Source organism: Xiphias gladius, chromosome 11 (genome assembly GCF_016859285.1).
Source record: "Xiphias gladius isolate SHS-SW01 ecotype Sanya breed wild chromosome 11, ASM1685928v1, whole genome shotgun sequence".
Taxonomy (NCBI): Eukaryota; Metazoa; Chordata; class Actinopteri; order Istiophoriformes; family Xiphiidae; genus Xiphias; species Xiphias gladius.
In genome coordinates, this window is record NC_053410.1 from 13,189,256 (window position 1) to 13,261,344 (window position 72,089).

The following is a 72,089-nucleotide window of genomic DNA, read 5'->3' on the forward strand; positions in this document are numbered from 1 at the left end:
GCAGAGGAGGTTGTGTTAGCGCTACAGTAGCTGTTAATAAGCTGTCCTCCGGTTGAACCAAGAAGTCCTTAAATACAAAACACGATAGCCTTTAAAGCTAAAAAAAACAAAAAACTTCCTTGAGTTGACCATGTTATTTTACTTTCAAAAGATACACTTGATAACTATTTCCACCCTCCAAATTTGAGTAAATGAAATGAGTGTTTTTGCTTTCGAGACACGTTGACATCCAGCTGACTCACAGACAGAAACTCTTCAGTAAGCTGCAGGAAAACAAGTCAAGTTTCAAGCATGGTGAGTAAACAGAAATCAGGAAAGCACTTTACCTGTGACAGTTGGCCTTAGCACCTCTTTCTTCTCTGTTAGCTTTTCTGTTCCATTTGTCAGGTTCACTTGGCTTGTATGGCATTGTTGTCCATTAGGTGTAATTTACCTGTGCTTAGCTCTACAGTAAAAGACTGAATGGAGAGGAATGAGAAAGAGAGGAAGGAAAAGAATTGAGTTTATTAGACCCCAGAGTAATTACTCATCATTTGGCCACAAGAAATACAAGTTAATAGTGAGGATTATTTATAGTGTTTAATGATTGCCAAGATACAAAAATGATTACAATGGCTGACACTGAAACCACAAAACATCTATCCTAAAACCACCTTTACTTTGCATGAGGTGTGATAATTCCTTACAACCAAGTGACACGACGAATGGGGCATCCAAGGTACACAAGGCCGCCCATGAACGACAGTGGAAACAGCATTGAATTTCACTCCCTGAAGTCAGAAAAGAGTGGCAGCCAGTTACAGGCAGCCTCCCAGCTGCCCCTCATCCCGTGTTTTCCACCGGAGGATCCCATGCTTAAAGAAAAGATGCTGTTAATAATTCAGAGCCTTGATGAACACCACCCAACACCGCCACAAAAAACAAGATCAAACTTTTGGCAAAGACGGCGTCTCAGTGGGCCGATAGTATTTCCCTGCGTAGTTTGCTGTACGTTGACCATATGGACATCATAATCACCCGTGGGATGAATCAGCAGATTCTTGATCTGGAGCCCAAAATCACACGACACCTTAATTAGCTGGTGTTGATATCGCCCTTCACAGTGCTAATTTGTCACTACCAACAAAACAGCTTCTGGCAAGCACGGCTCTGTTGAATTTTGTCAACACTGTTGAGGAAACGGAGATGGTGCATTTGAGGTGACAAATATATGACAGGTAGGTATGCGGGTGCAGGCAAAGCATTTCTTTTGTCAACAAAGATTTCACAATGAATGATGTCACATATCAGTCAGAGTTTGTCTGCCTTATTTCCTGAATAATAAATACAGCCATCATTAAATTATTTGGGACTGTGTTTATTTTCAATGACATGCAGTTCCCAATAAGGTGTAAATAATTGCTGCCCTCCTTGGGAGGCGTAGCCACCATGAAGCAGTGAGTTGAAAAGGTCAGACATGTTCTGCATGCCAGCTCTAAAGTGGATTATTAGCATCCCAACGACATATTCGGGAGATCGTCTGAGACATAATTACCTGGATAAGGTACAGATGAATGCTGTATTTGGGGGGAGAAGGCAAAGTTGGTTGGATATTGGCTTTGTCTCCATTAACCTGGAGCACGGTGTTAAAGGATCTGTTTGTGGAGAGAAAATGACAGGGAGTCGGGCTGATGGGGCTGGACTGAGACAGTTAAAGGCCCCTCACTGCATAGGATAATTAATAAATAAAATACCAGGGGAGCCCCTGCCATGCCTTCGTCTATGACAGGGGCTGTCTCCAGTGCGCTAAAGCATTAAATGACCAATTTCTGTCAGACTAACTTCCACCACGCTCTCTCTCTCCCTCTTCCTTTCTTTCTCCCTCTCTCTTTTGCTTGCCCTCTCGTTTCCACCACACCCTCACCCCTCTCTCCCTTGTTCCCTCCCTCGCTTCTTCGTTTTCTGAAGTGGGGCTACTTTGCTCTCTCTGCACAGAGTTTTTCAGCGACTGATGGCTCTAGTTCATTTCTGCTGAATTAATTGGTCCCTGAATGAATTCTGTTGACAGGGCAATTCATCATGTGTTTGGCCTGACAGTGACTGGGTGTTGGGTAGGGGGAGGAGGTGGAGGCGTCGGGGAGTGTGTGTGTGTGTGTGTGTGTGTGTGTGTTGGGGGGCTGGAGCGGTGTGGGAAGCCAGTCAGAGGTGGTGGGGGTTGGTTATTGTGGCCTCCCACTTTTCTTTCTCCCCACTTTGCCTTGTCTCTTCTTCTTCCTATGTCCTGGATAGAACTGGATGCTCATGTTGAACTGTTTTACCAAAACAGTTGGGACTCAACCCCCCCCCCCTCTCAGACTGGGCTTCTGTCAGGCTGCAGACCCTCTCTCAGCTTGAAGGGGGCATGCAGGTCAATGCTACCCCATTTTACCCATTTTGGCCTTTTGTTATGCCCCTGCACACTTCCTCCTAGACACTGAATCCCCTCCCTACCACTTGATGTGTCCACACAAACACAGGAACACCACTCCTTGCCCCACAGCTCCTCAGCCCTTTTGGAGAGTGACATAATCAGGTAGCGAGGCATATTTAGTGCTTAATTACACAATGTGTCGCACAATGGCCATTCAAAACGGTAATTTAGCTCCTGAAGGGAAATTGCTCTGCACTGGTGACTGATCTAACAGGGATGGGAATGGTATAATAGCATATAGTTGGCAGATGAGGCCTGGGTTGAGAAACGCAGCAATTGCATTTCTCCAGACAGCTCTGCGACTGCTCATTATTCTAATTGTGAACTGTGCTACAGTACAGGATGCACGCAGAGCCCAAGCATCCTTTGAGCTTGAACATGGAGGAAATCTCTTTAGGCTGTGTTGAGTCAATCAATGCTCACTCATTACAAACATCACAAAGTCATGTTCTTGACGCCTGGATGGTCTCACCCACCGACAGTGAAAATAACCTCATAATCATCGTTCTGTCAGGATCAGGATCATCAGAGACTGGGCTTGAACTCTCTGACTTTCCTGCCAAACTGAAATAGTCTTAGGATGAGGTGATGATGTATTTTCACAAACCTTTATTTTAATTTTCAAAGCCTTTCATCCGTGGCCCAGGATGATAAACACACAGTTGCTTCTTCAGGGACATATCTATTTAAGTCAAACATATTTACTTTCAAGGTATAAACAACATAAGAAATAACTCTTTTCAACCAAGCAACATATAAGGTCTCTTCACATTATACCACTGGACCACTGTACTGCAGCTTCTTCCCAACCCAAATCCTTTTGGGATTAACTGAGTTAACTAAGGCTGTGTTGTGAACAATACTGCACCCGTGCAGCCACTAATTAAAGCCGCTTCTAATGAGGGCTCGTTGATTGACACAGAGGGGTTGGCCTCTCCCCTCGCCAGCATCAACTATGACAGCCACATGATGAGGCTGATGACAGGCTCCCATGCAGGCAGATGACAGGATGTCACTGCTAGACCACCACCATTCCTCGTCTCTGAACAATACAGTGCTCACATGGCACCTTGAGATTCGTTGAGTCTTGAATCATGGATATTTACACAAAGGGTAATGACTTTATATCGAATTCTAGGTGTTTTCACTGTAGCCTGTTGGTGTTTATTTTTGTTCAAAGGAAACACCCTGTTGACCGCTGGTGGAAGAAGTACCTAAAACCTTTACTGAAGTAAAAATACCAGTTCAACAATTTTAAAATCCTCCATTACAAGTAAAAGTCCTGCATTCAAAAGTGCACTTAAGTAAAAGTACTAAGTATTATGAACAAAATGTACTTAAGTATTAAATCTAACTGATAAATATTATAAAATATAAATAAAAGAAAATAAAACATTACATTATTAGATTGTTAATACTATTCAAGTAGCATGCTACTTTAGTAGCTGGTCCATTTGCAGCTAGTTTTAACTACTACATATACTGCTTGGAAGTTTAGTCCTGTGGTTTCCCAAGCTAAAGGGTCACAAAATAAATAAAATAAATCTGGGAAAGAGGAGAAAAAAAAAATTCTGTTACACATATTTGAATGAATTCTTTTTCAATTATATATATAAAAAAAAAACTCGAACAGTTATATAAATGAAAAAATGAAAAGGGTTGTACTTTATAAGTGTGTCAGATGTTTTTTTAACAGTAATTCTCAATCTGTAAAGAAATGTAGTTGAGTTGAAGTATAAAGTAGCAAACAAAGAAAATATACTACTAGTACTGGTGTCATAGTAAGTAAGTATAAATTCCTTAAAACAAATTGCACTTGAGTTCAATACATTAGTAAATGTACTTAGTTATTTTCCACTGCTGCTGCCAACCATCAGTCTTATTTGAAATGCTTCAGTAGTCAGGGTTATCAAAAAGTGAAAAAAAAGAAAATATATATGATTAATGCAATATGTTTATGTCTGAATAAAACTTTGAATTGCTTCAGACTGCGTCCAGCTACCAGCTCTTTAAAAATGGGCTTATTTTGCTGTATATATTATCAGTGACAGACATGAATCATGCCGAAGAGGCCTAACTGTAGTTGACAATGAGGGTGAAGTGTTTGAGCACATCTTGCACGAGGCCCATTGGCCCCCGTGGCAGGGCCTCTCTGTGCGGGTTTGAGAAGCCCCGAGGATGACAGGTGCTTTTCGTAATGCCTAACTGATGAGAGCCAATCAGTGCGCCCCAATCTGCTGGTGTGTGTGTGTCTCTTCTCCTGTTGTTGTCATCTGCCCTGCTAAAGTAAAGATGAGCTTGACTGACAGATGCATCCGGGTTCACAGTTTACTGGTTTCTACGAGAGAGCCAGATATGCCAATTTAGACAGGGTAGTGACAAAAAAAGTTCCCATCTAAATGGAATAATTTTACCACTGGGAATTCTCAGCTGGGAGAAGAGGGAGTGTTAGTGTGTATGTGTGAGTCTTTTATTTATTTTTTTTTATTTTTTTTATCTTTTAACAAGGCCTGAATGACAAACACATAGGACAGTCAGGGACTGACAGAAACAGCAGCTTTTGATGCTTCACAGGGGATCCATGAAATAAACAATAGGCAGAGGAGGCTGAGAAATTTGATTTACTGGGTTTGTGTGTTTCAGATTGGAGTGTGTAGAAAGGAAGCGAGGAAGCAGCAGTGTGGTACAGCAGGACGAAACTGATGCATCATTAAATGTACTGGAGTCAGAAACTGGGGCAGTGCTTTGCTGCCTTCTCAACTGACCTTCTTATTTGTTTCACCCTCTTCTTTCTCCCTTCTCTTCTCTCTTTCTCTTTTTCTCCCCCTGTCCGACACACACATGCATTAACATAATGCAGCTCTTCTTTTTATTGTAGACTTGGGCTACTTTTAATAGAAATCATAATGTATATGAATTCTGCAGACGTCCACACACTGATACACACAACCAATATGTTGTGCAGCTATCGTCTATTTCATATTTGAGAGCTCTAACCCATATGAGTTCCTTGTGTGGTCCTGACTGTTCATAAAACCAAACGTCAATACACCAGCAGCAGCAATGCTCCCTGGGAACCTTGAACTCTGAATCATTTTCTTATGGGGTTAATAATGAGGGGACACAGAGTCAACGACTGACATATAAAAGAATTTATTTCTCATGTGCACAAAAAGAATTGGAACAGAACTGAAACAGAACAATGATTGAGGCCACAAGGCTTTCCGTATAGATTTTCATCAGAAATCCTTTTTATGTCCATGACACATCTCCTGTATCATCTTTACAACAGCAGAAGACCCATTCTCTCAGAGGTGCTCCGCTTTCCTAAAGCAATGACTTTGCCTGAATGACGTGGCTTGCACTCTGTGCCAGTGTTTCATCTTCAGATATGTCGAGCTACATGTAGACAGAAATAGGCAAATCCTGTGTGCAATTTCCTATAGGATAGCTTCTACCGAAGAGCAGGACCGCAGTCTGTTTCTCTGTTATCTGGTACTCTCAGCAATGACAGTTAACCCTGGTACCAGATGATATATTTGCTTAAATTAAACCTTCATCTTGGATGCCGTACGCTTAGAGCTGCATTGGTAGTGGGGTTGAGAGCGTGGCAGGAGTGAGAAAAAGAGTAGAGCGGAGAAAGGGACGAGAGCTGGGTGACCGGGAATAAGTGTGGATGTGTTTCTACACATGGAGGCACAGATGACTGTAATTTGGATTAACATGGTCACAACATCTACTAACGGCAAATGGGACAGTATTTTTGATTGTTGCCAAGGACTTCAGTTTGATCACATTTTGATTTAAGGGAATTCGTGGAACAAACGTGAGAGAAACCATGTCACACTCAAGGTCTTTTGTACTTCTTAACTTTTATGCTGTTTTTCACGGGGATTACTTGTTCAGAGCCCAACAACAAAAGATGATACAGAAAGCCATTTAACTCATTGCATAGTGACATAAAACATCCTCATGACAATATCATGAAAATAAAATAAAATGACAAAGACAGCCTATGTGATGTTAGCATCTGAAACCTGCTACTGACGTAGCCACAGGTTATATAGTAGTTGTGCATTTCCTCAGAGCACAACATTACATTAAGACACAAATGTAATGCATGTTTTTTTTCAGTCCGTATATCTACAAAGGGAGCCTTTACATTAGTATGATACTGCAATGGTGTGTGTGATATTATTTACAGAGAAGAATTGTCTTCACATTATTCACAAATCATTCTACAAAGCAGCATTTGTTGCAACTGTTGGAATATTGAGTCACTGAATTTCACCTTTTTCATTACAGTCATATGCATCATGTTGTTTTGCCTGTTGAAAAGTCACAACATACATGTTCAGTGTTGACTACTTATTTAAAAGATAATACTGCTTTACTTATGCATACATATACTGTAAATAAAATATTAAATATCAAACTAAGTCTTTGGCAAATGTAGTTAAAAGTACATTCACAAAATATTTTCCAAAAAGCAAAGTGAATCAGAATTTCCTTTCAGTCCCTATGGAGAATTGAATGTAAATCAGGGAGGGTGGTGAATATGTGTTTGTAAAGGCAATTAATTTCATTGAACAGGCATGAATTTAACTTGAAAAAACAGGTTTGTAAGGCAATTGTTGAAGCTAATTTACAGTTGGTTTGCTCAACTGAGTATAGCTTTCTAAACTGTGTAGGCATCTAGTGGTATGACTAAGTAGCTGAATGAAGTATAACCCATGAGAATTGAAAGGATTTGTTCATGTAGCCAAAGAGCTATGGCTTACAATGTCTTCAGAAACTTGAAAGCATCACTTTGACTCTGTAAAAGATGTTCACGCAAAAACACGTCTGTCAGTCCGTCTGCTTTGTGTTTTTACACCTAAAACCTATGCTTTAACTTGGTAGGCTAATTAAACTTAACTTCACGTGAATGTACCAAATAAATCAAATAAACTGAGGTTATAGTGCAAAAAAAGAGCAAAGGACGATCGTGCATGGACATGGGCATGACTGGAAAATGAGGGAAATGTGACAACTATTCTGAAAAATCTTTGATACCTTTTTTACATTAAAAAATAGTGACAGAAAAAATAATTTAAAGTATTCAAAATTCTGGCAAGACCATTTTTAGCTCATGGTCACCACGTTTTTAATACTTTGAAAAATGATTTACATTTTTACATCTGATTGTTTGCCACAGGGAGTGTGATGCTGCCATTGGTCTATACAGGGTCAGTAAACGTTGAAGAACATGCTGTGTTTATCTGATAATGTAGGTGGAGAAATGGGAGCAGAAGATGTAGTCAAAGCACCAGAGTAAAGCCCGCCCTACAGTGTGGAGCCAGGATCTCATTAAGTGTCAGAGGGGCCCCACAACACTGGTTCAAGTCGCTGCATCATCAAGCTATGGGACCATTGTCATCTTCCCTGGACTTCTCTCTCCAGAGCAGAAAAATACTGCAGTTCATTACGAAAAGGAATGTGAGGATCCATTAATAAAATAACAACAACAACAACAGCAACAAAGAAACAAAAATAAAAACCCACAACATTTTTTTTCCACATGGTATTCTTCACACTGTTTTTCTTCAATTTATATTTTATAATATATATATTTATATAATCTCTTAAAGTCATTCTGGAAATGTTCAGGCCTGTGAGAGAGGGAGGGCATGATGGGTGAGTTCTGAACGCCCATGGGTCCTTTTGGCCCAAAGTGTGTAACGCTGAAGATGGGCTAGATGCACCGGCGTCAACCTTGCTGATCCTTCCTCCACATCACATAACATCACGGGCTTTCCTTTAGGATTCCACCTCGCTTCCCTTTGACCTCAGTGTTTCTCAGACGGGGACAATATGGAGGCCAAAGCCCTGGCCCTGCAGTTTGAGCTGGTCTCCATGGTAACTAGTGGCGGTCGTAGGCAGTGGCAGCAGTGGGAGGTGCGGAGCCACGGGATGCGGCACTATAATAATAAGGGGAACCTGAAAGTTAACAGAAGAACGAGCCGTTGGAAACCATGAGGTCAAACGTCATGTAAGACACGTGTTTATAGCCCCAAGGACAGAGAATACATGGTGCCAGGAGATTTTTATTAATGCTTCTGAATATGACTTTAATTTTAGAAGAAGTCTAGAACAGATCAAAGTTCATTAATGTACAGTACGTACAGTATGTTTGGCAGTTTTTATTACATAAGACAAAGTCACTTACTTAGTAATGCTGGATTGCTGAACCGCCATGCTTCATTGTAAGTGGTGTATTGTGGATGAGAGTAAGGGTTTCCAGAAAAGTCCCCTCCTAGAGAACAAATCAATAAAAACAAACATTAGCAGAGAGCTAACAAACTGAAAAAAAAAAAAAAGTTACACTGTAGTTACATTACAGTCATGTCACACAAAAATGTTTTTGAGCCATTTGTCCTGGCTGCTTGTATAGCTTTTCTCCACTGTCCCTTCAGGTGAATTGATTGTTTTATTAATCCTCTGTTAGTCTCTGGGATTTCCTCTATTCTTTCCTTAGGTGAGGACTTCGGTGCTTTTTTCCCCTGCTTTTAAGTGATGATGCTTCGCTTCAAAACTCCCTAATAGGTTCTCTGAGACTCTCATTTTCTCTTAGTCCTCCAGTGCAGGTCGTGGTGGAAAGGACAGGAGACTGAGGGGATGTCAGAGAGCGATGCTGAGGGTCCACAGGTTTCTTTCTTTTACGAGACCATAAAGGTTGGGTTTTATATGAAGCTGCTGAGGAAGGGTCTTTGCTTTAACAGTGTTTAGGGCCAGTCACTAAATCCTTGTCAGTTGCCTGCAGATAAAAAACCTACAACCCCTGGATTAAGAGGGCATTTTTTGTACTTCTGTGCTTGTATCTGTTTTTGAGTAAGTATATCAAGTATATCCAGTAAAGCAAAACAAAGTTTCTCAATTTAACTTTTATCTCCATCTTTATCTTAAAATGTTATCCGCATGAACGTGGAGCTCACTTGTAAATGCTGCACGCTTGCTTCGACTATCCGTCAGTGTGAAAGGTTCATGTCTATGAACAATAAAGGGAATAGTGTTTTCAGTTGTTTGGAGGCGAGATCTACATGTGCTGGCAGCTACAGCATCCTCACTGCTGGTCGTGTAACTCGAGCTCATCCCTGAGAGAGATAGTGATTTAAATATTTACAGGCCCTCCACGCCTCTGTGTTTTGACCCTTAACTGTTTGCTGTGAACCTGAACTGCAGGTTAAGTAGAGGGGAAAGAGATACGCTCTGCAGCCCTGAATGTCCGGGGAGGCGAGGAGAGGAGCAAAAGCAGTGTTTATCGACGGGGCTGGTGAGAGTGCGCTGTGTGGACACGGCAAGGGTAATGAGCGCTGGGAGCTGGAGTGTAACTGAGAGGAACTGTCCTATCTCACGGCCACTGATTGTGGTGATCGCCTATCGAGTTCATCTAATGTCCTCATCCGCAGATGCTAACCACACGCTAACCGCAGTCTAACAAAGCTATAACAAGCTTCCTTCAATCCTTTGAGTCCAGAGCAATGATTTAAGCTCTCTTCAGTTTCTCAGGAATGACTGGGAGTTTGTATGTGTTTCTAGTATACATCTGTACTGTTACAAAAAATCACAGAAAAGCATTCCCACTTGTTTATCTTAAAGTGACCTCAAGGTGTTTAAACAAGATCAACTGAAAGGGACTATCTAGTGAAATTAAAATCTGTGAAAGTAAAATTAAAAGCATCGTAAAAAGGGAATAGCGTCACCTACCAGGAACCATTCCAGCGAGTGTGGAGGTGGGGTAGCTGCCTTGTCCTGTGGGGGGGACATGAGGCGGGTAGCCAGGTAAGGTGGTACTTGCCATGTCTCGACCTGCAGCCAAACAGGAGGAACAGTTACAATGATGCTTGAACACAGAAATATGTTTCTATTTTTCTTTCTCCAAGAAATTATATACAGTAATTATTGTATACATGCAACCACTGTCTGGATTATGTTCACGGGCAATGTTTTTTTTCTGTGAAGGAAGTGCTATATTTTTGTGCCACATAGTAGAGGATTTTGAAACTACAGACCAGGGTTCGCATCCAGAGACCTGCGTCGTTACGTTTAGGCAAGTAAAGAACTTTGGTTAAGGAAGAAATATTGTGATTTTGTTTAAATGTCAATAAAGTGAACACATTTTATCTTGTGCTCAAAGTCATCCTGGACTTTTTCTAGCCATAACGTTTCCTTAACCATAATCAAGTTCTGCAAGTACCTAAATATGACCATAAAAAAGTTTAAATTTCCTCATTATTGTTGACTAATACAAAACTTAATGTGGACGGTATTATGTTTCCCTCAAGATGTTGTATTTAAACGCAATTTCTAGGATATAGGGTTGATCATTTTGTCTGCCATTACAGTAACAATGTCATTGTAGTTTTGTATTTTTCAAGACGCTTTTTTTGAGGAGGGGTAAGTTTCCCTCTGGACCCTGTTAACTTCAGGAAAGTTATTTAAATTATTTTTATTAAATTGTTTCATCAGAGGCTGCAACTATAGTAACATTAATGTACCACTGTCATAGGCAGCTTAAAAACTGACAGGAGCATCAGGCCAATGAGAGCTCACTCTGCTCTCTGCTCCAAATTCAGCTCTGTAATTAACAGTGACAGCATCGGGCCCGACTGGATGAAGGGGCACACAGGACAGGGAGTTATGGGTCCAAAGCAGGCCCCAGCATCAGCCCTACATCTCTGCCTCTGTATCCCCTTTCCCAGCCCCCTCCCTGAACTGGAGAAAAGCAGTGTGAAAAGGGGGAGTGAGCAGTCGCTGTTAATGAGGGGCGGTCAGTTTTGCTCCTGAATACACAACAGTGAAGCCACAAAGCATGATGGGATTGATGGTTTTGCAATGTGAAAAAACAAAGAGACCAAAAAAAAAAAAGTCAACTAGACAGAGTGACCTTGATTGAATTTTGATCTGGGTACGGGGCCTTAAGGGTAAAGTTGTACCTGCTATAAAGGGTTGGCTGGCATACTGGCTGTAGCAGGGGCCGTGGGCATGGGCAGGGTAGCTGGGAGTAGAGGCATCTACAGAGAGGCTGGACTGGTGGGGCAAGATGTCAGCTAGAGCAGAGTCCCCAACAGAGGAGGGGGTGAAGGGGGCAAAGGATGCCTCATGGGGCTCCCGCTTTACACACATGGAAGGTGGATATGATGGGTGAGAGTCTGCCAGGTGGAGACAAAAGAAAAGGAAAAAAACTCGAGATAATGTAGACATGCAACTCCTCACATACTGTACATGCTTTCACTTCAGTCACTCAAATGTATGTTGGGATGGATGTATAGTTTTCTAAATGTCCAAATAACCAAAAGGAAAACTACTGTACAGAGGCAAAAAAAAAAAAAAAAAATCAAATCTGTCACAGCAGAGGTTTTTAGATTTGTCATGCACATAGCCACAGGGCGACACATCAAACAGAGACAGGATCCCAAATCCTGAGCAGATTTGTGGTATGAATTAGAGCCTAAAAGACGAGGAACACTGCAAGAAGTAAACTTGCAACTACACATTAACTTCCTATCTTTTACCAACGCAAGACTAGACATATGAATTCATATGAATTCTGAATAGATAAGCAGTCTTTAGCAGTTGATTTGTTCATTTACATATCTTATAATAATAATCTTATATGCAGCAGTAACTCACTCAACTAAGTGGAAACATACACCAGTTAAATGTTGCAACAACACATTGCGCCTGATCAATCAAGCTCAAATGCATAAAAAATTTCCCCAAGGTTCTGGGTAAACAAACAACATAATCTCACGGCTGCTTTCTCACAACAAAATCACTCCCACAAATAACCAAACAATCGGCTCGCAGACAGTTCAAAACTCTACACTTTGATCTAATTTGGATGATGAGTCTTGGCATCTTTCATTTCACCGGCTCTGCCTCTCGAACCTCTGTAATCAATGTGAGCTCTGTCTCCATCCTCTCCACGTCTGCTGCAGAGCCTGTACTGCTCGCTGGGGCCTTCAGGGAGAGATGGCTCTTTCCCGACACCATGATAGCCTCATTAGCTGCTTCCCCCATCATTGTTGTTTTACAACAGGACTGTGTGTTGCAATTCCTCATTAAGATAAGGGCTGCTCTATGGAAGCGCTCTATGCAACCCTGTCAGCACTATGAATCTAATGCCAGGGAATCAGGCAAAGTAACCGACTGCTTTTGCATAGAAATCTGGGGCAGGTTTTCCAAACATCTTTGTCTTCGTGACAGCTGTAGCTGTTGATTTAGACAGAGGTACCACAACTCCACCGAATACCTGCATCTAATTGAGACAAATACCATCTTTATTGAGGAAACAACACAATGTATAACCGTACACATATTTGACTTATGATCAAATCATTAAAAAGAATGGTTGCCATGAATCTCTGGCATGAACAGAAATATTCTAATGAGTGGGCTTTTGCATTTAATTGGGTCAACCATAACTTTGTCACATGCACTGTACAAGTGTGTCAGAAATTTATTGGAAACAGGGCCTGCATAAAGGAATGATTGCAAATGGCTTGCGCTCAGTTCTGCTCTTCAGTTAATTATATCTAACATGCAGTCTGTTAAAGTATTTAAAGTCAAAACAGCCTTGAAAAGTCCAGTTACCCTGTGGTTGATTTGGATGCAAAACAACCCCCATCCCAAGGCATTCATTAATACAAGACATTACAGCAGATAATGTTAGTGGTTAGCCTCTGTCAGAAAAACCATAAAAGGACTATATTCAACATGCACCTAGATCAGTGGCATTACACGTCCACAGCAAGCCGAAACCATTTAGCAGGAATTTACCAGCCTACCGAGAGGCTACATTTTAAAACAACCTTACAGACGCCATACATATTTAAAAAAACCTCTTGGACATTAATCTAAACTTTAAGATGATACTGAGGGTGCCTGACATGAAGCCCAGGCGGAGCCTGTTTACAGCGTATCTGAGATTTCCTGCATACAGTAGGCTTCTGTTTTCTCAGCGCCTGAGCAACCGTTGTCAAACAGACAGGGGTTACGATGCAACAACAACTGATACAAACGCTGTGTTCAAGACCACTGAACTCTGAAACTAATCAGACATGGTGTTGCTTATTGTCCTGGAGACGAGGCAGAGCCTGGGTAAAGGGAGCCTGTCAAATCACAGGCCTTGATGATGGAGATGGAAGATAAACTCAGGGTCCTTGGGGACTCTTCTTCCCAGCAAACACATCTCTGAGAGAGTGGAGATGCTATAGAGTTCTCCAACATCTGTCTCTGTTCCACCACTGATACCATGTCTACAGACCCCATCAACCATAGAAATGGACTGTTAAGAACCTACTGTTAAGAACAGTCCTCGGATATAGCTACAACAGCCTCCTCTCAAGTGAGCATTTCATTTTTAAATGTACACCAAGGAACTTTGGTTCGCAAACCATTTACTGGAACTCTCGTCTTCGAACGCTGACATTCAATCTACAGAGAACATTTTTATTCCTACTGTATGTGGAAGATCCCAGAAAAACTTCTGTCTTGTGTGGGTAAAGCAAAGTCAACTGGAGACCAGCCTACAGAAAATTAAGTGTTAAATTTACCTCAACAGGGACACAGTCATGTTTGCTTCAAGTGCAGCCAGTTAAACCTCTACCTTAGCTTTCTTTCATTGTAGAGGTGGTAATTTCTAACCACAATAAAGGGCCAAAAGAACGATTGTCAAAGGCTGCATCCAAGTGTGAGTAAAGAATATTTGTGGGCCCAAATAGCTAGAATCCCCCGTCTGCATGTTTAAAGTCATTCATTATCAGATGTGTGCTCAAAGGTTAGCGTGCTGTTGTGGGGGGTTGATATAAACATTAATTTCCGATCTCAGAGCTGCGGGCGTTAACTGAGCTGAGACAAGCCGTTTGTCACACGGCAACACACCAGGCACCGCAGGTTAGTTGGCTGCTTGTTGTTTGCGGCCCAGCAGAGAGTAGCTGGAACTGCCAAGGCTCGGAGTGTGGTGAACATTTGAGCTGAAATTCATTTGAAATAAAATGTTGTTTTTTCACCTCCACTCTCTCATCTGTACAGCTTTGTCGTTTTTCACTCATAGGGAGCAAGAGAAATAGATAGGTGAGAAGTCAGATAGATATAAGGACAGATGGAATAGCATTGGATCTTCACATCTGCTAGAGTTGTAGTAGGTCAGAGGGGTGCCCATTTACACCCAGCCTCCCTACAGGCTCTGTTGAGAGTGATTATCGAGCCCAGCCTGCACAGAGACCACTGAACTCTCATAGGATGTAACCCTATTTAACTACTGATAAGGAGCTGCAATATTATAGCAAATATAAAGCACGTTTCAAGACTAGAACAACTAAAATCATGATCTGCAGGATACTGAAGGTTGCTTACTCTGGTCAGGTATTAATAGAAAATTGTGCAGACACACAAATGCTGGACCAGAGCCAGAGACCAGGGGTGAATCATGACATGCTGTTCTATCCATGGATGCACTGAAGAGTTCACAGTGTTCACCTACTGGACACAGACACACACAAGCACAACAGCTTCTCTACAGTGAGTATACACCAGAACAAAGTGCTCCGTTTACTTCTTATCCCGGCGAATAAGCGAATATATGACGCCATTCAATTTGTTATGATCTGCTTGCCAACATTATCTTTAGGGAGATAGGATAATATTCTCCTGTACAAAAAATATTGATAATTCTTTTTCACTAGGATGGTAACATTACAATGAAGTTTAATTTAAATATTGAAAATCTTGAGATATTCATTCTGCAGAAGAGGAAATTTTGCGTTTTACTAAATCCCAGCAGTGCATTTCAGTGCCCCAATTTCTCTCTGATTTGGCTGTCACCCTCCTTGCTAGGTAACCGTCTCTTTCACACATTAGGGTGAACAGAGGACACAAAGGAGGGCCGACATTGCTTTCACTAGTGCCCTTGGAATGCAAAACTGAGCACTTCATTAATCATTCATCTTTAATAGATTATGCAAATTTCAGGACATAAAATCAACAAGATCAATAACTGTATGAATTTTAATTGGGAACATTTAAAGAATGAATATAATCTAGTAGCTCCATCCAGTATGAGAGCATAATTTATTGATAATTGGATCTCAGCCTAAGTGAGGAAGGTAATTTAGCATTTTTCAGCCTTAGCATACATTCCTATTTACAGGGTTTGCTAATGGCAGAAAAAATAATATTATGCACTAACAACCTACATCCAATCAAATGCTTCATGCATTACTTTGCATAGATGTGAAAATTAAGTAATAAAAGTTTACTGGATATTACGTCTGAGTTTAATTTGGAGCTCAGAATACTCAGACACTTTTTTTAAATGGGTGTACCAAGTATGTTGTCATATTCATCTTAAAGTTTTGTTAGTCCAACTCCTAATTATGCAATCTGTGGCTCTCACATGTATCTCTTTAGGAGGCCCCAGGCCCCGAGGTGGCTTGGAGGCCACCTGCTAAGAGTGTGCTCCCCAGAGCGAGACCGCTTTCATAGGCGTAGCTCAGCATAAAAGACAAAAACACACCTTTCGTCTCCTGAGGCCCAACTTTCTGGGGCAAATCTACCTCCCCTCATATTCAGGAATAAAAAAGGGGTCTTTCTTTTCCCATAGCTCTGTGCCTGGGTCCAGGGAAGGACTATAGGGATCATTTGAGAAGGGCCACTGCAGTTTTCAATAATGCTATCCTCCTCTTTACTAACTCTCTCTCTCTCTCTCTCTCTCACACACACACACACACACACACACACACACACACACACACACACACACACACACACACACACACACACACACACACACACACCACAGTGGACTCATTGACTTTGATGCCCACTGCATAATTATGGACGTTTTATTAAAAGGCTGGCATATTATTCTCGAGTCAGTGTGGCCACCAGTAAACCTAACCTCTCCTGGGAAAGTGCCTCAGCAGCCACAATGAAACAATATTTCAATTAACCAGGCTGCCATCAACCTTGACAGCAGAGCAAAAGACGCCAGTGTGCAATACAGGGTGGGTTAGTGTGGGTTATATGATACAGATAGTTAATACGACATGATATTCAATACACTCCACCTGCCATTACCTGTTGGCTCTCAGTGGAAGTTACTATTGAAAACAGCAGCCAGTTCATAAATTGGAAAAAACCTGTAACTTCAGTATTTCCTTAACTGCTTGTGTCTCATCTGTATCTGGGTCTCTCCCTCCACAGCATGAGGCAGCCAGCCAGCCACGGTGCCTTTCCAGCCGCTGTCAATCAACAGGCTATCATGGCCTTTGATGACAACGCCGTGTCACGGCGAGAACAGCTGCTGTCTCTTACGAGAAGTGCTCCCACTCAATCTGTTAGCGGGCCAATCCAGGCAAACACAATAGCCAGTTAGGAGCAGCGTGTGAAAGGCCTGTAGGATTTAATGGTCTCGGATGATATATCACCTCACTCTGGAAATAAATACAGAGTGCCTCAAAAAAACGGCCTTGAAAGAGCTTTTTCATTTAGTGATAAGAATTTTATATCGCTGGAAAATGTGCGTGCCATCAGGAGGTGGCAGTCAGAACTTTGATGAGTCAATCATAATGCAATATCTTAATACTTAGTACTTTCAACCCTGAGGATAATATGCCCAATAAGCTAGTATATGTAAAAATGAAACCCAAAAGTCCATTAAAAAATTATTGATTTATCAGATAATGTATTTTAGGTATATTATTATTAAATGCCATCATCTTTTCCAGCTACAACTAACTCGACATGTGGATACTGCTGATTGTGGGGTTGAATTGGACTGAACTTTTTGATACCAGGGGCATGAAGAAGTTTTGAGAAAGTTTTGGAAAACAGATTAGCTTGGCTGGTGAGAAGAGACAAGGGACAATTTAGAAGAATTTGGTAGTTCCATGTTAATACTTGCTATAATCAGAAATGTTACTTTATGTGTTTAGTTTGGGACAACAGCTGGATGGATAGGATGGTAAGACCTCGCAGCAGAAGCAGAGCTAAATACACTATGCTTGTGCCCTGAACACTGAGTCCTGTAAGTTCAACCACCTCGCTGCAGATGTCTTTGACCTGCTGCAGCTATGTGTGTTCTTTTAGGGATCAATGTAGCATGAGTCAAATTGTACCTGTCACAACAGAGTAGCTCTGGGAGACACTGGAGGCGAGGTCGGAGCTGGCGCTGGTGGAGAGGCTCGGCTTCACGTCTTCCAGGCCAGCATTCAGGGATGGGAGAGAGTACTCATTCGCCTGTCGACAAATACGCAACAAATGCACAAAAATGTCAACAGGAAAATGCACCTGTGAATGGGTGGCAATCAAAAACAGCAATTCACATTTTCTATGTAAAATGATTTGACATTCCACCAGAGTGTGTCATGATCTGGTTAATGGCACTGCTGTACTACATGCAAGCCCTCTTTGGGTTAAAGATTTAGAGCAGATCTGCCAGTTTAAGTGACGATATGTGAAATATGTCTGAAGATAACCCCTGCTGTATCCGAGGAAGCTGTCTGTGATCCTCTCACTGTGTTTTACTCTGAATATTTCCTGTGAATTCTGTGAACACCACCACCCCCCCCTCAACCCATCCCGTCCCCACTCCCTGTGCTTTACCAAGACCCATGATGTATGCATGCATTAGGGCTTGTCTGAGGAGAAGGCAGAAAGGGAGAGTGGGATGAGAGAGGGATTGGGAGAGGACTGAAAGGACGGGGTGTCAGCTGGCTCTTTGTGCTCCACTGCAGTCATCCCTGTGACCAGTCAAGGGAGGAGACATTCAGGGCTTTGTTACAGGAGAGACATGTGGTGTGTTTTTTTAAAGGGGAGTACAATCTCAAAAATCAACCTTTGTGCTTTGCCTCCAGGATGAACACATAAAACTGGGTTAATAAAATGATAAAATAGCAAGTATTTTTTATGCCTTTTATACATTTATTAGTATTTTTCTTTTACTATATATTGGAGGTTTTCATTGCATTTCTTTTCAGTTGTGTGGAACATGATGCGCAGCTGTAGCCATCATGTTTTGAAATTTCTCATTCAAAAAATTCAATAGTCTACTGTGCTGCACTAAAAAAACATCACGTGATGATCAACCACCAACTGGTCTCCTTCGTATTTACTCGCTTTAATCTTGGGTTGAGACTATGCTAGCAGCTCAGATGAATCCTGTTGTTAATGTGATGACACTTCCTGACCTGACTCTTTTTTAAAAGGATAAGTGTGTGTGCACACATTTGTGTCTGTGAGTGTTTGTATCAGACTGCGTGTGTGCATCTGTTTGTCTCAATGGGACGGGGTCCCACAGGGGCAAGCTGGTGACCCCAGTCTTGTCTGCCTCTATCCCAGATCAACTCTAATTGTCTGCTTACAACTGTTCCCTGGCACTAGGCTGGATGTTCCTCTCTATTCCGCTGGGCCTCAGCGGCACAAGAGCCATTTTGTCATGCAGATGGGCTGTGGGCAGGGCTGGGCAGGGCTGGGCGGAGGGCGAGTGGCAAGCACAGAGGGCCCTGAATGACCTGACCACATGGCTGCCAGAAGTGTGGGAGGGATGAGGCCTATTCAGCCTGGCCTCCTCAAAATGGCTTTTTAATGCCCTGACGCAGACACCAGACAAGCCCCTAATAGCCTAATATCCCACCTTTTCACCAGTTTAAGAAAAGGAGGGGGTGTTGGAAACAGGGAGAAAAAAGGAGGTGCACAGAAAGAGGGGAAAGCGGCCTGATTAATATTACATTAAATTAAAACTGATTTTTCTGGACCATTCTGACGCCGTTTTTCTCTCCCCTCCTCCACCTTTCTCTCGCCTTTTTAATACCTTCTCCTGCACTCTTTGTGATTGCAAGTCATTTCCAATTCGTTTTGGTATTGATCTTGCCGTAGAAATCACTTTGGTAATTAGCTGCATTAGGGGCTGTATAGCAGGCTGAGGGGCTGTCCCTCTGATTTATCGCCGCTGTAATTCCCTGCGATCGCGCAGAGATGAAAATGAACTCAATTAGGGCACTGCTAAGGCTGCATGGGCACCCACATAGAGTTCCAATGTAAAAATTAATAGTCTCTTGTTGTTTAAAAGTCTAATGAATGTAAATAAAGGTTATCCGCTGTAATAGGCCGAAGGCTTGTAGTTTGCTTTGAGCAAGGAGTTATACAGAGCTTTTTTGTTGCCAGTGTCAAAATGTGTACCAGTTTACTCACTATATAATGTTATAACTCAGTGTAAAATTATTTTATTGTTGGCAACTACAACTTAAGGACAGACAGGAAGATAGAAACTAGGATGTCGGTGCAGGGCTGTAAATGTCAATGTTAGAAAGAAATCTGTCCGGCCAACCTGTTCAGGTTTGATGTGTTCTGAAGTGGGGAAGACATCAGGGTAAGAAGGACGTTCAAACACACGGTCCAGGGCCTCCAGCTGCTGCTGGGTGAAGGCGTCTGCTCGCAGATGCTTCCTTAAACTCTCCACACTGCCCTGAGAGTCGCTGCCGGGGCCTGAGCCATCAGAGCCATCTAGAGAAAGGAGGAGAGAAGGAAGGGAAGGAGGAAGGGAGGGTGACAGCATTCTGCGTCAGGGCATGGCTCGTCTTCTTACTTGACATTATTCTAGCAGGCTAGCATTGTGAGATAAGCATGAGGAGAAGATTTTTGAGCTCAACGGGTATGAGAGTGATGGCATGAGGAGCAGTAGTAAATTCAGGGAGACCCACCAGCATGTCTGCTTTTTATCTTCGTCTCTGTTTTTCACTCTCTCTCTCTCTTCCTCTCATACACATACACTCTCTCAAGCAGCTCTCTGCCTACCCCCACCTCTCGTCGCGGCCACCATCAGCACGGTCATCATGTGATAGGTCTATGGTAATTGATGGATTACCTTCAGTGCAAATATATACTTGTAAGGGAGAGTGTGTGTTTCAGGAGGAGAAAGTAGGGCTGGCGATTACATATAGAGCCTCTCATTCTGCCAGCGGGAAATGGAAAGCCATTATTTAACTGTACTATTTCCTCCTGAACATATTACCCTTCCCTCTCTCTGTCTCTCTTTCTCTCTCTCCATCCCCCCCATATTGCCTGTCTTCTGGAAAACAGAATGGAGTGGGGACGGTGTTCAGGGCCAAATGAGGACGGGGCGTCGAGGGCAAGCGTATGCATTTCCTCACTCGGTCACACTCTATATAAACAAATGAGCCTATGCTTCCCTCGTTCTCCTGATCTCTGACCCTATCAACTGGGCAAGGGAGCCCGCTGCTGCTGCTACAGCTCTCCCTCCGCTCACTCATCAAGTCCTGAACACTGAAAGAAAAAAAGCCGCTAAAACCTCCAGCCAGCATCCCAGGAAACTCCACTCCACTGCTTGCCTCCCATCACCCTCCCTTTTCTCCCTGTACCCCACCGCCAACAGCGGATGAGGGCTTTAGCTCCCGTACAAATCTGTCATTCTAAATTTGCAGCAGATTATGTTCTCTCCTGGGCGAGCCAGCGGTGATATATGATATGCAAGGCCGCTATTGATTGCCTGATCCGCCAGCAGAGGAGGGAGGCGAAATGAACTTGGAATGAACATCATGCCTCAACTCATTGTGCGTATAATACTCTACTTAATCCCACATTTTTCTGTGCTATGGAATTCAATTGATCAATCATGTTCCACTGATGGTACCATTTCAGGGGCGTTATTGCCATTCTGCTCGGCTGCTTGACCTTTTTTCAATGGCTGAGGCCAGAGGATGAACCCGGCTCACACCGAGAAATAGATCCATGGAGAGAATGGAATAGAGAACCGCAATTGGGTATGAGTGTGTGTAAGTGTAGAGAGCAAGGCGTGTGTTGGTGGGTAAGTATATGTGAGTTTCACCACTAAAATATATTGACTTCAGCTTTGTGTAACATTTATGAAAGAATATGTTTTTTCTCCTACCCCATGTGTTTTCCCCTCCATCAGTTAACCAAGTGTTTTAGCACAGACTTTTTCTTTTTTCTTTCTTTTTTCTCTAAACAGCTCCTTAGGGTGAAGGGCTGGGAGGTGGTGGAGCAGCATTAGTGTTGCTGTATGAAACTCAATTGTTGTGTTTGGTACAGAAGAAAATGGAGTCATTAATTACCTCGTATCAGCTGGTCTGAGAAAAGTGGTAAGTTTGATCAGTAGCAAGTGTTTGTCATTCTCAATGGAGGAGCATGCTTATACTCAGCCCCCCCCGCCCCCCCCCCCCCTCCAATCTTATCAGGCTTTCTGAACTGGAAGCAAATGGACATAGATTCCAATCGCAGGATACTTGTTTGTTCACTTTCTGTGATCTAAACATAAAGTCTCACAACCAAAATTAAAAACCAATTTTGGTACCTGTTAATTGACTGACAGTCACTTTAACACAAGGACTAACAATAAACAATGACTAAATCTATTTTAGCAACACTTTGTGGTGATGTTAAATGTTTGTTTTAACCAGTAAGGTTTTAAAAATTAGGATGAAACAGGCCTAATTTTTAAATCATGTTCGTTTCCGACACACACAGTTTTTTCATATCTAGCTCTTCAGTTACATATGTGAATATATTTCAAATTTATGTGGCCAAAAAATTACTGATTTGGCTGTTAAACAGAAATAAAACTAAATCATTTGTTTTCAGAATTTGCCATTAGAGGTTGATGTTTGACATATATCATAAGAAAGCTGCAATAAATCAGATTCATCCTTTGACAGTCAGCGTGTCAAGTGGAGTGTGAAGCCTGGCTGTCAGATGTGTGTGTGTGTGTGTGTGTGTGTATGTGTGTGTGTGTGTGTGTGTGTGTGTGTGTGTGTGTGTGTGTGTGTGTGTGTGTGTGTGTGTGTGTGTGTGTGTCTCATTGACTGGCTTTTTTTTTTCATTTTCTCACTGGTTCTTCAACCCCTTTGGGTGTCTCAGCAGGTATTCTCTTATCACTCCCACAGCACCAGCTCACTGCATCTCTTTGTTTTTTTTACACCAAAGTGTGAGGAGACAAACCGAGATAAAAACAAGACTCTCCAACAGTGACATTCACACACCATCCCTAAAGCAAAGGACTTTTTTGGTAAGTACTCTCTTTGATCAGCTTGAAGAGACAGATGCAGTTTTACCTCATTGTGTCCAAAAGTTATATATTACATCATAATGTATTCAAACATTTTATTTGGACTATAGAGCTTGGTACCAACTCAAAGCCCCAAAGACAAACTCAACCAGTGGGCATGAAACTGCAAATGGTCTTCTTGTTTAACACTTGTGTGATAAAATAATCTAAAAGTACCTGTACGCCTTCAGCAAACCAATACTCACACTTTCAGCCATTTCTACACACACACACACACACACACACACACACACACACACACACACACACACACACACACACACACACACACACACACATAGAGTTAGCCATGGCAGTAGCTACTGTGAAACAGACTACAATGGTATCAAAAGCTGTTCTGTCTTGCTTTGTCTCTAAGGGGGATGTTAACGTCCTGTGTTGGCATGGCGGCACTTTATGTCCTTCTTTCATCTCCCCTGTTCCTGTGATAAGATAACTCAGAGGAGAGTAGAGGTGGGGGCTTGTTTGAAAGGCAAATGAATTCCTACACACTGCCTGGCTCTCTCCGTAAATCAATGACACGGGGTTTCCTAGATCAGAGGCTGCGAGTCGTACGTTTACTTATTCGTCCTCTGCTGATAGGTGAAATGATGCTATCGCAAATTGTGGATCATTTGTTGATGTTTTTAAAAATGCAGTTAAGCTTTAAAAAAAAGAGAGAGAGCACAAACAAACTGGTATACCCAGAGGGTGAACACTCCTTCCCTGTAAGCTAGCTATATTTATGAAACCTCTGAAGCGGAAAGGAGAGAGGTGGGTGGGGTGGTGGAGAGAGAGGGAGAGAGGCAGCAACACTGCCATGGCTGTTAAGATCCTGTTATGTTGTGGCGTGTTTAAGAGCTTTATTAATTCGATTTAGCACCACCAACCAGTGTACTGACTGTCAGCAGGCATAGTGATGCTTATTTGATTTGCACTGGCTGCCAGCACTAAGGCTGCATCGATAGTATTTTGAAGCACTCCAGTTATTTTATTTACCTTAATTCAAATTCTCAGATCCAGGCCAATGCAGAAAGTTTATAATGGATGAATAAAAGTACACAACTATTTGGATTGGTTTTGTGAGTCTATAACATTAATAAGAGGGTGGCTGTAGCTAAGGTGAGTCAACTCAGAGTAAGTTGGCCTTTAATCGTAAGGTTGGTGGTTTGATTCCTGGCTACACCATGTCAGAGTCTCCTTAAACAAAACACCGAACTACTCCTGATAAGTGTTTGTGGGAAGAAAAAAAAAATGTAATCTTGGACACAACTATCTGCCAAATGAATGTGAAGTAATAACTGCTCACTGAAATACACAGACAAAATCCAAATAGACCAGTGCAATGAGATTATTGCAATATATTCTTGAAATTCTGGAAAGTATTTAAAAAAAAAAGAATAAAGCACATTGCTTCACCACAAACAAAGAAATAACACTTTGGTTTGCACTGAAAACAAGTTTAAATAATCTTTTTTTCACTTGTTTTAAGATAATAAGTAATTTACAGCTCAGTTACAGACAAAAATGACTTGATGAGAAGGAAAAATATACCCTCTCCCTCTTTCATATGGCTCCATCCACGTCTCTTACTTTTCTTTGTGGAGCAGTCTGTCGTTTAGCGTTGTCACCCTGTGTGGCATGTATCTTCAGAAATGCAATTAACGTGTGTCTTCGTTTCTCTTGCCTTTTCTCCTTCCTCAAGCTGAGTAATGCATCGCTCCATTAATTCTCGGCATCGGCACCCATAATTGACTTTTCTCTGACATGATTCCTCTCCATTGAGTGAATTCCCTCTCCTTATATTTTTGTGACGGATCTCATTGTGTATTGTTTACAAATATATACGGGGACTCACGCGGCCATGTTGCTGAATGCAAAAGACTCAGAGAGTAGAGGGGGACGATAAGAAGACAAATTAAATGTTGAAGAGAAAGAACGACAGAGATAGAGTGGAGAAGGAGGAGGGGGAGAAATGCAATGTTGACCCTTTTGTGTCCTCCTCCACTGTCGGGGCCCTAACAGCTTCTTGTCTCTATGTTACGCTCTGTGGCCCCTCTCAAACCCGGGCTTTTCTCTTGCACACATGGGCCATCATGGCGCTCATGATTCCATTTATTTCTGTCTCGCTCTGGATGCATTTATTTTCTAAAGTGATCCTCTATTGACTCATTGTCATGGACTGGCTTGACTAGTCAACCAGTGTGGGCCCAGGTTCAAATCCATACACTAACTGATTTAAACTCCACAAATGGGTCATATGTGCTAAAAGATACACACTGGACAAACTCCAAAAGGGCCAAATATCAAATTTGAACGAATCAAAACAGCCACTGTATTCATTTTTCCCACAGCTATTGAACAAGGTTGATATGACTCTGGCTGCTGCGTACAATCGTTCTTTTATGTCATGAATGAACAACCTGCTAGTGCCATATTTTTTTCTCTCTGCTCAAACACTCATCAGCTCCTTCTACACTCATCCCACACCCACGCTACAATCACAAGTTATGACCTTTGCTTTTTCCATCTAATTTATCACTGGAGCTCCCTACTGCCTGTCCTCCCTAGAGCTCCACTGGGCTCCATCCAGGACGTGGTAAGCCAGCAATGAGAGAAACATACAGTTAGGTCACATCAACCTGACTGCATACAGCAGCAAGGTCAGGAGTAAGTTGTCCCTGTGTGCTAAGACTAGGAAAACACTGAATTTACTCAAAGCTGCAGCTCTAATAGACACAGCATTTCCTTTAGAAAAGAGACCAAATGAGAGCAGGTATGTCTCACAAAATAATCAGCTCAGAATCATCTCTGAGGTATGAGTGTAGGCCCAAACTTTTTAAATGAGTGCATGAACTTCTAGAAGTATTAAAGACATTTGACAACTGCATTGGCGTGTCATCCAATCCTCTCTGTCTTTTCTTGGCTTCCACTTACACCATAGGTTTAAATGACTGAGTGAGAGCATGCTGTACAACAGGCTAATTTCCCCACTTCACTATTAATGCATTTGGCAGGAACAACATCCCATTTCCTGTAATGAGATACACAAATAAATCTGGCTATGGATAGATTCAGGGTGGGGTGGTGGTGGTGGTGGTGGTGGTGATGGTGGTGGGAAGAGGAGGAGGAGGGAGGTTTGAGGGGGAGCAAAGGAGGGGGCGCATTGAGACGCATTCTCCCAGCTCTGGCATAATTGGTATCGCTGCTTGCAGACATGCAAACCAATCTCTCCACAGATAGGGCTGAGACTCTCTCTTTTCCCCCCTTAAGGCTATTTCTTTTGTCTTTTCAATAGCTTGCACATCCAAGATAGAGGGAAGGATGGGGGCGAGATGTTAATTTGTGAATTAATAGCTTTTCTCTGCAGAATTGCAATTTTTTTTTAAATGTCACTATGTTCATTGTGTGAGGAGCATCTGAAGCCACAGAGTTACCAACAGACACGTGTAACACACACATTTCCATGCATAGGTGTGTATCTACGCATGCACAAATCCTATAAGTAATCTTTGCTCAAGTCTCACTGAGGCTGCCAGGACTTCTTCTTCCCACCTCACCTCATAAACCCCCCTTTTTTCTCTCTGATCCCACTATTCCTCTGTCTCTCTTTTTCCTCCTCCCATCTTCACTCGAAGCCGTCCATTGTAACATGCTACTTTTAATTTGTAATAACACATGACAAGGACAGATTAATGGCTCTTATGGCACCTATGTCCCTGAAGCTCATCTTACGGGGACCCCGTGTACATAGCGCGTGTCACACTACATTATCTCTACAGCCCTCCAGTAATGGGGACCTTTTTCTTCCTCAAAGGGCAACCACTGATCTCCAGCCACACCAGGAGAACACGCCACCACCATCACAGCACCGGCGGTACAAGGACTGAGCATGTTCATCCTGGTCAAATTAACAACAGTGTAGACACAGATGTGAATTTTCAGGCTTAAAATCTTGGTTTACAGACATGCAACAAATTCCAGGTCTCCCCTTGTTTTTGATGTATTTACTCACTTACTTATCTATTTACTCATTTCTATAGTTGCGAGTTGTCACGACAACATGTTAACATTTTATCAAACACATTAGTGCTGTTTTAGCTAGCTCAGGTAGACTGGGCCTTTTCTACCATACAGGTCTGCCTGCAGCAGACACTGCAAAACTATAGGTTTAGCTTCGACTATAACTATGGTTTTGTTTTGTAATTACAACAATGCTGAAATAATTTTTTTTAAATGTGGGCAATTGAAAATTACTATAAATAACCAAACACATGAGCTGCAGTGAGTGTGCAGTGAAATTAAGGGGAAATGCAAAGTTTAGAATCATTAAAAAATAAAGTTTACAATAAAGTACATTTTGTCGCTGAAAATCCACAGCCATCTTTGCCTGATAACAATTCTAAATAAGCGACACTTTGCATTACTGTATATGGAACTGCATGCCATTAAATGGAAAATATAATTCTTCACAGTCATTTTAGCTTAATTTATTTTAATTTCTCTGTAGATTATTTATTGAAAAAATCTTCCCCACCTCGTCCTCCTAAGCTCATAACCCTGGAAGAGCAAAAAAACAGCAATTGAGAGGAAAGTTTTGTGATCTGATTGACCAAAGCAAAAGAGAAGGTTGTCTAACTTCAACTTACAATGTCCTATTTTCCTTCCATCCAAGTGGTTGCCACTCCAGAGAACTAAAGAGACAGAAAAAAATAACATAAAGAGAAGTGGCTGAGTGCTCTTTGAGATCATTTTCAACCATATCATCCCATCATCATATCCCCAGCAGCAAGCAGCACAACACAACACACACACACAGTGGCCACACACGCACGCACACACACACACACACACACACACACACACACACACACACACACACACACACACACACACACACACACACACACACACACACACAGGCACACGCGCAGCCCCCTCCCTGCCTCAACCAGTCTGTTCCTACACCTGTTCAGGCCTCCACCAGGGACATGTTAATTCATAGGCATTAAAAAAGCCAATTGTTTGCACAACCGATAATCTATTAGCCCTTAGGCAGTGTGTGTCCACTCTTGCCTTGCCTAGGAATGAGAAATTCTGGCGTTGACCGGACACGCTTCCGCTTAATTTTTGAGCGTGTCTAGGTCTTTTTCTTGCCAGTCCACTAGTAATGTATAGTCTAGAATGCAAGCATTCAAAATACCTTATTATTGAGTTTTTAATGCTGTTCAGCACCTCAGAATAAAATACACTTCGGTCAAAAATGCATTTATGCATCTTTATACTGTGGAATATTAAATGACTGGTAGTTAACTGATGGTATCAAGGCAGAGAATCATAGAAGAGCTTCTTTTTCTGCCTCTTGTTGTGATATAGAAATGAAAGGAGCTGCAGCACTGATGCCTTGCCAGGGGGGATTAGAGTTGTATGACAGCTATATGGGATATCTACAGTACGCCTGAGCATGGTATAAAATTGAGATGCAGCTCTGTAGGCGTATGGTAAAACGTAGGGCATCAAAAAGCTGATTGAATCACAACACTCTCTCAACACTTGCCCTGCCTGATATACAACATAACAAGTCACTGGAGACAGCACACAGAAACACACTTGGCTGCAGTGCTGTCATAAACGCCATCTTCCTCACACACAGGAAAAAAGTAGGAGACGAGTGATGGAGAGAATTAAAAGGACGGAAAACAAAGGGATCTTGTGTCTCCCTTACCATCATCTCGTTTCCTCTTCTCGCCGTTGGAGCGGGGGATACCCAGAATGCCGTTGATGGAATAGGATCCTACGGGATCGTTGGAGGCGCTGGTCACAGGGGGGGAAGCTGTGCTTGGCACTGATGGAGAAAGCTGAGTTAGTGTTTGTACAGTTTATGTGTCTGCCTGTGTGAGTGGGCCATTTGTGTGTTTATGCAGGTGCATGTAGGTTGGAATAGGTGAATGCATCTTTGTGTTCATGTTTTGTTTTTTTTTGTTTGTTTTTTTTGCCCTAGTTTCTTCCTGTTTCAGCAGTCCTGATCGGCTCATTTGACTGCGCTGTAATCTGTGTGCAGCCTCGTTCACGCTCACCTATGGTGTGGCCGGGCGTGGAGAGCGGTGTAACAGATCCGTCAGGGGACGGGTGGAATTGCTGCTGGACTTTGGTGCGGATAATCCTGGTAGAGTGAACAACAGACACGGATCAATCAATACTGCTTCCAGAGCATGGAGATTTCACACCGGCCCAGTCGCCCCGGGACACTTAAACATGGCACATCACGTCCACTTACACCCGTGCATGTACAAGTGCTCCATCGTTTGGGGCACTTGTATCCTCATATTCAGGCCCCTGTCACAAATAGCCAATCTTGGGGCCTTAGGGGCAATCTCTCAGCTCCTGTGTGAGGCTGAATAGGGGCTGCCCCCTGAGATTGTGGATTCAATCTAGTTGGATTCTGAGGTTAGAAATATGATAAAGTCCCCACACCAGTAAGATGTGATGTGGCGGGAAAGTCTTCATTGCACTTTGGTCTGAATGATCTTGCAAACAAAGCATGAAATCACATCAATTCACCTCAATGATCAGCTTCACTGGCTCTACCTGGCCAGCTCTAATAATCTCCCTCTCCTGCTCCCCACTCTCTTTTCTCCTTATTCTCTCTTTCTCTCTCCATCTCTCAAACCTGATCTTTCACTCCTCTCACTCCCACCCTCATTCTCTTTTCTCATTTCTTCTCTACTGCCCAGTGTGCTCTCTGTTTTACTGTACTTTACAATGTCTGTCTTTCACACTCTTATCTTTCTTTCCTTTCTTTCTCTCTTCATCCACTCCTCTCAAATTCATTTTTGTATCCCTCTCTGTATCTCTCTGTCACCTCTCCATTGTCTGTTGTAGTTTTTTGGCCTTTTTGTTGCTGAGTGTAGCACACAGGAATCCTTCGGGCTCACTGACGATCAGAGCCTATTGATTGGGACTCCGGGATAGAAAAGTTGACGACGAATGTCAGAGAGGAACAGCGAATGCAAATGGTGATCTATAAATTATATGTGACAGGAAAGCAGTATTGTCTTAATGGCCCAACTTGAGGCCACTGCCACATCCAGTGTCTTTTCATCTGCGGTGCACTTTGAAAAAAAGTAAATGCATAAATAAAATAAAAGCAGGGGTCACAATCATATGAAAACTTTATAGATGACAAAATTAGAGGCTGTAGAGAAAACATTAATTTTTTCAAATCTGAGGATTGCAGTAATTCTTTTCACAAACATAAAGGTACAGTGGGATTTTTACAATCTCAGCTTTAGCTGAAATCTCAGCTAAAGCTAAATCTTTCGATTGTAATGAGCACACATTACATTAGACCATGACTATGCTAATCTTTTGACTGTAAGAAGAATGTGAGATCATTCAATAACAGGCAACACTGTGTCCCGACAGAAATGCCACATGCAAGCCCTCTCACTCCTGAGGTGTGATAAAAACAGACTTTTGCAGACTGCAGATGAGGTTCACTTGTGCATGCAGCATGCAGCAATAAGCTATCAATTCTGAAACAGGCAGCTATGGGGTTAACTTCCTCAGGGGCAAAAATGTACATCAGACTCTTGTCATTCCCCTCAGTATCTCATGCGTCCTCTATACTCTCTCCTTCAGGCAGGGCAACAAAGGCTTGCAGCCTCCTCCAGAAAACACACATCAATATTTTATTTGAATTTCTAACATCCCACCACAACAGTTATCTGACCTCATGACTTGAGGGAGCCTCATAAATTCAAGGACTTTGTTTCGAGTCTATGTTGTTGATATTGAATAAGCAATTTCGATGGGTGAATTAACGACTTTGGTGTTTGGCTGTTGTTAAAAAAAAAAAAAGAATCCCCAAAGAAATATTAAAATGTGGATCAATATGACTGAAAGCCGCTTAGGACCTTATGGGTATGGCTTTGTCCACTGGGCATGGTGCAGCGGATGGAAACTCCTCTCTGCCGCAACAAAACAAAGTGCAACCCAGTATCTGTGTAATCTTTAATAATTCATGCGGGGAAAATGTGTTTAAAGCCAGGACATCCTCTTTAGTCTACAGAGCAGAGGTCAGCCCCGTAACCACAGAGACCACCAGGGGTCCACTGCCTCTTTCACTTCTCTTCTTTCACTTTTCTTCCTCCTCCACATCTTTCCCAAAGTCCTCCCTTTAACAATAACAGCAACAAATTACAACAATATATTTTAAAAGCATGTAATGTGAAAATCACAGGAAACTGTCACTGGAGTTTGAGTTCGATGTTACAAACATTTCAAAAATACTTTGCATTTTCTATGCAATACAATAAATATCAATTAATCTTTCTTTAATGCTTGTATAGGCTTTGGGAGAATAAAATTAAAGAGTGAAACCTAGTGATTGCTATGTTGTGATTTCTGAGGGCATGCATCAAGAAGTAAAAAAAATGCAGATTTGTGCTTTGCCACAAGGTCTCACGTAAATTATTAATGCGCAGGGCAGCTGAGTTTCAAAGGAAACAATTTCTTGCTAATAGTGCTGTTCCACACAGCTCAAGACCAGCAGATGATCAGCGATGTGTTCTAACTGTAACGCGTAAAACACTGCCACCGTACCCCCTTTGAAGAAGTTTTCCTTGGTTCGTGAACAACAGGTTAGAACAAAGAATGGCGCCAAAAGACCTGTTGAGACCCTAATTTCCAAGGCAGCCGGATTTTCCAGCATTTCTGTTTCTCTCTTTTTGGTAAAGATTCACCCACCTCCTCCATTTAGCCCGATGTGTTATGAGACTCTCTTCAGCTCATTAAAACGTAATGCCGTCGACCAGCTCTCTGGAACAGTACCTCCTAACCAAAGTTCATCACTCGCAGTCGCTATGGGGCTTTTTTTTTTGTGCACTTTGCACACATGCACCGGGGCTTTTCACCGCCGTCTCCTGTCTAAAGACACTTTGTCCGCTGCCTTCCCGCTTCACGTGGAAAGGTGAAGGTGTTGGGTGTCCGCTGCTTTAGCTGCTTCAGTGGAACAGACGCTCTTTTATAATCTATTTACCCATTGATAAACACTGGTTTAGGACGGAAATGGTTTTTTTTTAGATTTATTCTACTTATAATGTAATTAAAACCAATAATAATAATAATAATATTAATAATAATAATAACAACAACAATAATAATAATGATAAGAATGTGGGATTAAAACTGGAATAAGACTGCGTTGTGATCTGTTGTCGCTCCACATTCACTCTGGTGTTGGGAAACAGAGCAATTGGTTGGCAATAAAGAGGCTGCTGCCGTCTCTGTCGCAGTGTGGTCCGCTTATTGAACGACTTTGTCGGGTATTTCCCTCTGCCTCTGGATCTAGTTTCGCGGTATTGATCGGTTTTTATCGAGACAGATGTGATTCTCCGTGGCCCCAGCCTCAGCCCCCGTGCTGGCTGTGCCTCGGAGGGCCGCACGGGGGGATTGAATTGCACTTGTGAGACCACCCCGGATAGACTCGGCTGGAAATGACTTCGGTTCAGCCCTGTATGTCCGGATAAAATAGCTATCTGCGCATTTCAGAGCTGATGAATCCCATTTGCGAATGGCAAATGACAAGGCTTCCCTCTCTTGTCCCCCTCTCGTATTTTCCTTTTGAATTTGGCTCAATCAGACATTTTCTCTTAAACGTGTGCACACTTTTTTTTAAAAAAGGGGAGGGGGGGAAGGAAGGTTCTGTTTCAGAAAGAATCGAGGCGCTTTGGAACAACTCGGCATGCTTTTTAAAAAAATAATACAATTAAACTAAAACTGTTATTTCCACCTACCTGTTGATGGACGAAACGCTGGGGACAGTGTCGTTGTCGCAGACGCCCTCAGCCAGTAGTCGGTCCCTTATCTCCCAGGCGAACATGGTTGGATTCTGGCGCTTATATTCTGCGATTTTATCCACCACTTTCGGCGTTGCAACCTTTGGTTTGGAGCCACCAATGACCCCGGGCTTAATACTGCCAGTTTCATAGTACCTGCATGGGGGCAGAGTGAATGTTCCTGAATGGATCCCTCCTTAATTCGCCAAATTCAGGCAGTCGTCTGAATGATGAGAGAGTTGGCTTAAAAATCGTTTGTGTGGAAACAAGTCTCTCCCCCGACATTCTGCAGTTACATGTAGGGCAAATAAATAAATAAATAAATAAATAAATTGAAAAAAAAAAATTACCTATAAATATGATGGCGGCTTTAATCTATTATTGGTCTGAGAGTGTGCTGTTGTATAGGCCTAGCTGTGTGTCAGCTAGAGGGTGAAGAAAGCCAATTTTCAACGAAAAGCAGTGTAATTAAAATCAGACACTATAAGCAGTGAGACGGACAGAACAAAGGACAGTTTAGCTGTAAGAGCACAGTCTAGACCTCGTTTCGGGGTCTGCATGAGCTTACAGTAGCATGCACGACATGCCACCATGGCCTGTTGGTAAATGTTGGTGACAAACATTCAGTGTGTGTGAAATGAAATACCTCTGAAATGCCTTCTGATAGCTGAAAAAAATATATTTCAAAATATTATCTCACAGCATTTGTGCTCTGAAGTAAAACGATGTTAGCTCTAATTTATCAGGTTTAAAGTAGCTCTTACACCGATGAAAACAATATAGCAACTGAAAGTATTTATGGTATTTTTTCCTAATGGATTATGTTACTAAAAGGCGAGTTTATAGTGGCCGTAGACTGTGGTGTTTTTCTTAATATGCCAGTAATATTCCAATCTGTGAAACTGAAAAGTCAGTTTTCAAGTGACCTCGTGGTACTTTATAGTACTTTCTTTCACACCTATAGTCCCCTGTAATATTAATACAGCCTCGAATTCCTCTGGGGTATTTTTTTTTTTTTAATCGTTAATGTTTAGCTTTACACGTCCCTGCTGAAATTCATTTCATGATTATGATGCTTTTCTCATGCGAGGCTGCAGGTGATTAAATAGAAAATCTCGGACGCAGAACTGCTGGTGTTCGAGCAAAAATAAAATAAAATAAAACAATAAAATAAAATAAAAAAGAGAGAGAGAGAAAGAAAGTAAAAAAATAAATAAAAAAATGACCTGCCTATATAACCGATGGCTGAGGCTGAAATACAGCTGGGTGCGCATATAGGAGCTATAGAAGATTGATGTTTGACACACATAGGGCTCTGTTGTCGGTGGTGGATCCCCCCTTTTACCTGCCGAGGATTTTGCTGACACAGCCGTGACTGACCCGTAGCTGTCTGGAGATGTCGCAAGGCCGGACGCCCTGGTGGGCCAGCTCCACGATCCGCTGCCTCACCACGTCCGGGAGTGGTCTGCCGTTGACGAACACCCCGCCGAGCTGGTTCACACCGCCGTGCCCTGCGTGGGATACAACAGCGGCACAGGGGAGCATAACATTACATACCTGCAGAAGATTCTTTTTTAGTTTCTTTTATTTTCTGGGAGAGCGCTATGTGTCGTATCCTCGGTCTAGAAGGTTAAATCACATTACTGTTAAAATACACTCATACAGTATGATTTCCATGTATACACACGCACGCACATTTTAATTTTGGCCAACAATCTTTCTACTGTAAGATTTCTGGAATATATATTTTACCAGAAGGGAATTTTAAATAATAATAACAACAACAACCACAATGATAGTAGTAGTAATAATAATAATAATAATAATAATAATAATAATAATAATAATAATAATAATAAGAAAACATGTTAGAAATTGAAGCAGCCAAAGAGTAAAAACAGAAGTTCAGGTACTGTGTTGCTTTCAAATACACAGAATGAAAAAATAATAATAAAAGAGACTTCATTAAATAAACTAAAAATAAAAACACTTCGCTGGCTTTTTTGGAACCCACAAAAAAAAAAAAAAAAAAATACAACAATAACTCCTCTCGCCCTGTACATCGACCTGGTGAGGCAATATTTTCCGAGAGCATCTCTTCCCCTGCAGCCTAACACATGTCGCAGATATTATCTTTCAACCTGTTTAATTTTCCTTGCACAATTGCTGTAAATAATTAAAATGAGCTTTGATAACTCATATTACAAACGGTGCGAATGAGAAGGAATAAATAATTTATACACAGTCCCGGGTCTTCTTGAAGCATATGGTATGGAGGGAGACACGAAGAAAACGAAGAGTTTCAACAACTGCTGCAGTTTATCAGCTCGGGTTTTATTCCTAACCACCTAGATCTGAAGTGAGAGACGGTAAATAAAGGGACACGTACACGTCCATTTACACACAACGTGCTCTGGTCTCGCTAAAGTATCTGTCATTTCACAGGTACAAAAAAAAAAAAAAAAAAAAAATGCAACAACAAAAAAGGCTTTGTATTTAAATTGGGTGATTTCTATTTTTTTCTCACTTAACAGCTCAAACCAGCTGGAATTTTTACCATTTGTTGCAACAAACTCCCGAAAAACTAAAAAATAAAAGCGAAACTTTTCAGTGGCCCATGTGCTCTCAAAGATAAACCAGGCATATCCCTGTTTTCCGGCGTGTAACTAGTCATTTATCATTATTTTCTGTTCGACATTTTATTACTATCGAAAATAACGGAACTAAATCTGTTTTAAAACGAGCATTCTTGCAAACTTTGTTAATGTTTTTAAGGGGAAAGAGGAGTATTGGAAAAACGACTAAAGGCAAAACGACGTTTAATCTTTGGGAGCTGGGTTCGTCTTCAGTGCAGTGATAATACGTTGGCAAATAACGAGCCTCAAAGGACTTCAGATAGAATAAAACGAAATAAAAGCGCATTTCAATATTTCCGACTGCATGTTTTCTGTGTAAATTACACCGCTGTCATTGCAAACGTCCTGGACGTACTTTGCGCAGGAACTGAAGACACGGCACAGAGATGTTTTTTCTCTATAAAACTAATTCATTATACTCACGGTGCATCGCTGAGAAGGGGTCTGCTTTGCAGTGAATATCCATGGGATAGCAAAGGAAAGAAAGGTAATCGACTGTGGTCGCCGTTTCGCCTCGGTGATGCAGCTTGAGAGGAGTGAAAAAAATAAATAAATAAATAAAACCTAAAAAAAAACAAGGATTTGTATTTGGTGTCAAACAGTCCGTGTGGGCAGGGTCCGCGGGCGGCAGCGGCGAACAACTTCTTGTGGCGATGCTAAGTTTTCCTCCCGTTAAAGTGTGAGCTCAAAAGTCTGCAGAAGGGGCTGTCAGGTGCAGAGCATGACCCACGCGTGTGCAGAGCGCACCAGTCGCCGCAACATTGGCTCAAAGCGGGTCACTGTTTGTGTTTAAAGGGCATCGTGAGGAAAACAAAGGAGTAGCTGAAGCCTCCACGGGTCCGCGCGGCGACCGGAGGCCGAAAAATCCCTCTCCTCTGGCGGCGCGGAGGACCGGCGGGCTCTGTGTTTTAATCAGATAGGGGCGGAGATGACAACAACATGGACACGGCGAAGTACAGAGCAGTGTGTCCCCCTCTCCTCCAGAATGGGCTGTGCCTGAGCCAAGCTTTGGGCTGAGAATGAAACCCCTCTCCTTGTGTGTCTGTTTCTAAAAGCTGCAGTCCCACAGATCAACCCCCCCCCCCACACACACATACACACACACACCCCACCCCACCCCACCCCACCCCCCTCCACCTCCATCCCACAGATCCCCTCGCATAGAGATGGATGACTTGTCAGACAAAGGCAATAGATTCCAACACTTTGTGATTCGCCCACGTAAAAAACCTGCAGCTCAAATGAGGAGGTCCCTGCATCCGACAGCCAGGAAGGGGAGGGAGACCAAATGGGAAATGATGAGACTTTGGGGTGAAGAATCAAGGAAATTAAAGGCAGGGGCTAGAAGAGAGGTAAAGCACTGTCAGGCTGGCGTACGCTGTTTCAAGCGATGCCGTTTTCAGGACTCCCAATAGAAACATATGATGAGGTGTGACTCAGAGATGCCCACTTGGGGGGATATTTATTGTTGGCACGGCATTTTTTTTTAAAGTGATATCGAGGAGCCCGAATCACACGTTTCAAACAATTTTAAATTCTCTAAATGTCACTGCAAACGAAACCATATCCGACTCGAACTATTCCCCGTGTTGCTGCGGACTTCGGGACGCTCCTAAAGCACGCCGGCGACCCAATAACCCACTTTGTGAACCGCCGGTCGAAGGTGTAGGACCCCAGCGCGGCTCGGCTCTTCTACGCAAACACGACACAGAAACGGGATCCGCGTTCTCAATGCAATCCCCCTCTGTTTTCGGAGAATGCATTGCCATTTATCAGCGTGCCACCCCCTAGCCTCTCGCTGCGCTCCCCGTCTAGCTTCCTGACGTTAAACGAATCCGAAAAAACACTCTTAAACTAGGAACCCGCTCGAGGTTTTGCATGTTGTGAATTCACCGTGAATTGTGTTCATCACTAAAAAAAAAAAAAAAAAAAAAAAAAAGCTCCTACGCTCCGTGTCTTGACAGCCAAGTCAGTCTGTGTGTGTGTGTGTGTGTGTGTGTGTGTGTGTGTGTGGCCAAGCCGGAGGTGTGCAAGGTGAGCTCGCAGCCTGCAGAGGGAGAGCCGGTCGGAAGGCCATCATCGTCATCGCCATCACCATCACCATCATCATCATCCTCATCATCATCCCCCCTCCGCCAGCCTGTGTGCAGCATCGCTCTGTAGATGGCGCTCATACAGTAGGTTACACGGCCCGCCGTCCTCGTGCGGGCGGGCGGGCCGGCGGGCGGGCGGGCAGGTAGGCTGATGCTGCCGAGGTACGGGCCGGGTCAAAGGTTGGTGGTGAGCCTACTGCAGCTGAATTATTCGCTCCTAATCTCTTCCGGTAGAGCTCAGTCCGAACGCGAGCAAAGAGAGAAAAGAGCCCAGTGAAAAGGAGACTCGCAGATCTAAAAAGGTGCGCCCTTTAACGGGCTGCAGCTCAGCCTCCTCTGCGTGTCCGTGACCGGGCGAGCATTTAGCCGAAGTAGCTGCAGTGTTTTTTTTTATCTCCAGCACAACGGTGTCACAACTCTTTCCATATGTAGACGGCATCAGCAGTGTGTGTGTGTGTGTGTGTGTGTGTGCACAGCGATCGGTGTGCTGCTGTTATTCAGCATAACGTTAAAAGCTTCAATCTCCTGTCACGTACTTGAATGTATTTGCTAGTTATGGAAAGTACTGTACAACAACGACAACAACAATAACAGCAATAATAATAATAATAATAATAATAATAATAATAATAATAATAATAATAATGATGATGATAATAGTGTAGTTGTTGTTCAGAAGCTTTGTGAACTCCATGACACGGGACCCCGTGCTGCGTCCAGCTTCCCTCTGGGCAAGTTTGTGGACGATTCCTCTTTTTGTTTCTGCTTTTTTTTTCTTTTTTTTTTTGGGGAGGGAGCTTCTGGTACAATATGTAGCACCATGGGCTGTAATTTCACACGTCAGTGCACTTTTGCCCTAAAGCTGCTGCTATTTCCCCCCACAACACCCCGATTTGCCCCCCGTACCTCTCCGCACTGCCACGACGACGCCCCCGTGTCACAGAAACAAACGGTGTGATAATTAAGAAACTGTTAGTCCTGACTTCACCCCTTTCAGATCCCCAGCCACCAACGACCTAATGCGATTATTGTTTTCGATTTTTTTTTTTTTTTGCCTGCATTATACAATAAGGAGCCTCGACACAGTTTTCACACTCCATAAGAACAGTTGATTTTAATATATTTCAGATACTTAAAATAATTACAAAAACGTTCCAGCTTTCTAAACACAGTGTTTCTCATTGATATCAGCAGAGGTTAAACAGTCCACAATAGACCTTGAATACTGTCTTCTGTTTCTTAAATAAATTTACACCATAACCACTGTAAATATAAGTATTAATTAATAGAAAGTTAATAATAATAATAATACTAACAATAACAATAATAGCCTGTTTTATTTGAATAAGAATATTGAAGCGGAGAGACATAGAGGGAGGGGAGGATCATGAATTTCCACGGAGAACAAAACAGATCATTTTCCACCGTTTTTTTTTTTTTTTTTTTTGAAAATCGATACTGCTGTTTTTACCTTCCTCCGCGCGTCTCTCCTGCGTTAGTTTTTGTGATGATGCAGGGGCTCCCAAACACCTGGAAGTCTGGGTCCCTTGATCACCGACCCTCAGTTATTAGAAATAATTTGGTATTTATTTAACACGAGTGCAAATGTGGGTTTGTAGACGTGGAACGTGCGATTGGGGAGTGAAATAAAAGATGATTAGAAATGTAACTATTTTTCTTTTTTTTTTTTTTTTTTACTAGGTGGGGACTTGGAATATATTTGAGCACCCCCGACGTCCCCTGACCCCAGTTCGGGGAGCCACTGCAACCCACTGCAAGTTTGACTTGGAGTGTAGAGCTTGTTAATTTAAGTTTCGCCCTGTACAAGCATTTGCATACAAGCTATGGGTGAATAGTCAAGTTAAAAATAGTCGAATTAATTTTCATCTGTATGACCCTTTTAAAAAATATAAGCAATCGCTCCTTGCAGTACTTGGATGAATAAACTCCATCCACCAAAAATACGTTATTATCAAGGACACCCAGGTGTCAGTGAAGTAAACACGGATAGAAACCAACTGGTATAAGCGTTATTCACCCACTACTTTCCGCCTAAACTCTTGTATTTGATATATATATATAAGCTCATTTTATTATGTTGCACACCAGACGCCACAAAACTGTAATTCTGTGCACACCTCCCTCGGATCTACTTTTCCCCTATTAGTCAAAACACCAGCATCATATCGGGAGCCAGTTGTAATATCCCACAATGATTTGGTGTCTCCTGACACCCAAAGCCATATGGGTAGGCTATGCCAAACTGCAGGATATCAGCTGCGTCCTTAGATTGCTTATTCATGTGCTTTATAACGGGAGCAGATGGATATCAATTTGACTCTATACTCGACACCATCACAGATTGATTTTGTACTTGCTTTTAATTTTGCTATAATTAATTAGATCATTACAACTGTTTTCCATTGATCTTCCCATCTAAACCCAAAATTGAGAGATGAATTAGATTGTGATCTATGTTTTCAATTACAGCCCCCGAGCATATAGGTGCATGTTAATAGACTATTAAACTATCATGTGTAATAATAATAATAATAATGAATAATAATATTAATAACAATAATATATCAAAATATTATTTCCTGACTTTAATTTCTGATATTTCTTATTTTGACATTATTCAGTAACAAAAAACAAAGTGTAAATACATGTAGTCACTTTACAATATGGAAGGATAAGCACACCGTGCTTTGTTTGATATAAGAATAAAATAATAAAATACAATAAAAGTCCAGAGAGGCTATACAGGCAGAGAACTGCAGCCTCCACATAGTTTCGTCCCACACAGCGCAACCAGCATACCTGCAAACAAACACTGACATTAGTATGAGGCAGAGGGTAGAAATCCTTACCTGATCGACCAGCGCTGTGAGGCATGGTTCTCCCTTGTCTAATGGTGCGTCTCCCCGATGCAGCCCAGTTGATCTGTCCGGCCTCCCGCGCTCCCTCCCCGGCTGGGCTTCGTGCTTCTCCCCGCTGGTTGTCAGAATCTTTGACCGATCATCCAAAACTAAACGGTTTAGGCGACAACAAAAAGAGGAAGCAACCCTGCTCCAATGAACTAGGAATTGATAAAGGGGCGAAAAAAAGAAAAGAAATCAAAGAACACATTGCGTTGCAGGTGCTAGATTAAAAGGAACTGTAAAACTTGCCCATAATGTGTTAAAAAAAAGGGAGATTTTAGTTTGCAAATTGCTGGAGCTTCCAGTATTTGACTCAGCACGATGGATATACATTTTAAAAGCAACATATTTCTGCTATGTGTCAGTATTCTCAACGCTAAAACTCTGTTTGAAATTATAAGATGTTGTGACAATTTGTAACAGAAGTAATACATGTATGGAAATGATCAGACAGACTTCCTGAAGCCCAAAAATGTCCCCTCATCATAAACACTAGCTCTGGCAACACCGAAATGACTGGTTAAAATCTGTCTAATTAAAATGTATTTGTATTGTAACTACGCTATCATATGCAGATTTATAACGGCATTAAACATTTTCAAAATAACATTTAGTCTCTCTCTCTCTTCCCTCTTTCTTTCTTTCTCTCTCTCACACACACAAACACACATAAACACACACACACACACACACACACACACACACACACACACACACACACACAGAGAGAGAGAGAGAGAGAGAGAGAGAGAGAGAGAACGAGTGACAGAAAGGTAGGGTGCAAAAAGACATAAACAATACAGTAGTATGGTTTCAATTATTAAGTCTTAATTTGCAATGGATTTTTCAATAGTTTTCAGCTGCCTAGTCAAAACTGCTATTTTGAGATTTTCTGTTTCATTGCTCTGGATGTATATTTTTTCTTATCAGTCATGGTTTTGACACCTTGGCTGTAAAACAGTCATCACAAAGCGCTCTTCTCAAGAATCCAGTCAGATATCACACAGAAACATAGACTTCACAGAGGAAACTTTTTCTATGTGTTTAACAATGTGAGGGAATACAAAAAAAGTATAAGGGTGAGTATAAAACTTAGTAACTGGAAAATTAACAGATGAATAACCAGTAAAAATGCAATATTACAATATCCACAAGAACGACAGAGCGTGGTAAAGCTATAAAATTCAACATTAAAAGATTATAGCTTCTCTATCGGCTATTTAACAAACATTTTGTATTATAAAACTCTTTACAGTGCTTGAAGTTCAGAAATGGCAATAACACTGCCACTGGACCAAAGACCAGTAATGGATAATATGGAACACTTTATATCTAAGATACTCAGCTAGAAAAGATTGGTTCCTTCCTTAAAATGTCATATAAACAAGGAGCCTACTTTCCAACCGGCTTCTGTGGGCTTTTTAAAACATCAAATCTCCATGACAGATGCACATTGTTGTCCATTTTAGTATTTTATAAATGCATAGTCTTATATAAAAAATAAATTACTTCGACTATAATGTGACGGGAAAAAAAACAAATATATTTGAATAAAGTATTCTAATTAAAGTAAATGATGAAAATGGCATAGATATGGTCTAAAACAGAGCTTAATGGCTGTGACTTGCCAGTTTTCATAAGTATTAAGTAGTGGAAAAACTGTAATACATTAATTATAGTTATGCTATATAGAAATTAATATCACAAAGTAATGTATTTATTCAAATATGTGGTGCACAATTTTTATAAAGTTGATTTCTGTGCATGGCTCTCCATAATAATCCACAACCTACAAAAAACAGCCAAAATGTTAATTTATGCTAATTTACAAAGAGACTGGGAGACTGGTAGACACACAGGCAAACTTAATTCTATTGTTTTTACTGTATTATTATTTATTGCTGTAAGTATTAAAATTACATTTACAACATTGAGAACCGAGTCTGCCTTGGCAATCTCGACATTAACGACCGTAATAAGTGTTTTTTACTCTATCTTGGTGCTCAGGCGACACACTGGGGGTCTGCAGGAACATCGGGATGGGAGGAACCCAAATCGAGGCGCTTAAATGGCCATAAAGCTGTGTGGGCTGTCAGTAATGGAACCTAAGCTCTTCTCAGAGCCACACACCACATTTACGGGTTATGACCGGAGTCTGCAGGAGAGGCAGATGGAAAATTGAGGGAGAGGAGTCATTTTGGTTGGACGGTGCTATGGGGGGAGAGAGATCTCATGGCATAGTCTATTAGACTGGTCAATGGTATTTACTCTGTCCAAGATTGCCAGGGGACTGAAAAGGGAGGGAGTGTGTGTGCGGTGGTGGTGGTGGTGGTTGGGGGGGGGGGGGGGGTTAAGTCAGGTTAATGTCGAGGTATGTATCTTCAAACCCTTTCTTCCTGTCTCCTCTCCACAGACAGCCAAAGTTCTCACCTGCATTTCCACCCTTCATTCTCACAAACTTCCATCACACGGCCACCTTCACCCCTCCTCTCCCCTTTTTAAAAATAGTATCCCACTTGCTCATGGGCTGAACATTAAATAAACCTCCCTCCTTCACCCTTCATGCCCCCCCCCCCCCATCTCTCACTGGCACCACCTCCTTCTCCTCACTCGGAGGAGGCGACTGTAACTCTATACAGCAGGCTGTGCCCGTCATTTATCACACCATGCACCAGCACATAGAGGTCAGATGTGAAAACTTCACAAAACTCTTAATGTTACATATACCATCACATTATTATTATATCCCTGAACAGTATATGAATGATCAAATATATAGTTTGTATCACATTTCTTTCCCTCGGAAGGGAAATGGATGGCCAAACTAAGATAACAACAGGACAATATGTTTCCTGCCTGGTGTCTGGATGGTTTGTTGGAAATCTGGGCTGAGCGACAGCCAGTATCATCATCCTCAGCTCTTGCCAGCTTTTCATATTTAAAGCCAGCAAGGGTTTAATTACCAAATGATGACAGTGTCATATGGTACCATGATGGCACACAATGAGGGTGTGTAATATGCGTATGTGTGTGTGTCTCTGTCTCCCTCTCTGCATTGTACACATTTGTTTGTGGCAAGTGTTAGAGTGCAAACACCTTTGTGTGTTAACGTCAAGATAGTAGGTAGCTCTAAGGCCTGAACAGGCAGACAGACAGCGGGCAGGAGGTGTTGTGGGAGAAAAAAAAACACAGTAAAACATCTGTAATATGTAATTCCCCAGTATTCAATGGCTGCTCATGGATTAAAGATTAAAATCTATTGTCTTGACAGATGGAAGAGAGGGAGAGAGAGGGTAAGGAGAGGGGGGACACTCATGCACATCCCATTTCCATTTGTATATGAGCAGCACAGTTTGGCTAATCATGGTGGAAAAATAAGCTGTCTGCTTGCCTCACTCTGGGCAATGCCACCATGAGCTTTAATTCCAGCTGTGGAGACATTAAAGACATAGGACTCGTTCTGTTGTGATGGGACTGTGTCAGCCTGTAAAGAGTATTTGTTTATTAATATTCCAGTGGGAATAAAGCACAGAGACGCACTGTGATCAGCAGATAGGAATGGCAATATAATACAGTAACCCCCACTTTCCTAAGCCATCAAACCAGCTGTGAGGACATCAAAAGAAAACACTATAGTCAGATCGTAAGGCCCTGCAAACTAGCAAGTGAGGTGACTATCAAACTGTGGGTGGTTACTATATGAAAGGTTTGTCTGTAATTAAAATTTGGCACTGGCTTGTTTGAAATGTAGATAATTGTGCACAGACAGAGAACAAGACGCTGAAGATTTTCTTGTGTAGTCTGTGTGGTCTGCACTGAGAGGGCTGTGTGTGTGTGTGTGCGTGTGTGCGCGCGCATGCGCGTGTGTGTGCGTGCGTGTGTGTGTAGGGGTAATGGTCTGGTCAGTGGAGTGAAGCAGACCACCTGAGAGTTGTTTTTGGGCATTAGTGTGTGTTCTTTCTCTCTCTCTCTCTTTATGTGTGTGTGTGTGTGTGTGTGTGTGTGTGTGTGTGTGTGTGTGTGATATATGACACTGACCATCTGAAGGAGGTGCCTTGCTCTCCCTCTCTGAGCTGCATGAAAGGGAGCTGAGAAGCCTGATGAATTAAAGCCTCTCTTCAATAAAACATCAGAGTCTTTCAGTAACACACGCTTGAGATGCCCCAGTAATTGACTTTTGGACTTTAGGATTTACATGAACCCTCCAAAAGCAGCTTACCTGTGTGGTGATGCCCCTTGAGTCTGCATCCATTCCCTGCTGATGTGGATTTCCATAAACTCATGCAATCTATTTTTTTTCCATCTTTGATAAATGCAAAGCTATCCACTGTAGATAATTTGAGGGATTTATTTGAGTGTTTGAATTCATTTATCTTGAATAAGAAATCTTACCAAATAAATCTCAATCCATATATATTTGGCACAGTTATATTCTAATGTAGTCGACCTTCAGATTCCACTCAATGGCTGTTTGCTCATTTATAGAATTAACATAAGTATTAACACTGCTCTGATTTTATTTATCTACGTGGAGGATTCTATATTTGCAGTGCAGTCAATTTTAGTCAGTTTGTATATTGATGTTTGACATCATTCAAAGGTAGAACACCGCGATCACGTCTGATATAAAATTAGCCTTTTTTGGCAAATTTAATGCAGGAAAAATACAAAGTATATCATGTAAACATTTTATTGGACCATAAAATAAGACACACACACTCACAGTGAACAAATACAGTATACTGGATGACAAAAACACACATTTGTGACAATCTGTCAGACCAAACATTATTCATTGCAGTCGGTCAAAGTAGCCCAAGAGGCATTGGTACGTTTTTGTTCTCTCACAGCCAGAACCCAGAAGCTATTAAAGAGGGCAGGACTGGTGCGATGTACGATTTATTGGTCCATTCCTCACAAGTGTCAAGTAATATTTGCTCCTCATATCTTTCACCATATAGGAATGGTGGATTAGGGATGGCAAATGGGAGAGTAGAATTACAATAGTGCACATCAGGTCGCAGTTAAAAATTTAGAGCGATGGAGCGATGTTGCTGGACAAAGTTATGAATTTACTCCTCATCGCACGCAGCACATAATAAACTCTTTAACAAGATGGGGAAAGTAAGAGTGAAGGAAGATCTATGGGAGGGGCAGAGTAGCTTGGCAGATTTAATTAATTACTGCATATTAAAATGTTTGTTTACAGAAGTGAGCAGCTACAAGAGGTCCGATGTTAATTAATTTAAGGCGTACTTCCCCCCAGCCTCAGTGATGTGTCACAAGCTGCAGAGCTACTCCCTTTGGCAGGGACTCTGCGTCTCATTGGATATCCATCAATTGCTGTGAGGTGTGTAAAAAACAAAGATGCACGGTGCACAAATTAGATCCAATGTTAACATGATTGCATATTAAGATTTCTAATTAGCAGGCAGACGGAAAAGGTGAAGTAGTTGAGGAATATGTGGTGCATGGGTGTCCATTCAAGAAACACAGCAGCTGAAGCATGAATGTTTGTCTGTGGAGCATCTATTTTTTGTTTCACTGCTGAAATTATTGAATGTTGAGCTTTGTTTTCATGCTAAGCAGCCCATATGCTTGAGTCTAAAGCGCTTGTTGACAGATGCAACGGTTGGACAGACTGCTTAACACGTGTGCTGCTTCTGTCTGGTCTCTAGAGGTTCCTCTTCGGACAATGATGTATCTAACTTCCCTTTGAGGTCAGCTGGACTGAGTCCAGAACATCACCTGCAATCAATACTGTGGGTAAAGCAGGCCCAGCTGAACGCATGTGATGGAAAAGGCTCCACTCAGAAGCCCACTGTGGGAAAAAAAGGCCTGCATGGCCCATTGCCTTGCTAAAACCAAACCACAGCCAGGGTGGACGCTTGACACACTTTATGTCTTTAGGAGAGGGGTGCAAAGATGGTGCATATATAGACAGAAACAGAAAGTAAAGACTGTGGCTCTGAGGAAATAATTAACATATATATATGAGGTGAGAAACATAGGAGAAAAAAACAAAATATACCTCAGACAATCAAACACTGTTTTTTAAAATGTCAGTAGCTGGTATCAGTGAGGGTCTATCACATGAAGCACACCATGAGAGAGAGAGAGAGAGAGAGACCCAGAGAGGGTGTTCATTGAGCTGGAGAATGGGAGTATTTGTGGGGATGCATGTAATTATTTCACTTCTTACAGTCATTATTGGCCCTGCTTGCTCTACTGTCAGCAGCTGAGAACCTTACATCTACATGCCGAGCACCAGTACAATGTTCCACGGTGGCAATCTGACATGTGTTTCCTACAAATTGCTCTCTTACCTCTGATCATGATTATCAGACCAGAGCTCTAAATAAGGGCAAGCATCTCCTCCATCTTTCATAAATATGCAACAACACAAAACATGGATAAAGAAAACAAACTGAGACATGATTTAAATTTTCACAATGAAGTCATTGAAAGTAAAGCTCCACGTGGAAATGTCAACTGTTTTCCTTTGAAAACATGTGTCATGAATTTTTTAATCCTTATGTTACATTCTGTCATATCAGATTTTGACTTGGCATATTTCTTTTGAGTATTCGGTATTGTTTTCTATTTTTAAATTTATGCCTTTATTTTGATAGTGAACAGTAGAGAGGTGACAGGAAATTAAGGAAGATAGAGGAGGGATAATGTGTAGCAAAAATTAAAAGCTCTATTCGGAGTGGGGATGTTGTGATCACATGGTCACCGTCTCAAAACCATCTTCTGACCTGGTACATTTTCAGTCAATATAGAAAATACTGCATCTCAATACAGAATACTTTAGTTGAAAGGTCAAATATGCTTTTATTTAGAAGTACACGAAACACAAAATCCTATCAGTTTCCTGTCCCTGTCAATGCCACCTTCACCTTCCCATGTCTAAAATATAGAATGGTAAATGGTCTGCACTTATATAGCACTTTTCTAGTCTTGTCGACCACTCAAAGCACTTTACGCTACTTCCAGATTCACCCATTCACACAAACATTCATACAGCGCTTTTTCTATTCATAGTGCACTTTTTTTTTACACACACACACACACACACACACACACACACACACACACACACACACACACACACACACACACACACACACACACACACACACACACACACACACACTGATGATACATCAGGGGTAATTTGGGGTTTAGTAGCTCAGCAACATTTCGAGATCCAGACTGGATTTAGCTTTACTTTCAATTACTTCATTGTGAAAATTTAAATAATGTCCCAGTTTTTTTTATCCATGTTTTGTGTTGTTGCATATTTATGAAACATGGAAGAGATGCTTGCTCTTATTTAGAGCTCTGGTCTGATAATCATGATCAGAGGTAAGAGAGCAATTTGTAGGAAACACAGACTGGGGGAGCCGGAGATCAAACCACCCACCTTCTGCTTAGGGGACATGCTTTAGCTGCTGTGTTTCTACCCCCTGAGCCACAGCCACCCCAGAATAAAAGTACTGAAAGGTGAGTGCCTTACCAGCCCTTCATTAAGAGAAAACAAATCCAACTAAGAAATTTGACATTAATTGATAGGACAGCATACCACGTCTTTCTTGTTCTCTCTCACTGTCTCTCTCTCTCTCTCACACACACACACACACACACACACACACACACACACACACACACACACACACACACACACACACACACACACACACACACACACACACACACACACACACACACACAAACACTTTTTTCTCCAAAGAGTGTGGCATGGAAAAACTAACCCATTTATCCAATATACACTTATGTTGCTTCTGCCCAAACAGCCATGGTGTATTTTTTATTCTTAACTCTCAGCTGCCGAAAGAGCTGCGACTGCTTCCTCAATCAAGACCTTAGAGTGGCAAAGTGCAGACTCCACTGCTGACGACACTGATGCCTGGGACACAGAGGCTCGGGAAAGAGGCAGATGCTCTGCTGTGTATGGTGTGTGTGTGTTTGTGTGAACTCCTACTGTAAGTGGGATTTGAAGAATTGGCACAGTCATCTGAGCAGTGCTCCGCATCTCTCACAAACAAATGAAGGCCCAGAGCCTCAAAGTGAGATTGATATCTCTTTCTGAACTTCAAAGCGAATATTCTGAATATAGAGAGGGGTTCCTCACTCCCAGGGGATCCAAAGGGCGCCTCCTCTCTTCTCTTTTCCCCAGCTCCACACCAGCAATAACAGGAAAAAATGGCCTGGGTACATCTTTTGTGTTCATCAATATTCACTCATTCATCGTATGTCCTGGCAGCTGAGATGTCGACAAGCACAATGCAATGGATGGGCCAGAAATCCACTTTGCTGCAGCGCGGAGGATGTCTAAAATTGAGTTTGGAATTAAAATAGAACAATCCCCAATTTTTCCGGACTGGAGGCAGAGCCATACATTTCACTTAGTGACTGAAAACTTTTCAATTTGTGCGGCAGGTCTTCAACAGAACCAAGCCATTAAATAGGTCAAGGATGGATGTACCCCAGCTACATTGCTCTCTGAGTCAAACAAAGAAAGTTGGGAGCACGTTTTTAAAAAACATTATTTGTTTCACACAAAAGAAAATGCTTGCATGTAGGGGTTTATACAGTACACACAAGCAAATAATGCATTGAATAGATGTATGAGTTAGGGTTTTCTAAATCAACAATAAACACTGTGCAAGAGTAACAGCTAGCTCCTTTCAAAGCTGGCTGGCTTTTACTGGAAAGATGACTAGAAATGGAAAACCCAAGCGCCATCACACATATTTCCAGTACAATGTGCAGTCACAGGAAACAGATCCTTGGGTGGGATTCATCACAGCCAAATATAACGATTATCACCACATGGTGACTTTGACAGAGCTGCCCCTGATCTGACTCACTGACCTGGTCCTGCATGGGTCACAAACTAAGCAAAAGTTTACGACACTGAGGCAGCGGACCTCTGAACACGTCTCTGTTAAAATCTGTCTCTTGGAAATATCTGCCAGGATCAATACAACATGGTGATATGTTTTTAATCATCTGCAATTGATGCTGATTTGACTGTCATTTTCACGGTGGATGTACATAACTGCTCAAAGCACATGTCCACTCATGGGGTCAGTGACTTCTACTGTTTCAATATTAATTAGTCTCAGGGTTTTTTTTTCTGCCGCTATGATTTCATTCACTACTATTATATCTTTTATATCTGTTTTTAATAACTGGTAAATAATGTTATATAACTATATGACTTTTGTTAAGGATATCCATCCTTCAAATATGTGTATATTATATTATTTCTCTTCATTTGGAGCTCTCTAAATATTGTATTTATTTTTTTAGACATATATGCTTGTGCCCACCTTTATATCCTTGAGAACGTGTACAACTGAAGCTAATCTCTATTTTCCCCTTTGAAATCGCACCCTTCCAAAGCAACTTCATAATGATCTCCCTCTGAAAGGTAAATCAATTATATAACGACTACAAAAGAACCATTTTGTCATAAAATGGTAATTAGTATGGGTCCTGACCTCCCTCTTGGCACCTCGACTCTCCAAGCTGAGGACCGGGGCAGGTCTACAGTCCACACTCAACGACAGGCAGGCGTAACACACTGGCTGTGCATTGTGGGGCCTTTGTCTTCATTCAGGGGGAGATGAAGTTCTCGCTGCCACGTTTATCAATCATGGAGGGGCTCCAGCTGTTCCACGGGGTTCGGCCTGGCTTCAACAGCCGGCCTTACAAATTGTCTGTGAATAGCAAGGAAAAGGGACCCCCGCCGCAAACACACACACATCCACACACACCCCACCATGCACACACAAACAACATTAGCATCAACATACATGCTCTGCCATATACTGATGCAGAGACCAGCATCACATATACACGTATACACAATCACACCGTTCACTTTCATTTAACACAAAAACTCACACACAGGCACAGCACCGCACCATCACAGATACATACAAAAGCCTCCATCCCACATGCAGATGCACTCAAATACATACTGTTCACGCCTGGTGACAAATGTCTCTCTACAGCCTTTTCACAGACATGACCAACCCTGCCGTCTGCTCGGTGCAATTACGTGATGGATTAACAGCTCTTTGTAACACTGTCATTGTCAACTCGCATGCCTTGGAGGAATCAGAGGATGCTGCATTCCTGAGAATTATGTCCAATTACAAGTTAATGAATGAGGGAGAGACATATACTACTGGACGAATCAGGCATACTGAAGCTGCTCTGACTTAACTTACAGCGTCGTTTTGAGGGTATCATTTTATCTATAGATCCTATGTACTGATGGCTCAGCATGTCAGAGATCAAATGCCTGAAGAATCAAATCCTGAGTGTAAGGAATTATTATTTTATGTTTGCATGGATGATCTGTAGACTTTCACTGAAATGAAAAGTTACACGTGTCAAAAATATAGATAGATGAACACAGGAATTAGCTGTTCTCCAAGGTCAGTTGGTGATTGCATTGTTACTCTCGCATGCCACTGTGTCAAAGCGATCTGCACTCTCACTTTTTCATCATATTCTGCGCATCAACAAAACGGCAAGAGAATGAAATGAAGGGGAGAAAGAGAGAGACAGAAGAAAGAAGTAGAAAGAGAAAGGGATACAAATTGATCGTTTGGTGGCTAGATCAGTCATAGTCATCCTGGGCGGATGGATGAATGTCTTTGATGGCCACTGCAGGTTCAGGCAGGGAGAGTGTCTGAAAACAAGAGAAATTGGTTTGGGCCCTCAGATGGGAATCAATGTGTGAGGGGCATGTAAGTGCTGTACTGTTGATTTGTGCAGGGCTATGGGGGTTTGAGGGGTCTTGAATGTGACAGCTAAATTCTCTTTTGAAATGCCCATGTTTTGTTTGCTTCTTTGAAAAAAAAAAAAAAAAAAAACTTTCTGAGTTGAACTGCAGCCTAGATGTTTGGCAGTCTACACTCAGGACTACAAATGCTTTGTAGCCACGACAACATCTTGATGCTGAGGCATGATGAAGCCTCAAGACTGGTCCGAGGCCTCTTTTGTTTCATCCATGGTTGTATAGTGTTGAAAGAGTAAAGCCCAGCTTTTTTTCCCATTTAGGTAACATGAACCTAACTAAAATCTTAGTGCAGTGTAACCCTAACCCAAATATTTTAGCCTAGCCAAAATAACGAGCATGAACTTAATAGGGCTGTTGTTTTTTCGTGGCTTTCATGGCTTTTCATGATTAACATGTGTATTGTTCAACTTAAATCGAATGCAACTCTAATCCTAAACTACAGCAGGTCTACAGTGCCGTTCAGTTCATTCGCATTACCTCCTCCGCCTCACTTTAGGGGCAACTTAACAGGTGACTTAGTTTCCTAGGCATGACCTGTTGTGCTTCTACACAGAGTTTTGAATCCAGTTAAAAACTGATTTTCTCTCCCAGCGTTGAAACTGTTATTCAATTTTGAATATGACAACTTAGAAATCCACAGTCAAATTCGGTCACCAGAAACGTTTTTTTTCCTGTTACTGCAAAAAAACGTTTATTTTCTTAATTCAAGAGAAATATGAATTTCTAGCGGTTATTTAAATATAGCTGAGGGCTATTAAAGTATAACACGGGCACTGGAGTTCACATTAACTTTTACTCCCACCGTCTTCCTCTGACACCTGCTGCCCAGCAGGCCGGAGGAGGTCAGCAGCTGGCCCAGTCACCATATTTCATTTTTTTCTGTTATGGAAAATCTTGCTGCCCCAAATGATGTCCCTTCATCTCCTTTGGGTTGTAGGGCTGCAGTTTTTAATCTTTGACCAGAGGTAGTGTGCGAGGAGGTGGAGAGGCAGGTGGTTAGATGCTTCAGGGAGTTTTGTACTAAGACTGAGAGAGCCAAAATACAATCTATCTATATCTATCTGGGGGAAGCTCTCTTCCAGCTGTGGTTTGTTATGCTCTCAGGCCGCTGTACGCACAGGATTTTTCACACTAATGGCAGCCACTATCTCATTCACAGTGGTAGTAATAGAGTTTTATTAACTGATTAGTCTCGATTTTCAGGGTGGAAACAAAAAATCAAAATCTCATGCTACTTAATGGGGCCATTGTGTCTTGAATAGTTATATCTGTCGGATTATGATTTTTTCTGCCACACAGTCTCTCTGAACGATGATGCAACCAAGTCGACTGCGCTCTGGTAATGAGTCATATGACAACTCCTGGGGTTTCTCCTAACTATCCAGGCAAATGTCAGCAGTCTACCCCCCATTCCCTTTGATGACCTATTAAATATTATGAGGACCCCCTCCTGTGTGCACTGTAGTCTCACTCATATCAAGATGGTGTTTAATGCCCATGAGACAAACAACAGACAGATTAAAGCTATTATACCCTGCTGCACTCCCACATTCACCCTCTACAAAGTGGAGTTCTGATGAGTTGTTTAATAGTTTTGCAGCTTAAAACCAGTAAAACACAATGTTGGGTTATAAACGACATGTGAGAATTTATAGTACAGTGATCTTTCAAAACAAAGCAGACTTACTGACTTAGAGGACTAACCTCCCTCTGATCCCATAGTTGTTATTAATAAAGCTACTGAAACCTAATCAGCTTCAAACATTGCTTGTCAGATAGACAATATATTAAGACAAATGATGATTTTATTCTCAGCCAAATGACAGGCTTCAAATTGTTCAAACATGGTCATTTTCTGGCTTGTGAGTCAAGTATAAGGAGCTAATTATATGACGATCTGAGAAAAAATAACTTCTCATTTTCGAGAATAATGGGAGAGAAATGTTATAGATTAATAGTACTATTTATCTTTTTAAAATTTCTGTCTTTCTCTGGTGATGGCAGCTCTCCCCAAGGAAAATATTCATAAAATGAAATTGAAGTCATAACTTAATAGGTTATTAAAATTTTTGAATGCATATCACTTCTCCTTTTGCGGCGCTGTAAATTTAAATTGAAGTTTGTGGTGTTCGGAGACACCGGCAGGAGTTTTTTATGGTGGCACAAGAGAGAGAGGACATGCATCTCTGTCAGTGGGGTATTTGCTATTCTAATTTTATGGCAGGCCAGATTATCAGGCAGGAATTTAAGTGTGCGCAGGCAGACTGCTGACAACACCTCAGCCCTCAGCCATGTGTTTCCATTAGAGAGAGCCAGCGTCCAGGGGTTTGTTTCCTCTATTATTTTCTATTTCTGTCTTTTATCTTGATTTAAACTGTGACTTTATGCATATTGCGCTCCTGTCACTTCTCACCCTTTCCCGCCTCCGACGCTCACACGTAGACTCCCACTCTCTTACTTCACTCTTTCCCTCCTTCCAGATCTGTTATTTTCTGTATTCTAACCCCCCTTTCCCTCTTCCGTTGCTCCTCGGGGTGGCTGAGGTCTCAACAGAGACAGAGGAGACAGAGAGAAAAACGCTACGCAAATCTCGGGGGGACGGGTTTATATAGCGAGTGAAGGTGGGATGCCTATCTTTAGCCCACTATCTATGTATGGACACAGTGCCAAAGAGGGTAAGATGTATGGAGGTGACTGAAAGAGAGAACAGGGAGTGATGGAGGCAGCGGGGTCCATCATCTCAGCTGGATGGGTGGGAGGGGAATTTTCCTCAAGGTCAGGGGGCAAATTTATTTATTTCCCTGGAAGTTACAATGAAATTTTACTGAGTACTTTGCTCTGATGATGAGAGAGCTCAGTAGCCATAAATTTGTCTTGCCATTTGGTTGCCAGTGATGAACCATTTATTATGCTGCCTTCAAGGACACAGCATGGTATTTGTATGATAGTGCTATTCTATGTAATGATATCCATTTCATTGTGCCATATAACATAAATGAGAAAATTAAGAATAAAACTGCTGGGAGCAAAGCAGGTCTAGCTTTATTCATAGCTATCTAATGGGATATGTACAGTAAATGTCACATGATATTTGTGATGCCCTTGTCCTGGTTTTACAGTAGTGGTTAAAATTTTGATCTTGTCCTGTCTTCGAAAAGGACCAAGGGCTTTTGGGAAGTGCCGCACTGGTGAAAAGCCTGAGTTTTGGTAAATATATCTTTTTTTCTACAGGCATAAATTACAACACTCAAATGAATTTTCTCTCTGATATATTAAATTATAAAGACTTTCCCTCTCCAAACAAGAAAATTTAGCCCATGTTTGGTTTCTTGCATTCATCATTCACAAAGACTGTGGCTCTTGACTGCACACTTTTCCCTTTTTGTGCTACCTCTCAACACACAACAGACACTTCTAGGGTCCCTCAGAGGGCACAATGAACTAATGCTCTTTATTGATTGGCCATTTAAAAGTCTCTTGTAGCCTTGGGAGAGCGTTAATGCCATGAGGCCCTTTCCCCCACTGCCTTGTGGTCCCCAGGGCATTTGTGTGTATTCCTCAGTGGGCTATCATAGGGAGTTCATTAATGGTCAATTACTAATATCTGATGAGGCTCATTGTGTTACGTTGCTGCCGTAACTGGGCATCTGTCTCTCCTACTTTGCAAACATCACTACAACACAGGGGCTTTTATTGCAGCGGGATCACACACTTCTGGCAAGAAATCCCATCTCGAAAGGAACATATTAGAGATAAGGAACAACATCCCATTACTTAACTGTCTGCGGCTCTTATGTGGAGTTAATGCTGTTTATTTGATTTGATGTTTGATGATGTTTGTATAGTTTTCTTTATTATTTTTATTTTTATTTTTTTTGCACAGGGACCCACTATGATACCTCTGGAATTTTTTTTTCAGTAATTTTTGATTTCTGTTTAATGATTCTGCAAAACTTAAAGTATAATGTATTGGAGCTCTCACATGATCCTGACCTGTTTATGCAAGGAGACTTGATAGGCAGTCAGGCCCCAAGTGGGAAGAGCCCCCTGAATGAGGCGATGCTTCCTTTGACTGCCGAGCTGATATTTGTGGATAATAAAAGGAACAAATCAGACAACAGGACTGAATATTTCATTTGTTATCCATATTCCTTATGGGAAATTGATACAGAAATGTAAAAACAGCTATTTCCCAGCAGCCCCTGCGGGGACTGTGCCAGAGCAGAAAGACTATTTTCATGTCTGAAGATAAAGTGTCTTTACCAGCCTATTCTCTTTGGTATAAATCTAACAGGCAGCTTACACATTACCTGTTCCAATGCAACATACTTCTGCATAAACATACCTACTGTAAAGTGCTATTATTTCCATTTTTAAAAAAAAAACTCTTCTCACTTCCCGTCTGTCAACACGTCTCTTTCTCTCTCTATAAATGTCCCCCCTCTCTTTCTTTCACATCCTACATCTACTCTCTTGAGGACAATATTCAATCTCTGGGAGTTTGGGGTCGGCAGGATAACTTGTGATGACATTATAATGACCTTCACTTTTCGCTCCTTCTGGTGATAGATCCCATGAGTTATCTCTCGCTCTGCTGAGAGGTGAAGATTATCTGAATGAAATGGGCCTGTGAAGTGATAACCACTGTGCATTGCAGCCACTCGGCTGCTTTACAAATGGAAGAAAATAAACACACTAAGGTAGAGTAGAGGTACTGTGCTCAACTGGCTTTGGTCCCGAAGTTTGGAATTTACCCCAAAGCTGATAAGAACCTGTAGACAGAAAGCATATTAAACAAAAAGGCTCACTAAAGGGAGTCATTGCAAAGGCCGTGGCTTATCAGCATAATTTAATGAGCAGTGAAACGTTGCTCACTTAAATCATCAGTGGGCTGTTTGCCAGTTTCACTCCTCAAATAATAATTTGAACTTTTAAGAAAATCATTATTAGTTTACTCAAAGACGTTTTTTCTGTAATTTTTCTTTATAAAAATGTACATTTTTGGATGTTATTTGCAGGTTCAAAGTACCTATGTGCATGATGGATGCAAAACAGAATGCAGACAGTAATGATCTCAATAGTAAACTATTTTTGCAGGCCTCTGATGCCAAGAAAAGGGACTATTTGGTGGGCTTTTTATGCCAAATCAGCACTCTATCCAACAGTGCCCCATCCCATCTGTCAGTGGACCCTTTAGTGCTGGGGAGCACGGGGGTGGCAGGGGCTGAAAGCAGGGCAATTGGGATCAGTCTGTGTCCCACTGCCATTATCAGTTTTGCCCTGACAACACATCTACTTTTCACTTTCACCCCAGAAAATGGGGGAGGCAGAGGGGGCCTTCACAGAGGTAGTGGCAAGAGGAGGAGATGATGGACATGAAAATGAGCTTCTTTTTTTCCCCCTTGACTGCATGGATGGAAGAAAATGTGGTGTCATATCTTGTCAGAGCTTGGCTCATGGCCAAGAAGAGAGTCACGCTGAAGCAGGTCCAGTCGCCTTTCTGCTTCAGATTTTACTGTTAAACCAGATGAACAGGCAGGAAAGCGCTGCTTGTTATACACAACTCTGTTATTATCAGAGGTTAGCAATAATTCATCAAAATACACTCTGCTATAAATTTCTGCATGGTAACTTATGTTAGAAACTACAATGATGAAACTCAACTTAGTCAGTTTAGTCAACTTTGACATTTTCTCCCTAAACATTTATGCTTAATGTTAGTGTTCTCTTACAAATAAATCAGTGTGCAAAACACAGACACATCTTTCTCGTCCAGGTGTTGATTCCAGAAAAAATACAACTGTGATTTCTGCTCCTGATGACTCACAACACTTAAACGCCACTTTCAAAATTTCTGTTTTACTACACAAGTAAAAGTACAGCATTTTGAGCCCATATGTCTCAGAGAGACCAAAGAGATTCAGGTGTGTGTAGTGCCACCCATGGGTGTAGCCACAACCTCAGGATCACAACCACCTCCAAACACAACCCAGTTTTGAAATGATCAGATACACTCCTCTGTAACTGATAAAAGAGCCAATGTGGACTTGGAACATGGTGTTTTTCTAATTAACTAAGAATGTATTACATTAAATTTTTAAGTGCAACATCTATTGTGGAAATGTAAATTAACAATTTAAATTTCATTTTATATGCAACAATAATGTAAGCAAAACTACTATTGTAAATAAAAATTAAATAAAACATGAATAACATTAAGTCATAGAAGGCAGAGTCTTAATTGTACTAATGTTGAAGGGTTTTTCACAGTTTCCCCTGTGTGAAACCATAGGTGAAGCTCTGTTACACTGTAACTCTGCTGGACGATTTGGATCTACAGTGGGCAGAGTTGTGAGCGAGGGACCGCTCTTCTGATCATTGATGACCATCAGCCAGTGCAGGCCTCTGGTGATATGTGGGCCCTCCAAGCTCCGGTAGCCCCACCACACCACACCCTGGGGTGCAACAAATATCAGCATTGTAATTTCACGCCTGTGATTATTATCACGAGCCCTATCTCTGACTGGGAATCTTCCACCCATCCTCTTTAGTCCTCCCAGCTGAGATACTGTTTAACAGCCTCTCCCCTGGACCTGTGCACTCAGACACATACGCTCTCTCTCACGCAAACACATGCATACACTAATGTGTGTACACACACACATACACAAAAACACACAATATTTTAATGTTTGCCCTCCATGGGCCCGTTTTAGGCTTTTCTCATTTCTTCTTCTCCCATCTTCTGTTAATTCACCACCATCTGCCTCAGCATCTGTTTGAAGAGCCAGAGAAAAGTGTCTGTCATGGCGGAGAAACTCTATGCTTTTTCTCTCGCTTGTTTTTTTTTTCTTTACTTTTCTCAATTCCTCACCCTCTTGCCTATTTAAATGCCAGCGGCAGCATCCTCTTCAGTCTTTGTCTGGCCTTCTGCTCCACCCCCTCTTCTAACTGGCCCTGATTTAGCATAATCTCCAAAAACCTTGGTCCCTCCCCCTCAGCCCTCTCCAAACACACACACACACACACACACACACATTCTTTATCTCTGTGCTTAATCTCTCCCTATCCGTGTCATCATCTACAGGAAAATGACAAAAAAGACATGCACATCCTCCTCATATCTAATTATTGTTGTTTTTTTCTAATAACAAAATGTTTGACAAAAAAGAAAATCCAACTCATCCATTTGTGAAATAAAAAGAACAGTTATGAACTATTACCGAAGTTGGCAGATACCAGGACAATAGTGGTTTTCCCAGGATAACAGAGAATTGGTGAATTTCATGAGCAGGATTAAAGGAAGATGCTACCTGCTCCTCACCGTCAACTCCACACCGTTAATCCGTCCATCCCTGCACTATATTTAAGTGCTTCCAGAGCCTTTTTCCTCCCATTTTTTTCTCTTTCTTTCCGCCTCCTGCCTGCCCTCCTATCTTCCTTCTCTCCTTTGAGGTTTTAAGCAACAAAAGGACTGTCCACTCTACAGCCGGCCTGAGCCACAGGATCTGTCCCTGCCAGAAGAGATTACAAGCATTCTTCAGCCAGGCCAGAGTTGTCGTGGAGACCTGCGATGCTTGGGATGCTCTGTCTTTTAACAGTAACTTTCAGTGGTTTCAGTCGTAGCAGGGACATGAGACTTACAAACCGCACGCCATGTTTATTGCAGCAGAACAACAAGCCGCAAAATTTAATTTTTAGTGCATCACATCAGTACGATAGAAACAAAATATCACTTGGCTGCAGAGAAATGAGCATCCTCCTACAGTCTATCAGCAAGAAACACTAATTTAGGAATATTTTCTAAGTTTAAATGCTCCTTTTCCTCCACTTTAGAGCATTCACAATTTTTATTTTCATGATTGTTACCTTAGGTCAGATATCTAAGGGTAATTATGCAGATAACTGCATGCAAAGAGAGTGATAAAATACTTTTTCTTGCTTTCTTTGTAACAACGATAGATGTATTTATCATTTAATTGGGGGTGGGGGGACTTTGTATGATTACAGATTATTAATGATAATGATAATATGAAAACAACAAAGACAACAGTATTATTTGTCTTTAAAACACACACCCTTATCTGCCTCAGTTTGTCTACCTCCTTCTTTCTGTCCCTAATTCTTTCTGTTTCTTACTGTTGTGCTTAAATCTTGAGAGTGACATGCATCCTTTCATGATCCCATGTCCTCTGGGATCTGAAGTGTTTATTTAGCATCTCTTATAGATGGCAGTAAAAACCCTCCACATACACCTCAGGCCTTGCCCCAGGAAAAAGGTATTCGAGTCACTTAATTAAATACAGGGCTGGACGTCCTCTGTACCCTGCCTTCCCTCAGGCCAACATGGATTGGACAGCTTTGTGCAATATGCTAAAACACATGGGGCAATGCTTAGGCCTTTGAATAGACATTTGATCTTTGACACTGCAGCCAGTTTAGATAATTCTAATTATAATACAGTTTCTACTTAGTCGCCATATTATATTATTCTGTCTGTGGGAAATTATGTCTTCCTCCCTTCCTCCCTCCCTCTTTCTGTCATTTCCACATTCTCTGTGGGGAGCTGTTGTCTGATAAGTTGTCACATTAAGTGCTAACTTTTGGGTGATCGCTGGGCTTTTCTTTCTATCTCTTTATGGCCAAACCCTGTAATAGCTGTCCTGCGGCAGTGCCCGAGGCAATCATGTTACAAATAAACAGGCCGACACAGTCATTTACTCAAATCGTCCCTACACTATTCACAACCCTCCCCTGGTGATGATCCTTCAAACAACAATTATTTCAAATGTCAAAGTTCCAAGCCTTCGGGGCACAGACAAATGAACATTAAAAATCTATTACCAAACACTTTAAAAATATACATGTAAGTTTTCTTTATTTTCCCTAATAATTGATTACAATAAAGAGAGCCTGTGTAGCCAAACTTAAAAGAATTTCTAAAAAAAAAAAAAAAAAAAAGATCCAGAGAGATGGAAAATAAGGCTATAAGTCACCAGTGCTGCAGAAAGCTCTGAGGTGATGGAGTTTGTCTACAGAGGTTTGTGTTTGTGTTACGTCTCCTTATTTCCTTTTGTTTCATGTGGCTCCATTCGGAGGGGTGGCGTCTGATTTGCTGTCACATTGAGCTGTTCTACATGACCTCTCATAACCTCATCTCATCTCTCCGAGGACGCCCGGGAACCTTCGGCCAACCCTGCTGATGAGATGAAGATATTTCCACTTCAGCCAACTGAAACCTCTGGGCAATAACGGTTTTTGAGTAATCACAGTAGTCAGAGTTTGACCTGTCTGATTCTTTGACACTCACATTTAAACATAAACGATAAGAGAAATGAAGAAAAGTCATGAATGACCAGAAGAGGAAATATAATTAAAGTTGTCTGCCTTTGGCTGCAGAGTTGCTTGGTTCAACCACTTCAGGTTTGGCCTTCTCGTAAGTATATTGTCCAGTTAAGATACATAAGCTTAATATAAAGGCATTGCTTGCAGTATCAATCTATTCCATGTGATTGCCCCTCGTGATGGGCACAAAATCCATCCAGTGATAATGGCATCTATCTCCGCCCTTATATTGCATGTATTTGTTACCTTTGGCCCAGTAGCAATAAATCCAATCTAGTCTCCTGGACGTGGACCGCTGACCGCTGCGAACTGGTCAAGGAGAGGGGCTGCAGTTCATTTCACATCAATGCCCGTCATGATTACGAAGAGATTAAATGCCAATGGTCCCCAACTTTGCAGCTTCTCTCATCCCGTTAGCATACATATTTTCTATGTATATTTTGGACCTTGGCTACATAGTGGGCTTCTTTTGCTATCCTTCTGTTCAGAAGTCTTGTTATTCCCCTTGCAACTCCTGCGGTAAGTACAGTCTTGTGATAAAGATATGATATTTGGCTCTTTTAGAGTATTTTCATTTTTTCTAATTCCTGTTTTAATTGTACTTTCAGAAAGTTAACCACCTCTCAAATCCATCTGATGCCTGCAGGAGATGCTGGCTAAAGTTGAGTTTGGAGGGCTGTACAAAGATGTTGAAGGTCCATAGAGCGATGAATCCGACAGATCATTTACAGGATATTTTATGTTACTCTGAACAACCCATTTCAGTAAACCTATGTACATGTACTGGACATAACATAAATATAGAATTTCAATGTCTGTACGCCATGAAAAATACATGTACATGTTTGAAAATATTTATGTGCTGCATATTTTTTATAAAATGTGTTGTTAAGTTTCTCTGTTTCAGAATAGTTTACTTTATGTTCAGTTTGTTGTATCGGATGGGATTTTTGTTCTGCACAGAATATGATGCTCTCTAAGGGTCCAAACTCAAGTGTGAGTTGTGAGCACTCAGGACTCTAATCAGCAGCGATTTCAACCTATCACGACCATCCCCAGGGGAGCTCTAAGTGGAGCAGATGGTAGACAAATAGCGTGTAAGGGTAAAAACATTAAGGAGTTTTACAGGATTTTCATCAATTACCTGAGCTGTTATTTAAAAAATGTTATTTGCAATGTTTTTGACAGCACCATCAATATATTAATAACAGCAATGCAAGACATCAATCTTCATGTCCAATTTCAAAGGATGTTGCTCAAAAACACCGCACCTGACAGCAAAAGTAGAATTTTCCCGCTCATAAGAGGCCCACTCTGCATTTCCATGTATCATACAGTCATTTCTGTCACAGCCCTCATGTTGGGCCTCCAGTATATTCCATAATAGCAGGCAATGAGCGAGTCATTGTCCTGCATTAGAATGTTACGGTACAGGGAGTTAAACAGACCAATTTCATCCCTGCCCCACATCTCTCTGATGGGATTGGCTTTGATGGGCCTGTCTGTTAGAGGACTGGTTGCTGGCTTCATAAAGGATGATATGAGCGTGTCATGGCTTCATAAAGCAGTAAGGCATGCTTTTTGGAGCCTGGAGAGGTTGCTTATATCAGACCTATTACAAAACAATCCCTTTGTTTTAGCCTTTAAATATTGTGAAATAAACATTTTACACCATTACTACTGTTGACATAAATCTTTGATAATGGGTCACAAATATATAGTTCAATTTTTAGATGCAAAATGATTTTCTGCAAAATTTGGGCACTGGAGTTTTCATCAAACAGGAGTAAATAGTGCATTTGTGGGGGACTATTTTCAGCTGTGGATTTGGTGCACTAACGAGTATGTACAGCAGCAGGACAGTTTATGTGGGATACGAAACTAAAAATATGAAACGTTCATGTTCATCATAGTGAATGAACACGCCACCCTGGGCAATGATATGGCTCAATGATGTGTTTTTAAGAGTTTTTATAAAACACTGCAGCTCTATGGCACGGATGAAAAAGCTACGGCTCAGACTATGGATACACAGACAATACTTGTTAGTATCAATTCATTGTTAGTTTTGGTCTTGTTATGGGTTTATGGGTTATGGGTTTTTTGGGGGGGATTTGTTGACTAAAAAAAAAGAAAAAAGAAAAAATGGAAATATAATTATTCCCAGACTTATCTTATAAGCAACAAGTAGCCTTACCTCAAACAGCAGAAGTGAAGCGACTACTTATGTTTTAATACACTAATGGAATTACTGTAGCAAAAAAGAGAGAACCAGAGGCAGCTAAAAAAGAAGAGATGAAGAGGAGTCAGCGAACAAGAGAGGGAAGCAGCCATACTTCAAAGTCTTCAAAGATCCAAAAGTAATTTTTCAGGTCTTTACTTCCAACTGTTATGTTCCCTCTGAGTCCTAATTAATATATTAAGACTTCTGTAATTAAAATGCTCCTGGTGTAAATGCAATATTCAACAGTTCTCTTGACAGTGATATATTCCACATGGATTATCCTCAGTGATTTTGTCTTACTAATTAATCAACATTATTTATGATGATAAAAGAGGGGAAAAAGAATTACTGATGAACAGATTGCCTCAGCAATCATGATGTACTCACTCAAGTAAACTTCTGAAATATTTATTATTCAGTGTGAGTGTTCCAGTGTGGCTGTGGCCACCAGCTGAAGCCTGTGGTTGAAACCTGGCTCCTGTGGATTTATGTTTAGTATTTAGCAATCATAACACAATGATGTAGTCGTAAGTACGTATAAGGGCAACTGTGATCATATTCGATCGGAAATGATTGTATGCATTCACAAATCCGGGTGTGTTATAAAGCATTTGTCAACTATTTATGCTATTTGTACAAATCCCATAATAAATGTGTTCAAAACTCATGAGGACATGGTGAGCTTGAAGATTCATTGTTGTCGAGAAAATTCCTAACTCAAGGTTCACTTACTCAATTTCCGTTGGAGCTTTCGAACATGCCTTCATCATTCGCCGGGGTTTGCTCGGTTCTCATGGAGAAAGAAGATGTAATTCTAAATAGGTAGTTGCTTAATTAACACATATAAGGAATGTAATAATAATAATAAGCATCTTATTGATAAAGACCATATGATTTATGCAAGTAATCATTTCACATACAGTAAAATGATTACAACTATGTGTAATTATATTGTCATTCAATCCGCTATCTGTTATAGATGCTTCATCTGATTATTTATTGCTGTTAACAAATGCAATAATAAATATTTTAAAATGCCCTTTATCTGCTTACAACTACATTTAGTGTGTTGTAAACCATTATTCAGTTGTTTATATCCTGATTATAATTAGGGGTTAAAATAAAAGTGCTACACGGTGAGATAATTGTTAAATAGAAAGACTTTGGATCAGTTGTTTGATCCTCTGTGTTTCTCTGGATTCCTGGTGGCCTTCTTCTCAAATCCCAAATTATTCTTCTGAAGGCTCGGGATCTTTAATTATTCCAGCACAACAAGGGCTAATCTACAATTTTAAGTTGTTCTCCCTGAAATAAAGAAATATGCACACCCACTTCTCAAGGCTTCCAGGCTTAGCCCTGCCCATTGTGTTTTTTTCTGCAGTTTGTCTCTATTCATTTGCATTTTTATGCAAGGTTAGTCGTGAGGGACTTCTATTACCACCATGAATACATTAAGAAAACCATTAATCACGTTTGGTGTAGTACAGAGTGAATCAGCGACACACCTGTCCTGCTCGCTGGGGGCCTTGTTACTTATCACTCACAGTGGGCAGGACAGGAACATGAACCTGAGGCAGGCACATCCTGACCTGCCCTCTCCAACAAGGATACAGTTTAGTCTTCATGGTTTCAAAACGTTCTTCAGAACTTGTTATTAAAGTCATTAATTTTTGTCTTTCTTTCTGTATTGCTTTTTTTTTTGTCGTTTTTTGTTTTTTGTAGATTTTTACATTCCTCTCTGGGGGTCTGACAATAAAGTCAACCTAGTATGTTTTGCTTCATGGGAAAATTAAAGCTTTCATTATGCAAATAGTAAAATACTACATAATTCCTGATCAAAACAGTCAAATCCCTCAATAAATAATCATTTATCAAAAGCAAAATGATGATTTTTGCTGAAATCTGAGGCATGAAATTGCTCTAATCTGTTGTTGCTCACTAGTTCCTTAATTTAACCTGTGGCTAAATATAGCGTAACTGATACTGAAGCTATTACCAAATAACCAAAGCATCAAATAAAGGTTGTTAAAATGCACTTAGACCAAAGAAGAGCTATATTTCTAACCATCATGGGAAAAACAGAAGGAATTAGCCGACCCTCAAGAAAATAAGCAAGTAAACAGACAGCATAATATAATGGTTATGGTGCCGCTCCTGAAGAAGTTGGTGTTCCACCTACCTTTTCTGTTTTTGTGAAAGGAACATTAATCAGACGCACCAGTGGAGTTCTGTCTAATGTGAAAATGTAGACCCCCCCGTTTCGGCAAAGAAGAGGCTTCTATCACACTAATGATAATAAATGGCAACTAATGGGATGCCCAAACATAACAAATGGAAAGTTTTAAAGATATGGGGGCCACATTAAATCTGCAATGACATCCTCAAGTCAGAGCTGTGTCTATGTTAAACAAGAAAAAGTGATCACAGTTATGTGTAAAGTTTTGGAATATCATTGTTTGTAATAATGTACATCATTTACATCTTAGAAAGTTCATATACTGTGTTCTACAATTGTAATACATTGTGCTGATATACTGAACTTTCACTGTACTTTAATACTGTCCACTTCAAGTTTTGCTAACTTTAAACCACTGCAGACAAGACCAGGCATCAGTGTCCGCACTTTGACAGTTTTTGTTCCACTTTGGTGTATGTTTGTAGATGATAAAAACAATCCATCAGTGGCTATTTTTCCCATTCAACAGTCCTGTAGAGTAAAGTTATCTCTCCTTTTGATTTTATTGTTGTAACTAAGTACATTTACTCAAGTGCTTGAGTACAAATTTAACATAATTATACTATACTTGAGTATTTTCAGTTCATCCTCCTTTAAACTAATACTTTACTACATTTATTTGACATATTTAGTTACAAGTTACTTCACAAATTAAGATTTTTCATAAAAACAATGGAAGAGTTTATAAAATATGATGCATTGTTATAGCTCATACTTCCAAAAAGTATATACAATAGTTGAAAATAGCTCCACCTTGACAACACTTACACAAAGTTGTATCAGTAACACTAATCCAATAATATAAAATAATATATTATAGCACATACAAGACCATTTTTCTGCATCACGACTACTTTTACTTTTGATACTTTAGCACAAGTAAGTGCATTTGGCTAATAATACTTATTTATTTTTACTTAAACAACATTTTCAACCCTGGACCTCTACTTTTATATTGCAGTACATATTGCAGTATTGCTACTTCTACTTTAAGAAAAGGACTTGAATGCTTCCTCCAACACAGATTCAGTCCTTTGTGTTTCTTTAGTGCTTTAGTTTATTTAACAAAATCCAAAATTAACATTATTAGATACCATATAGTATGTTCTAAGCAACTGTTCTGCATATGTTCTTCAGTAGAGGACTAGCATATACTATATCTTCTAAAGTCTGACTCTGAGAAATATGTCTCAGAGAATTTCAGGTCTTTGGCATTGAGCGGAACTGCATTTGTCTTAATGATCGTGCTCCTTGAGCTGATTTTTGTTTCACAATAATCAATATCAAAGTCGCCAGTGGCAGCAACACCCAAGAAAGGGGGAGTAAACGTAGAGAGGCATTCGTTCTCTGCGTCGGCCTTGTCAGTGTAACAATGCTTTTAGAGTTTGGCCCTGAGCATCTAAACACACTCTCAATCACTCCTGAAATCCTAGTAGGCCACACTTGGCTGCTATTGTAACTTAGATACAGTCTCAATTTGTATGTTGTCTCTCAGTAGACATGGGAAAAATAAATGGATTGATCTCCCGTTGCAGTCCAACAGTTACAGCGCATCTGTTTTGAGACAGGATTTATAAAAAATGTCACTGCTGACAAATAAACAGGTAAACCTTTGGATTATATTGTCATCATACCTGCATTTTTCACATTTCCTTCATCAAACATACCATGAAAACACAGTTTTGACACTGCACTGTCTTTGCAGCAAACTGACAAATTTGAGACTTTCTCCATAATTTGTGAAAAATGTGTTTATCACACAAAAAAGTGAGCAATAAATGTTTGAAACAGGTGAGTGAAAACATATTTGAAGGGGCAAACATGAACAACGGATGGAGAATGCAAAGAGGGAAAGAAATTCTATAAATCATCTTCCGATTTGTTCTTTATGAGGACTACTTAATTTACTGTACATCCCTGCAGTTACCCTACTTACAACCTCAGAACAAACAGAAGTTAATCACTTTTAATTTTCTCTGCCTGCAAATAACAGAAGTTTGTCTGGGATACCAACTGGCTCCATCTCACTGCAGAGTACAGTAAAGAATGTTCGAAACAGTTCAACACTGGCTGTGGAAGCTGAATGTGATAAGCCAGTCTTGCTAATTTCACTGTATTGCTCGCACAGTGAAATTCTGATACATTTCTTGGCTTTGTTATTGTAATCAGAATTATTTAGATTGTGGTCCACTGACGCAAAGGGAGGGTGTGAGAGGCGTGCAGTCCCGTTTGGCCCCTCAGTGACCAGAGAGGAGGTGATAAATGACTACAACACTCATCCCTGTCAGCACCGAAAGGGGAAAGAAGCAGCCCTCCTACCGTGAGCTATATCATCCTAACAACATTATTCTTTTCATGCGGTTTGTCGATAGAAACCCTGTGTGATTGGCATGGGGATCCGCTCAGGTTAATTGGAAGCCTGAACTGTGTAACGGCACGGGAAGCTGAGCAGACATTGTCCCCCTTGTAATAACACAGGAGGCCTGTGTGTCTGTGTATCGATTACATCTTAGGTTCATGGCACCCGTATGGGAATGAAATATCAGAAGACAGGTTATGGATGTTGCCGTCAATGGCACTGAAGGAGCGGAGATGGGCAAGTTGCACTGAAGGAAAAATCCTAAATGAAACACCATAAAAGATTACATTATATTAGATCATTTGATCAGCACCCCCTCATACCTCCCACTCAAAGCACTACTCATTTTTTTATATTTAAAGCTCAGAAGTTACGTTTGAAGTTAGTGGAACAGATCTGATTCATCAGTTTGAGATGTATGTACTTGTTTGATATGTGACAGGTGCATTTGCTCTCATGCCTGAGCTCTGTAGGGCACAGAAACACTCTGTCTCTTCCTCTCATTTTGACCCCTCACGCTTTAGTCTGCTTGCATTTGATGAACACATGATACCCCATATAGGAGGTAACCTAACACACAGCTCCCTACTTGGAAGAACAGCTTGCAATCCCATGGACCAGGCCACCCTGGTCACTGGTGAGATTAAGGAGACAGAGTGAGTGACAGTTCTAATATGCAGGAGAGGGGATTTAAAGCACATTTTATTTGCTATTCTTAAGGTTTTTAAAATGGGAGGGAGCATTTTTTTTAACGATAAGAGCTAGATCATCTGTAATTTGTTCACCTTTTTTGCATTACTCTACTATGAAACAACCTGCCAAATCTTTGAACCGTTCATCTCTTCCCACAGGCATATTCTTACTATCATCTCGATCATTCCAGGTGGCACCTTGATGCATTGTTTAATGACCAAGGTTTCAAAGGGTTTGATGCCATAACTCAGAGATTTTGCTTATTAATTTAGAAATTAATTACAAACACAAAGTGACATTTTACAAGAAATGTTTAGCATAGCATGAATTATCGCTGCTGTAAATTAGATGCAAGCGACGGAGTGCAAAGCCTTGACTTGAGCTCTTGTGATTAATAAAGAAGCTTTCACTTCAGTTTCAAAGCCAGTCATGATGAACGATACAAAGGGATGAAACAAAACTCCTCCTCCAGCTGAAGGACAAGCTATTTTAAGGGTGGATGTACATTTTAAAAGATTCAGATTATCAGAATAAGAGGAATCAGGGCTATCATTTAGTGTATTTGTTGTCCCGTCAGACAGTTCAGTGACTAACAGCCAATGAAGGACATAACTTAAGATAGAGGTCATACATTTATTCAGTAGAGTTCATCTTCTGCCTTTTAATACGCTAAACAAGTCAATTAACGTCAGTAACTTTACTTTTCTTTTGCTGATGATCACATTATTGTTTGACATTTTGTCATAGATAAAATGCCTGCATTAGCAACTGCACAGGCAGGCAATGACTTGGACACCCTCACTCTGTTCTGTGCAACACAAACAGGAGGTCCAGCTTTGTCTCCTGTGGAGTAGAGGATCTGGATTCTACATGAGTGACTGAGACACAGCATCCTCCATCCTGCCTCTCATAGCCCCCTCATAGAGCCCCACAAACCCACCACGTGGCTCTCAGTGCTGAGGTCCAGATTGTGCCACTGGGCTGGTACCGGACTGGAGGTGGGCGACGGAGCCCCAATCCATCTCCTGCAGGAGCCCGGTGACGGGAGCATCGGTAGCCCACTCCTCGGTTCTGAGCACGCTCAGGAAGATGGATTGGTTGGCCAACTCACCAAAGGAGGCAAAGCATGCCGTTAAGAGCCTGTGCATCACTTGGCTGCTCATATGCAAAGTTTGATGAAAGAGGTTTTTCTGGGAGCAATGAATTAGGGCTCTGCTGTGAAATTAGATTTCTGGTGAAAACCTCACAAGGTTTAGAAGTAGCATTGTTTCTTCACTGCCATCTAGACCAACTGTAATTATAGATAAAAGTGAAAATATGTTGGGAATTCAGTGATGAATGATAAAGATGAATGGCAAAATAGCTGACAAACCTAAAGAAACAATAGCTTAATGGAGATTTAAATGGTCCAAGTGGTATTCGACACAAAGATGTTGCATGTAAAATAAAGTACAACTGTGCACAATATGTACTGGAGAGAAAAAATAGGAAGAAGATATAGCAATTGACATGGAAAGTCCTAACTTAATGTTAAGTTGTTAATTGTCTCAGTTAATCAGGCGGAATTAGTAGCCAACAACTGTCTATCATTGTTGAAGAATATTGCACATACAGCAGGTTGAGCAGTATGTGAGGGAAGAATGGAATAGGAATCATGCAACAAACAAATGGAGAGCATATGAAATATTTCCCTCTGATGAAATAAATCTTGTGGAAAAATTGTCTCATCTTCAGAAACAGTCCAAATTGGTCGGCACTTTAACCTGATATACTAAGGATCCCACCTCCTCCTCTCTGTGACCCAAACCTAAAACGGCGGCATGAACACTGACAAATTTGACAAAGGGAATTTGCTCAAAAAACACAGCCTCTATTTGGTCAGCCAAGCGACAAATATGTCAGATGATATGGTTTATTAGGCAATCCATTTCTCCACAATAGTGGGGCCATCTGCAAAGGTTAGCATGCATAAGGTTCGTATGGTAAATTCTATCTAATCTGCTTTCGAAGGGCTGCCGCGAAAACTCAGTGGCACATTTTTCATGTACGTACGATTTGGAATGCAAATAGAATAGCTGATGAAAGAGGTGACCTTCTAAGTGCAGAGCAGCAGGGGCTTTGCAGAATATGCACAGGCAGAATAGGATAGAAAAGAATGAGTTACTGCTACTGCCACCTCAGCTGCATTGTAATATACGACTGTGGCTCAGATACAAGTGAACCTGGCCTCAAGAACATCTAGGTTAATCTCTGAGGATGGCACATCATGTACCCAGTGCAAAAAAAATAGCCGGCTTGCAGAATTATATGCTTTTATTTGTTGAATAAAGCCTCCAATGTCAAACAAAATACCTCAGAAAGAAATGTATTTCATACTATGTACTATTGTACATTAAATGGTATATACCATTTTTAAGGTTTAACATGGAGAAACTCATAGCAAATATTGCATTAACTTCTCACCAGATTTATTGTTTTACTTTTGAGAAAAAATCGACCAATGTTAATTTCAATTTATGCCCTCATAGCGCATATTGTGTAATAAATAGAAGCATGATTGGAACATTAAGTGGCCAATCCAGTTGATGGATGTTCTAACACGCTCAAAATCTAACTCAAAATGAAAGTTAGAACAAGATATTCCAAGATATGAAGGTGAAACTATATGTCAATAGTGTAGTGTACAGACTCCTTTGTCATATGTAGTGTAAAGCTTGAACACATAGACAAATGGGTGAGGTGTATCATGGTCATTCAGCCGTGCATGTCTCATCTGTAGCTAGCTTTGGCAGAGTAGTCATCTTCATTCCCTTTGTCCTTACTGCAGTAGGTAATCTATCAGCCCCGAGACGTGCTGGAGAGTCCGGCTGGCCTATTCGCTCTCCCATTTGAATTGAGAACCCAGTTTCTGCTTTACCCGTGGTCCCAGTTAGACCAAGCTGCAATTGAGAGTGAGTGAGCTGTCCTTGATTCATATTACTGTCCCAGTATGATTGAGCTTCTTTGGTATCGCTGGAGAATGGAGAGAAAATTGAGCACTTGACTTTGCAGGGTTGAAATCCCTGTACTGCATGTATGCATTTTCTCAGGGTTTTTCATGGGACACGCTTGAGGTGCATTTTTTATGTGGTGCTCAGTGAGACAGAAGCACAGGGGTGTTTAGGGTGGTATTTGGAAGTTAGCACAAACCACTTTGTTGTTTTCAATATGTAAGAAATCAGTTGCAGTTGACTGAAACCAACTTTATTCAAAGGGTAAGGCTAGCGTTATTCCATATATTCATTATTGTCAACTAGTCCCATGAAATAACCAAAGCAAAGAATATTTTAGACTGACTCTCACTGTTCCCTGACTCTCCAGTCTGTTCCTCTTAGCACAAAGCCCATTCATTCCTACTGCAGACGTAAATGTTATATATCACGATGTATATATATATATATATTTGTTTGTTTGTTTGTTTTTTTAAGGCTCAGTAATTTCAAAACAGCTGGGTACTGTAGTTGTTGTAAAAACATCACACAAACAGGAGTAAAATGTGCTTTTGATGGGGATTATTTTCATCTGAGGTTTAACACACATTTGGTGCAATAGTAAAAATTTTATGCCACCAGGACCGTGTGCGTGGCCTTTGAAGTAAACCACACACCCCACATTCAATGTAATGAAGGACCATATCACCAGTACAACAGCGTAACTCATTAATGCGTTTTAACAATTTTTGGACAACAATGGAGATCTATGGCACAGAGGAATAAGCTATATCTCAGTCAATACTTGTTAGTTGGATCAATTTATTGATGGTTTTTAACCTTTAAATCATATGATCAATTTAATTGGATGACGACAAAATTTTTTTTTAAACTGAAACATGCCGTGTAGTATATGGATTTTTGGTAAAGAAATAATGAAATGTTAGATGCATGTCCCAGTGTATCACAATACAATATCCCAAAAAAATATTACCGTTGTCTACTCAGGTTTGAAAAGTTAGTTATTGCATCGCATCAGCTGACCCTATGCTGTGTAACAGAGTGTCTTTCTGCTGAAGATTAAATCAGTGGAGATTTGACACAGACCTGTGGGAACATTCATGTCTTATTTCAGCCACTTCCTCCTCTCATGGTTGGCTGTGGGGGGGATTCATCACCCGACTGGTCTCTGTCACCTGTTGGAGATGGGCCTTTAGCCACGGCTTGATAGAGGGAGCCGATTATGATGCATGCTGATCGTTCCAGCAAATATTGACATGGAAACAGTGAGAGAACAACCCCACGGCTCATAGCCCTTTCTTCCCATACTGGCTGTTTCACTCGCCAACTCTGT

At 41.2% G+C, this 72,089-nt stretch overlaps 1 protein-coding gene across 6 annotated transcripts; it reads right to left on the bottom strand.

Annotated features, from left to right (window-relative positions):
* Positions 1-8,200: 8,200 nt before the first annotated feature.
* Positions 8,201-35,521, bottom strand: pax2a (paired box 2a). 6 transcript variants are annotated; one of them, XM_040140198.1, is made up of 11 exons: positions 35,473-35,515; positions 34,955-34,957; positions 33,759-33,924; positions 32,372-32,569; positions 28,652-28,737; positions 28,300-28,419; positions 19,821-19,996; positions 17,611-17,731; positions 10,196-10,297; positions 8,658-8,744; positions 8,201-8,409 (listed from the first exon to the last, which is right to left on the bottom strand). In XM_040140198.1, the coding sequence occupies exons 1-11, from the start codon at positions 35,513-35,515 to the stop codon at positions 8,288-8,290; spliced, it is 1,224 nt and encodes a 407-aa protein (XP_039996132.1). In that variant the 3' UTR covers positions 8,201-8,287. The 6 variants fall into 6 exon arrangements, with proteins under 6 accessions (XP_039996132.1, XP_039996135.1, XP_039996131.1 ...); XM_040140201.1 differs by having other exon boundaries at positions 8,293-8,428; positions 35,473-35,521; XM_040140197.1 differs by lacking the exon at positions 34,955-34,957 and adding an exon at positions 27,224-27,268 and having other exon boundaries at positions 8,293-8,428.
* Positions 35,522-72,089: the final 36,568 nt, after the last annotated feature.

Bases quoted from the DNA above. Each gene is read 5' to 3' on its own strand.
- pax2a (XM_040140196.1), bottom strand. From the start codon at position 35,515: ATGGATATTCACTGCAAAGCAGACCCCTTCTCAGCGATGCACC. The intron at 19,997-27,223 runs GTAAGTTGAAGT...TCCTTTCTCTAG, and splicing joins TGGAAGGAAAATAGGACATT to ATGGCTCTGATGGCTCAGGC. The intron at 10,298-17,610 runs GTACAATTTGAC...GTTTGGCTGCAG, and splicing joins GAGCTACTCTGTTGTGACAG to GTCGAGACATGGCAAGTACC.